This window comes from Lipophrys pholis (assembly GCF_963383615.2).
Source record: "Lipophrys pholis genome assembly, chromosome: 4".
In the NCBI taxonomy this organism is placed as follows: domain Eukaryota; kingdom Metazoa; phylum Chordata; class Actinopteri; order Blenniiformes; family Blenniidae; genus Lipophrys; species Lipophrys pholis.
The window spans coordinates 17,417,635-17,487,284 of record NC_137637.1 but is presented as its reverse complement, the minus strand read 5'-3'; the positions used below and the strand labels follow the sequence as shown (position 1 = coordinate 17,487,284).

Below are 69,650 nucleotides of genomic sequence, written 5' to 3'. Positions count from 1 at the left end.
TTAAATGAATAAATACAATCGACGGCAACATTACAGTTGTGCAAAATCCTCACATCTAAACAACTTGCTATAGGTTGAATATGTTCAATGTTTTCTGATGTGTGGTAGCAGTAAAAAATCAACTTGATGGATCACAATCCTGCCCTGTAGCTCTGATTAGTCTCTACTGGATCCTGGGGGAAATATCTGGCATTTTAGATGCCTGACGTGCCACTGCACTGCCAACCTCTCGCAATCTTTATGTGTAAATTATAGGCCGATATCTGTACATATTTTCTATTCTTTACTATTTTTAATTCAATGGATACATAAACCTAAAGACACACAGATTAGTGGACACAGGACACCAACGGGCAGGCAGCCGCACCCTTATCAGAGGGCCAATGCGAGCACTGCTAGACCAAACCTAATGTACCAGTGTAATTCATCTACACTTTGAGAGCTCTTTTTCCAAACAGGATTTAACATTCAATACAAGTCACCAACACACGAACATGAGTCAAAAATAAGTCAAAAATCTCACCTACAAAAAAAAACCCAATGAAATTTGACTTAAAAACATTTATTTTTTAGCTTTTATTAAATATAGATGTTGTTTTGCTTGTCATACCTTACACCGTGTGAATGAAAATGTCAGTCTTTTTGAGATACAGCTTTATAAAATTAGAATAAAGTTGGATGGTTTTTTTACAAAATTGCTAAGGTTGTATCTGTGCATGAAGCGGTCGCTTGATATTTACCAAATAATTTAAACAATGAATTATAAGTGGGAAAACGTAGGATTGACGTTTTCATGTAACCCCATTTGTTTCTCAATAACCGACAAAGACGAAATGTGAGACATAGCAACGAATGATGTGGTCTAACGGCCCTGGTCACTTCAGCTTCCTCATTTCTAGTTGGTGAAGGCACTTAGTCCACACTGCAACCTGTGGATTGCACCAATAGAGACAAATCTAAAGACAACATTGAAGATTTTGTTTGTGCATCATGATTAATGCCCCATGCCCCCGGGGTTCAACCTCAATATCTCATGCTTGCTCGTTTCTGGACCGTTTTACCAATAAAGTAATTCCCCAGCGGATCCAGACTCATCAAAATTGTTCCCCATGTGCAGGCTGACTTCCTCCCGCAAGAGGTCTCGCTCAGTTTTCAAAACTCGATATTCCCTCAGGAGCTCTTTCAGCAGGCTGTTGCAGCAGGAACATTGCTGGTGTGAATTCTGCTGAGATGGGTCTCCTCCGCACAGATCTGCTACTACAGAGCTGTTAAATGGAAACTGATCCACATCCTCTTTTGACAAAACTGGAAATGAAGCAGAAACAGTGGGGGGATGGGTTGCAAAGGGTTTGCGTGTGAATATAGCGCTGTAGCTTGCATTTCGCATGAAAAAGGATTTCTCAACTTACGGGCAAGTCGCAGGGAGATGTTGAGAGCGGCTTGTAGGATACAAAGCACCCCCAAAGTCACAAAACCCACCCTGAGGAGTCTTCTTTCTGAAAACCACGTTAACGCCTGAAATCAATCCCTCCACGGTTTAGGAAAATGTTACTGCCACAGTTTACTCACATATTTTCATAAAATATTATTGAATGACCTTTCCTATATGTCGACCTGTGCATTAAGCATTGTTAAGGGTTTTCTACCGACAGAGGTAGGACACAATAAGAAAAGCCACAATTCTCCAACAAGATGGCTCATTCAGCTACTTGTGTATTTTCTCTCCGCTTGTTGTTTTCTTACCAGCCTGGTGTCCACTGGTTGTTTCAGTCCTCTTAGGTGTCTGAAGTCCACGTCTTTTGGTGAAACTGGAAAGCTCCGATTCTTGTTCCATGATAACTCACAAGTCACCACAGAAGGTCAGTCTTTAATATGTTTCCTGCCTCTGGATTCTCGTGGTTTTGTTTTGTTTTTGTTTTTTTCATCTCTCACAGGAAGGAAGTTGGTGTTTGGTTTGACTGTGTCAGCCTCCGGAAACTCTAAATGTAGATATTCTATACTCTGAGTTTTTGTGAGTCACAGTTCTGTGTTTAATCATCTCTTCAACACAATTTTTAAAAAGTAATTATTAGACTTTTTTGATTTTCACACTATTCAAAGGAATATCAAACATTTTCATGAACCCACCGTTAAAAGATTATGAATCTGTACCGAGTTTGTGATTCAACTATTTCTGTGAGGTATTGAACCACAGTGGTCTCAGTGTAATAAATTGATCCTAAACACATCAAGGTCTTAATTCAATACTGTGAACTTGTAAGAGGCTGCATACTTTACGATATAAGATTTCCAAAGTTACTTATTGAAAAGGCGAATGTGGGGATATCACTTGAACAGTGTTCACACTAAGACATAATGTTCCATTTGCTGTTTTTCCCTGCATTTAAGGTAGTTTCTCAGTCTGGACATGAAGATTTTGTCAACAGATACAGAGCAGATTATCATGCAAAATCCTCACCATGATTGGAATACTGTATGCTCTTCAATATTCAAGAAAAACGAAGGAAATTGGGCATAATTGCAGTCACTGTTTGGATATGGCCACTGGGCCTCCGCGTTATAGAGACAATGGTCTCTTTGGCCAAGCAGCGGGAAACGTGTTGCCCTGAATCATGGCTGTGGTGTTGATACGCTCCAGCACCTCCATCACCACATGATTCCTCTGCTGCTTGTATAAAAGGCTACAAACAACAGCAACAGACTGAGCTGGCTCTTTCATTCCCGCAGCCTGGATAGCTGATTGAAAAGCAACAGGTGTTTGCCCATGTGACAAATCAATAGTGTAATTGGCAGACTGAATTTAGCGCTTGGAGTGGCAGCGATTTCCATGTCAAACATGTGAAACTGTATCAGTGGAGGCCACGCCAAAACGAAGAGGACAAAGAGGGTTTTGGTCAATTAACGAGGCCGTGTTGCACAACTAATCTGTTTCACAGCCATGTGCTAACTAACATTATACGTATGTAACTATGACAAATCTTGTGTTTGAAATTTCAAAACGCTTTCAGATGAAGTATAAATAATACCTCAGATCATTTCTCCATAAGCATATCTTGTCATAGTCTAGCACCTTGATGTTAAGAGAAAAATCTGTTCTGTATCGATATAATTAGAATAAAAGAACAACTTCGGCTTGATTTCTGCAACGGTCACTTGAAGGCACTCGTCCAAAAAAAAGAAAATATGTGTTTATTTACTACGAGCCAAAACAAAACTAAATTGAAACCATAATTTAGCAATATGTTTTCATTGAATGGGTTGAATGAATTTGTTGGAATGCAGTGCAGCCCCATCACACAATAATTTGTTACTCATTACTTAAACTTAACCCAGAATTCTCATCACAAACAGGATATCGTTTGAAAATCTGAATATTGTTGCAGCTTGCTGCAAAACATGCCGGTTTGTTGCATCGGCTATGATATTGCAAGTATATACAAGCAGTTTTATCTACAGTTTTAATTTCTAAGCTTTTACTGTTACCAATGTGCCCATAAACAGGATATTACAAACTTGTATAGTGTCATGTTTCTACTGGCTGTGTTGTTGTGGTTGGTCATTTAGGTTTCTACGTAGAGTGTTTTGTAAAAGGAATTTGACTTTACTGAAGCAACTTAGAAGAAGGCAGAACATTTCACCACTAACCTGTGAAGCCTCAGTGTAACAGTCAGTTTCAAAAGTTGTGATGAGATTTGTGTTGTGTTTAATAGTAAATAAATGAACACCCACCATCCTTATGGACTAATGTATTTGGACTTTAAAGTCATGAGCAGAACATTAAAATGTAAGACATTTCAGTCAAGGTCTAAAACCTATGTTCTCACCAACATCTAAAAAGTTGTGTAACATTACCAAACTTCAGCAAGTGAGTAATATCCACAGGCGAAGTTGCTGACGGGCTAATAAGCGCTCGGTTTCCTGTCTGTCTCTGGCATGTGAGCGAGCCCTGAAGCTCCCGAGCGCTTTGTTTAGTATTTGTCAGCATTCGGGCTGCAGTTTGGGTCGTGCTAATGTCGGGAGAGGAGCTTGTATCAGCACCGGCGGAGTCGACTTGAGGTTAGAGTTTTGTATGGGTTTGTAGCCGTGAACGGCCTCAGCAGCAAGCAAATACAGTTACAGGAACCCTGAGGGGAAAACACAAAGAACTCAGCCACCACTTGCACTGCTTAAAGCAAGGTAAACACAGCACTCTGAAGAACTTGCACTGCTGTATCAGGCTCATTCACTTTCATTTGAATGGCTAATGCTTACATTAATAACATTTATAAGTTAAGTGCCTGGTAGCTGTAGTTACACCACTACCTCTAATATTATTAAATGATGTGTTTATATGAATATGTATATGAAAGATTCTTTTCACCATCATTTGAAATGATGATTAGCTAATGTGAAATCATTCTAACCAACCATATTATATATTTCATGTGCTTTTGCCACCTGAAGCTGCTGTTCAGCTCCATTTTCTGCAAACATAACTCTTAATTTGTGTTGTGAGCTTTCATTCGCACCAACACAAAATAGCGTGGTCAAGCTTGGAGACTAGATGTTTTGCCTTTCATCTGAAAGGCTTCGTCAGTCATTCCTGTTTCCACTGTATCAATATTAAACTCCCAGACTTGTTCACTGGAGCTGACGAAGCCTTTGGGGTGAGTAGTAATACAAATCTAAACTTCACGCAGGTTGCCTTCAACTTTAACATCAAAATTGGATGTACTGTGCTCTGTTTGACTGAGAATCTCCAAAGATAGAGTGTGATATGAGTCCAAAGAGGTGTTTTGTTTTGGGGTTTTCTTTTAACTGAAAATATGATTTAATGATTGGCTATGCGACAGTCTTGTCAGGATGTTAAGAGACTCACATTGTGTTATCTGGTAGCCCCTCATCCTGTGTATCAATGTTCCTATCAATTGTTGATTAGAAAGTTTTAGCAATTATCAAACGACTTTGCAAGCAAATGCATGAAAACAATTGTTTTATTTTGTGGTTGAACTTGAATTGTGAACATATTTCCTTTATAAACAAGAACAGTGTCGTATGCAGAGTAAACACAAATATATCTGAAGATAAAGCAATATATGAGTACTAACTATTCAGTCATGGAACATTAACTTTCATTGATTTGCTAAAACTATTTGTCTTTGAGAATATGTTCATCATATTGTGGATATGTAACAATTTCTAAATTATGCTTTCAATTTGAAAGTTTTCCTTCTGTCCACAATGTGTTGGATTTAATTGATCATTAACTTTTCTGCACATTGGTGATCAAATGATTTCGAGACGGCCTAAATACGTCGGTGCAGACTTGACTCATATCTAATAGCAAGTTAGTTAAAAACAGTAGACGTCACCTAAGTAGATGAAACTATTTTATTTTGACAACTATTGATGAATCTGTATAAAACCAGGAATCGCTAACCATGGAGATTCACATATACGGTAAGTCTTCAGCATTAAATCTAGAAAAACCTCATGATTGTTCTGTAAGGATCTAACTCTTTATCTGCATACTAGTTTTTGAGGGCTAAATCAATTATTCTAGGTGGCAGTGGCGATGCCGTTTTGTATAACTTCTCACTGATCTCACTTTTGACAGAAGCAGTTATTTTTCTATTCATTGACACCTATCAGGGTTGGGGATTTTTTTTGTGGGTTTTTTTCACTGAAATCCCAGCCAGGTGAACTGGATTCTCAACACCAACATTTTATTCACTTTGATACGAAAATCCTGCATTAATCCTCCTTATATAAAGAAGCCAGTATTCAGTTTTTACTCAAACTGTTGAAAGGTTGTACTAAGAGGTGGTCCCTGCTACAAACGCTGCTTTCAAACCTCCCCTTTGAATGCGATAATGGTCCATTTAACATTTAGTGGTGGGTATCATCCACCACATGCAGGGTGTGTAAATGGCTGTCAAACGTAGGGTTAAGATGAACCCACGAACGTGTGAATTGCACATGTGATATGGCTCCTACATACAGCGGTCGCTGTTCAGCCTACATTTATGTATGAACTCAGATAATCCCAATTTAATTTTTTCCCCAGAGGGGATATCCAGGGAAGCGGGATGCTAATATCGGACACCTGAGCAGACTGTCACAGCTAAAGGAATACTTTATCAGTTCAAATTAGAGCTTCAGCAACACAAACGATACAAATACTGACAATACTCTGCCACTCCCGTATCCTAACAACCACAGGGGAGTCCTACACGATAGAGATGTGGAGATGGGTGAAATTAATGGGTGTGTTTGGCTGGAAAAGCAGGGCTTCATGGCTCAGAGGGGTATTATAGGATGCAACAGTGCATTCCAGTGGACAAAAGAAAAATCACACGGAGACTTGAAAACCCTGCTCTGGATAGCCTCAATTTGAGTGGCGCGAATAGAATAACTTTTAAAAGGGAATGCAACCTCACTGTGAACTCCATAAAGTGTCCCTGGTGGCTGGTGGGACATCATGGGACAAGCTCTGGTTTATGTTATTTAATGATGTGGCCAAGATTCACCTTTTTAGCTTAACTGACAAATCCAATTGGTCATGCAAGTCATGCTATGGCATGCTCCAGCTCATGAAAAGAGACTATCAAAAATCCCAAGATGAGATTTGGGGCGTGTGGTTTTGAAAGATATGAGTATATCTTATACTCTGAGGTATTTATTGCCGCCTTCATCCATGCAGAAAAAACAATCCCAAATTCAGAGGCAGAGGCACACACATACCTTCACGCATGGTCACTGCACACATTCACCAGCAAACACACAGCCATTCATGCACAGAGCTGCTCTCTCACCATTCTATATCATGCACCCGTGCACACACACTCGCATTCAATTACACGAATTCAGACGCACTCATGCAGGGGGGCGCACAGAAACATTCAGCTGCATGCACACAGGTGTGTGTGTGTGCGTGTGCGTGTGCGTGTGCGTGTGCGTGTGTGTGTGTGTGTGTGTGTGTGTGTGTGTGTGTGTGTGTGTGTGTGTGTGTGTGTGTGTGTGTGTGTGTGTGCGTGTATTTGCACAGAAGAGAGCTGCATTTCTAAAAAACAATCCATAAATCATAGGAACAATGGCAGTAGCAGTCATTGGTGGGAATGTACTGTATGTGTGTGGCTGCACCCACTGGTGCCTGCATTCAATGCTGTCAAGCAGGCCATGGTGTCACTCAGCTGGCAGGACAATTATCAAGTAGACTGTCAGACTCGAGTAGGTACAGAGGATGCATGGATGTTTTTGAGCACATGAACTCACAACAACAATTATAAGTGGTTGTTTCTACAAAATTATCTTTGTGGCACCTTACAAAAGGTGGGTACTCCCGGTCCTGCAGGGCCACTTGACCAGCCAGCATGCCTGAATGAAATGCAAAACACTCGAGTTGTGGCTTTCAAACATTTAACCACAGTTTCTTCACTCTGAATAAACTGTTGCAACTGTACTGTATGTTGCTCAATTAGCTGTGAATATCTCACAAAGGAGACTTGTTGACTCCTGATATGAAAATAATGTATTGATCATTTTTGCCAGCCACACGGTACAAAGCAGCAGTATTATGAAAGACATCTAAACCCCTAATAAGATGCAGCAAATGAGAACATAAAGAATAACAGCTGTTTTTCATCAAATAAAGGTGTTTTCATCCTCTATACATTTTTATTTAAAAATGTTGTACTGCTTACGTACTATTAGATGTTTTCAAAAGATATGCCATTAATCCACATACCACTAGAGTCCGCCTATCACAATATGACAATCAATGCTTCTTGTGTCTTTTTCTGCCTTAAACTTTAACAGGATGACCAAAGATCCATCTTTTTGCAATAAAAATAATCTTGGTGTGGCATGTTGTGTGTCCCATTAGTAGCATGCAGCTCCCTTTCCACCCGCCTCCTGAAACAAACTGTTTTCTTTTGGATGTGCGTGTGTGACAGCTGGAGACGAGTGCTCAGTTTTAAGAGGGAGAAAATAAATCAAAGCACCATCTTTCTTGTGATGATTGGTCTAAATTCCTCTCTTGTTTGTCGATGGGCAGACGAAGCAGGAGGATTAGGAGGAGAAGAGATGGAGAGGCAGCGGAGCGATGAGGAGATGTTGTGTTGGTGGGGAGATATACAGTATGTGGGAGAGACTCTGGTGGAGAAGATGGGAACAGAGCAAGTCAGGGGGAGACAGACAGAGAGAAAGTGTGTGTTTGGACCAGCTGCACAGCAAATCTGTTTATTCTGCACAATTTGGCATCAAACACAACAGAGTGCTGAGTGCCTGCTACTGCTTGTGGTGCCCCATTAAAACGGAATTTATTGCTGCCTTAAGAGCAAGCTCGAATTACACATTTTTCCCCCTCAGCTTCGTTCTCGTTTCCATCTCCAACCTCTTGCTCATTTGCACTTTTTCCTTCTCCTGGAGCTGTGGTGATGCTGGTGCTGTATTTCCCCTCTCCCCTGTCTTGTCAATTCCAGCAGCAGCTGTCAGGCAAGTCGTCGTGACGGCTCATTACAGAGCCAAACAGGCAGCTACGGTAGGCAGGCAGGCAATCCTGCCTACGAGTCAGCCATCACTTCTACCTCCACTGTCACCTGACTGAGGAGCGCTCAGACACTGTCCACACAAACGTGGGGGCACCTCATGCAGCTCGAAGTAAACACCACAACTAACATGAAGCGCACTGTTGTGTGTTTTAATGCTTTACACATCTCCCTGCCTCAGTTGGAAGATGTTACCTGAAACATGCAGGGAGAGTCGCCAGCCATGATACGGTGGTCTGTCATGTGACTATACCTCCATCTTCTAAACCGTTTTTATCCAGCGTAGGTTCACACCGCAACAGAGCGGACTTTTTTTTTATGATTCAAGGAGGAAAAACCTGCACAGAAAGGCCAGCACGCCCACCCTGTACTCAAACCACGGGGCCATCGCATTGTGCCGAGAGTGCTAACCACTACGCCACTGTGTGTGTGTGTGACCAAACTAATACATTTCCTCAGCTGAGCGTCACGACACACATCATCAGTCCGACAACCTGTTCGCTGTTCAGTTTACACTTGTAACCAGAACTTGTGCTGTAAGGAGAGCGTGAACTCTGGGCTCACATCTCGCTCTATAAATCTCTTCAGCCAATGATAAATTCATATTTAATGACCATGGCCATCGTCTGGGAAGGAGGAGCATTCTTTCATTATTGCCCCTTTCCCCTGCTGCTTGGTCGAGATAATTGATTTCTCTGTGGTAACAAGGTATCGACCACGCATGGTAGCCAGCTAAGACGGTGGTTTGATTCAAAGGAGGGCTGGAAAGGGAGGAGGGAGAGAGAGGGGGGGAATAAGAGAGAAACGAGGGATGGAGGAGAATGAGAGAGAGCAAGAGCAACCTAACAAGCCACATAATTATTTGCAGTTAGGAAAACTCGCAGACTTTCGAGGGGGGGGGGGCAGATCGGACAGTGACACTTGTCTTGTTTTTCCAGGATTTTCTGCGGAGCGGACTTTGGTATTTCAGTCATTCTCTCATGTTGGTATATTTAATTCACGAAATGGAAAGCATATTGATCACACAATCCGTCACATAATTCACTGAAAACAGTGTCAGAAACAAATCTGGAGGAACGCTTTTCAAGCACCTGCTTGGCCTGCTAAAGAAGACTATTAACAGCCCTGCTTAGAAAGCCGTAGCAATATATATCATCTCTAAATCCCACTCGTAACAAAGTTGCTTAATTGTGTATTTGGATCTGAGAATGTTTTCACGTTGGTTAAAATCGCATAAATGCTGGTGTGGTCGGCTGAATTAATGCAACCATTTGTGAAAAGGCTTTATCCAAACCCTGGTGTTTAGCAGAACAACAGGACATTCTGTGATGGGACTCGGATCTAAAATCAGACCAAACGTGAGTCATGACAGACTTCGGTTCACTGCGCTCTTGTAGCAGGTCGTGCGCGATAGAAGAATTGTTGCTCTTTTGCGCCTTCATACATTTTATTGCCGTTCGTGAGCTCTCATCTGGGAGAAGTCCCACTCCAGAAAAAAACCAACATGCATTGTGTTGTTTTAAGCCCAGCTGTGTTTTTACAGATGGAACCTTGCAGAATTTATGTCCCAGCAGCTGGTTATCAAACACTTGTTTATGTCAGGGGCTGGAAATCTTTTTTAGATGGAGTCCCAGTTTGATATTCCACTTTGAATGAGATTGCCTCAATCATGAGCAGGTAATACAAATTTAAAATACAATATGATTCACAAAAAAAGAATAAAAAATAGGGCCTTGACTTCAATGTATTACAATAAATTGATTATTTACTGGAAAAAGGTTATATTTATTGCTAAAGGACACTTTCTTCAGGGCTCCTGAGGAAGCAAATATAGACATACAAGTAGACAACTTGCACAATTCATACGATCGTATCGCACTGTCGTCACAACACATTCCCACATTGTTTAGTTTGTGACAAATAGCTGGTTGCCAACATCTTGCCTCCATCTACTTGTTGGTTGAAAATGACAGTGTGACGGTAAAGCGATCCAGACAAGAGTGCAAACATTATTTTTCTGATCTTCACTATTAACAAGTGAACAACACAACACCCTATACCAACATTTGTACCAACAGTAAAGAATACATTATCAACATCGTGACGCCATTTTTAACTCAGAAACTACCTCGGTCCAATATCGAAAAGTATGATGAATCCCGAACATCTACCTGATGTATTTTTTATTTCAAAAATACGGAGGAAAAAAAGGTTTTGCAGATTAAATGAATTGAATGCCATATCTATTTCCAAAGGTGAAGATAGTAAGCGCACATAGAGTTAAACAACTGCTATTAATGTTTTTAAATACAGAAAAAAGGACAGACACAAAAACAGCCCCACTTTACCAGACCTCTCGTATGTTTCCTAATTACACAGTCTTTCATATACAATGTAAACTCCAGTGTGGCGAGCCTATTCCTTCCACAGATCTACAGCCTCTTTAGTCTTTAAGCAGTGTTTTAACAACGCCGTCCATCACCTTACATTTGAAGAGTAAAGCCAGGTATCTGCGAATCTGACATATTTCTTTCATTTTGGAGATCCCTGTGCCCCTGTGATGGCATACCACCAAGATCTGCATTAAAAAAAATAAAATGAAATAAGGAAAACACCCTATATTTGGACCTGTACAGTAGGTATTTGTCGCCATGTGACCGGTACCATTCTCTTAATGAATTTGTGACTCTTTATATTGTATCACCCAAATTTCTACATTGTTATTATAAATCAAAGCTCATCAGAAGTTACCATCTGATAAGATTAATGGAATATCTGCATTTAATATAAGTCATAATGCAACACTCAGGCTGTTTATCATTTAAATTGAGCTATAATGATGGTTTGGTCCGATCTAAGAGATAAGTCTGTCTGTTGCCTTCAAGAATCCTTCACACGAGTGAGCGAGCGGCTCATCAACGTAGTATCATAGCGATAGTCTTCCACAAGAGACTGAATATGTGACGAATACACAGCCAAACACAAGCCCACAGGCTTTATGCTATAGCATATTGATTGGACACGATCAGATTGGTGGATTTGACGAGCAAATATTGAGTTGACATCCACATGGTGACGCTGGTATTTATGTTGACGCGAAGCTGGCAGAGCTGCAGACACCTGCTATAGACTGCGTCTTCAATCTGTCAATAACGGCAATATCTAAACGTTGTGAATTGAGTGGCGCATCGATTGCGTTCAGCTTCCGGATTTGGTGGCAGCAACGCTGTTTTCACCGGCCGCACTGACTGCAGTTCACTGTATAAACAGAAGAATTAAACAGGGTTGTTGGTATGTGTTTACCAGCTTAAAATGTAATTTATTTAAGAGCTCCTAATTGGACTAGTTACTCATTTGGCCGCCGTCAAATCCCACAGCAGATCGCAGCACTATCACTACACACTGGGGCACGCTGGAGTACGCAGCTAGAGACGCATTGTACACAGACAGCTGTTTGAAGTCTGCAGCCGCAACGTGCAGCATAAATAAACACACAATCCCCCGACGGGAGGACAGATCGACACACTGGAGACCTGATTTCGGGTTAATGAACTATTAATGTTGATTTGAAATACAAGCACTTTTTGGAGGGTCTTCTCTGCAGTCATTCATAGCTCCGTGTGTGTTTGAGAAAGAAGAACAATCTAATTTGTATGAACCCCCCCACCACCACCACCACCACCACCCCAAAAAGCACAGCTGGGCTCAGATCTCAGAGGGCCTGATGTGTTGCTGAAGACCGTAGTAAATGAGGCCATATAAAATGTATGTCAATGGGTTTAGCCTGGCTTAGCACTCTCCACAGTAGTGTTAATGGAATAACTATAAGATGTATAAATGATCCTGCTTTATTTCATAATAATGTTGGCCTCATCGCCTGCCCATTCAGCCCAATAGATTATGGAAATAGCTGTAATGACTATTGGAACAATGAGCCAAATTGCATTATCATTCAGTGGCACGTCGGCTTTGAAATAACCAGCAACGTCCCTTTTCCCTTTCTCTCTGAAGATCTGAGACAACAATGGCCGGCAGTCATTTTACACCAGGACAAATGAGGAGTGTTGAGCGTGAATGAAGGTTTTCCGTTGTGAAAGGAGATCAATAATAACACAGTCAATTCTAACATTAACACTCATTCACATCCCGGTAAGACTGCCTTTCCCCCAGCTCAACTGAACCCCCCCCCCCACCCCAACCCCCCATACCCTACATGTGTGCCTCATGTCAGCAGGGTTCCTCACCCCACATGTCCATCTCATGCTTGAACACCACCCACCAAGACAAAAGAAGCGGTCTCTCCATGTTTTATTTTTAGCTCAGCTGCGGACTTTTGTGTTTTTCCGCCATTGAGCAGAAACAAAAGGAATGAATGTTAACATTCAGTCCACACGATCTTTGGTGAAAGCAAGACAATCAGACATAATATTTCATGGAAATAAAGGAAGAATATAAAGAGAGTACAAGAATATGGCAGATAAGTAGAAATCATTGCAGTGTTACATCACATCTGGCTGGATTCAGTTTATACTCCCTAGCAGCTAATACATAACTTCGTATCATCGTAATCATTGCATTAGAGTCTTGTTAAAGTGATGATGAGAGCAGCAAAGAGAAGATTTATTTAAATCCCATTAACTTAAAAGGCACAAGGAAGTTTCTGTGATTAGAAATACTTAAGTGACTGAATATTTTCTAAATATTTCTAATTAAATCGTCTCATTTATTCTTCTGAGGCCTCACATCTGTACTGAACTGTCTGATTTAAGCTGACTAACTTTCGTAATAATGTGCATCAGTGTAAGGACTGTCAGGAACTCTGACTGATTATGTGCAGAATATACAGTAGATCCTCTTCATTGGGTAGGGTTTGCATATGAAAAGTGGTGTAAGAGCAGCCTCTGGTGGTGTTTCTTCACCAGGTAGAACAAATACATTTCACTTGGCATTTTCCATAGTGTGCAAAATGCAATGCCTTTCCCAAAATATATCAGTGTTTAAAATTTAAAAAAGAAAAGATGAATATACATTAAAGCACATCGACAAGAATATAAAAACTGTTTGTGAATGATGACAAAGCGACCAAACCCAGAGAGGCACTGGCCAGTGATTTAACCTTCCCCTCTATGTGCACGCTGCTCACTGTGGTCACAACGACAGTTTCACAGACAAACCACATTACCAATTACTTTGTCAATAAAAAAATCTTTTTGCAATTACATACCTCCCTCAATGTGCGAGTAACCACAGTTTTGGGGAGGAATGACTTTTCATTCTTTCAAACAATATTTGGTTAGAAAATTCAGGCATGAAATTTGAATGTTCTCAAACTGCAGTCATTTTCCCACATGATTATTGGACTATAGATAAACGGATTCTGTTAGTGCAGTTAGTAACTTGGTATGAATGATTATAGTTTGTGTCCCCCGCCCCCGCCCCCTCCCTCATTGATGTTACTTCAACTGCGGAGATGCAAAGAAGTTGCCCTGGTGCTTGGAGGCAGAAGTTGCTTTGCTCTTGCTCCCAAATCTGTAAGTGGAGAGAAAAGAAAGGGACGAAGAAATCATCTTAGCTGCCGAGCTTAGCAGAAAATTCAGGATGTCAAAAAATAAATAATGAAAGTATTCTCAATAAAATGGCGATTGATGACATAGTGTTTTTTTTTAAGTTGTCATGTAGTATTTTTTTATATAGTTTTTTTCCCCCCGTGTTAATGGCATCATTAATAGTCACTCAGTCGCTTCAGTAAAGGCGTGGCAAGCATGCAGCCGACGCAGCGGGTCCAATGTGGCCCTCAGGAAGACATTGCATTTTGGGAACATTTTAAAGAAGTCATTAACTGAAATGTTCCCAGTAATTATCCCCCAGGGGTCACTCAGTTTGAGTAAGAGAATCTCAAAACTGAACGTCAGGTTTGTGTGAGGCTGTTGTCGCTACTCATCAAGCATGGTGGTCGCACTACGGGTGGGTTCAGGACAACATCGGTGCTGAAATCCTTCAGAACTGTGTTTAACAGTAATTTAAGAGTACAGGATGGGTGATCTTACATGGTGGTACTGGACAGGGTGTGCATCATGCGTTGAGACAGTGAGCCAGAGGAAGGGGTTTTAGCCATCATCTGATGCTCTGGAGTGGTCAATGGTCCCAACATGCTCACTGTGGAAAAAGAGATCATCAACACAGTTAAATTAGTTCCTGTACCAAACACAGTTGAGGAACGTAATTATTTTCAAATCAGAATAAGAATTTCCGTCTCTAATGTGCTCGACCCGTTGACCAAATCACCAAATCATTTAGGAAGTCAGTGCACCTCACATTGATGTACCTTTATGCTTTGGAGTGTCTATGTTGTGAGTGTTGTCCATGTTTTCAATATCTGGATAAGCAAACTGACTCCAGTATCTTTCTGGAATACTGAGCAAGCGCTGAACAACCTGAACAGAGAGAGAACATGTATACAGTCACAACCACAGGAAAGGACAAGTGCAGATTGAAAAACAGTTATATTTTCAGTTTTCATGATTGTCAATCTTTGGAATCATAGTTCAACATCATAGGGTTATAATTTTGTATTGCATATTGTAATATGCCCAGAGACACCACAATGTCGCCCACTCCGTTCATGGATTATTGTCAGGCCAACTGTTCTTTACCCGGGGTTGCCTGGTGGTGTCATGCAGGATGGTCATAGGCTCGGGCTCGGGAACTGCATGACCCACAAGGGTCGGCCCGAAAACCCTGGCCAGATTGTGTACATCCATCTTTGTAGCCACACTTTGAGACACCCTGAAGAAAGAAGAAAGTTCAATCCGACCCGGACTGCAGAAATGTAGGAGGCTCCAACAAAGTTCCTAAGTTGTTTACCCTCATTCTGTTGTATACAGTAGATTACGCTAATAGAGTAAAGTAAAATGAGATAAATGATGTGAAGCAGCACTGAGATGCGATTAATAAAAATTACTTCTGCAGATGGATCATCAGGCAGGCCAGAGTGTCTCGGTTGGGTGGAGGCAGCTCACTGATGGTCTGATACAACATCGCAAGACTGTTGTCATCGTCCTCAATTTCTACAAAAGAAGAAAGGGGGGGGGGGGGGGGGGGGGGACACTTAGTGGCCATTCAATATAAATCCTCAGTCTGAGCAGTGTGATGTAAACACAGACAGAGAAAAGTGCCAACAGATCTCCATTTTTCTCACCAGCGGCTGTCATGAAGCTCTTGTTGAGGTGGAAGGTGAGCAGTGGCTCCGGGAGATTTCTGAGGAAGTCTTTGAGGACACCTGCAATGACATTGATGTCTTCTACTTTGCTAAGAGGAGGCAGGGTCTTTCCTCTAATGAGCTTCTCCTTCAGTTCCTTCACCGTGCGCTCATTGCCTGAAACTCTGTACAGGCCAACCTGGGGCAAGGAGAGATAAAAGAAAGCAGCTGTCATTGTTCGCCTGCCTCTGATACCCCATTACTACTAAATGAGATAACCAATTAGAGGGAAATTATCCCTTATTGTCTCTCAAGGGAAAGGATTAGAGCTTTAATATGAAGGTGACAAGTAAACAAGGACATTAATAAAGCCTCACTCACCTCATGCAGCCCTCTGTGTTCAATCTCCCTAATGCAGTAAATAACCAGAGTAGGGATCTGTGGGGCAGTGGCTGGAGCAAAATCGGCGAGAGTCACCTAAAGAAAATCAGATGCCGTCACATACAATGACAACATGGGGGAGATGATGAAATATGGAGCGCAGGCAAAGATTATGGCTGTACTTCTGCATTCTTGAGGGGCGTGCAGGCGACTGAGGGATCACAGGGCAGAGGGCAGTGCTCACGACACTCCGGGTGGCTCACAACTCTGCAGTCCTGGCAGCGAAGATACACCTTGCCGAATTTTGTTCTTTTTCCACACGGTGCACAGAACTCAGACCTGATCACCTAAGTGAGCGAGACGTAGCAGTGTTTAGAGCGGAAAAGCATCTCATCAATACATCAGCGCTGAAGGAGCCAAACCTCCACAGAGATCAGGGGATCTATACGCCCTCTGACTGGAAGAGTTTTTGCATCTTCAAATACTCACAAAAAATCTTAATCACAAATATAAAGAATTTTCTATTGACCAGTTTAGCATATTCAGATAGAGCCTATTAAAATGTTCCACACCTGCAACCATTGACAAAATATTAATTAGTTGTTCAGATGAAAGCAATACTGGCCTGACAAAGATCGAAACACTGTGAAATGTTTTGTGGCTTAAATATGAGAACAGGCATATTTCCTTTAGTTTTGAAAGTTGTAATGTTCACAGGCAGTGAGAAGTACGACACAAAGGACTCAGTCGTACTGTTTTTGAGACGAAGTGGTGCTTCTTTCCTCTTCTATCCATTTTGGGTGTTTCTTGTTTGGCTTTAAAGTTTGGGACCAGTGAGCTCGGAGCCTCACTAACGGCCTCAGATTGGTCAGTAGTTGTATCCTGGCACGCTGGAGCAACTGAAAGTGAAACAACAGCATTAAAACCCTCATTTAATTTGAGGTTGTTTTTTTTGTTTGTTTTTTTAAATGACACTGGCATTGCAACGAAAGAGTGACAGATACAGAAAATCCTCACCACTCTTCTTTCTGCTGCGTGTCCAGTGAGGCACCGCTTCAATGGTGGAGACGGCCTCCACAGCTCCTCCGTTCATGGGCACAGTGATTGTTGTTTTGGCCACGATGGACTCATTCATCTGAATGTCAGGGGAGGAGAAACACGATGGGATTTTTCTCAATCAGAAGATAGCATCGGGCAAATAACTGTATTGGCACAAGCAGTTGATAGAAATGTTATAGAGCTGAGTCAGCTGCAGAGGTCAGCGTTACCCTGTCTGATGCCCGGCCTGTGGAGCGAGGTTTCTTCATTGCCTGAGGGGGAACTTCCAGTTTTCTGGAGGAGCGCTGGGAATTGAAATGAATTTTCAGAAAAGGGGTGCAGCAAATATTGGGATTAATTTTAGCTGATGAATTAAACTCCTGCCAAGGATATGTTGAAGGCTGAGAGTCAGGGGTGTCAAACTCAGGATCCAATAGCCAAAACAGACCCGCCAGAGGGTTCCAAGCCGGCCCGCGGGAAAAATTTATAGATAAAATCGTAGAAACACTTACTGGAAATAACTACTGTTTTCGATTCATTTATTGGGGATTGCAGTGTTGACAGACCTCAACACTGCAGCAGTGTAAGATAGCGGTCTTACTGATGAAGCAATATGCATCAAGCCATAAGCTGGATTTGTAAAACTCTGAATGCTGCAAATAAGCATGTTTTTGGGGGCATTTCTCTGTAGTTTGAAACAAGGCCACGTCATTAAAGCAGGCACATCATGCTCAACTTAAGTTTTTGTGAGAAAAAAATAAAGACAAATATATTTCAAAGAAATGTTTTTGTACCATTATTGCAGTCCACCAATGAAAAACATGGCATTTGTTAAAGATATGTATTCAAAGGTTACTGTGCTACTGGCCTGGCCTCACTGGATATCAAGGTGGGCCGTTTGTGGCTCTGGACAAAAATGACCGACACTCGTGATGCAAGTTGAAACACAACTTACTCTTTTCTGGCGTTTGCGAAGTCTGACATTCTTCATCACAGATGAATCCCAATCCTATGGCGAGAGACCGAGTTTAATACACTACAGCTCCTTGAAAGGCATGCCCACACTATTTATCCTGCAAATCTCCCAAAACATGCAGTGAAATGTTTAACAGGAAGAGTACGATTACCAGAGAGTCATCCGTTTGGTCATAGCTGATGTCTGACAGCAAAGAAGTGGATTCATCGATCACAGACAATCTGCAAAATAAATCAAAATTGTGTTTCTAGTATTTACAGGTTAGCTTTCACAAGATAACCCTTAAATCATTTGTCCGATACCAGTATTAAACCTTTTACTTTCAACTCAATGTTTCACAGGAAATAAATGTGCACCCTAGTTTTATTACGTTCACATTCAGAGAGTCTGACCTGTGACTAGTGTTGAGATTAGATTTAGTAGCTTGAGCCGCCTGGGAGTGGGCACTGAGGAAAGCCAGGGCTGAGCGCTGCTCCTCACTGAGATGAACGCTGTTACCATTGTCGGCAATCAGCAAATCCCGGATCAGCTGGAGCTGTCGCTCCTTTTGCAGAGACAGACCGGAAAACATTCATAAGTTTCTGAAGCTCAGTTATTAGTCATGTTCTATAAAGCATGGTGAATGGAGTTATTCAAATATTGCGGCACAGACCAGCTTTTCGTGGACGGCCTCAGCCTTCTGCCGCCGACGGACCTCGACATCCACCTGGTTGCGGGCATGTTTTAATTTAACTTCCAGAGCCCCTCTCTCAGTCTCCACTTTGGTCAGCGTCTCCTTACAGGAAAGCAGCTCCTCGCCCGTCTGCATCCACTTCTTGCGACAGTCCTCGAAGTTTACAGCCATCTGAAGGAACTCTGAATAACAAGACAACCACAAAAGACATTGTGGCTCTTTTCATTAGGGCAGTGTCATTATAATACAAATTACCCAGAGAGAATGATCACAGAAGGACGCACAGAGCTCTTTTGGTAGCTATACCACATGTTATCCGGTGTTGACAGAGAAAGTTTAAACAACTTTGATCATCATGAGTGCCACAGCAACTTCATCCTCACTTAGAAAGCGTCACACTGACAGTACTAATGTAATGAAAAGAACTATGCCTCTTAATTTTATTAATCAAAATACTTGCATTTGATGTTTTTCTTCTGGAAGACAGTGTTATATGGTAATAACAAAAGTATTAAAACTGATCACCTATTCAATTGCAAGTAGTCTCACAAGCCTCAAGTAATATGGACAAGAGGCTGCATGTGTAACATGATCTACCATCAGTTTTTGCATTCTATACAATCTAATTCTCGCTCGAACAGCGTTTCATTTTCTTGGGAGGGAAAAACAACCAGTCCTTTGTGTTTTTGCCTGTATCTTAGTCTGTAGTTTACTGCATTAAATGTGCCACATGTACCCCAAGTGTTGCACAGATGTGGCAAATACCAAAACAAAGCGTGTGGAAACTCACGTGGCTCAATGCTCTCATTCAGACCGTCGGCCTGGGCTCTGAGGCTCTGAAACTGGTTGTACAGGTTCATCACCGATGACTCCATTGTCGCTTCTTGCAGCTGGATTTTCAGAAAACATCCATTCAGATTAATATGGAGAAATGGGTCAGTTGAATTATGAAGTTACTTTTACCCGAGTGTCGTTTTAGTGCCAGTTTGGCCTACAAACCACTCATTTCAGGCATTTTAACCACCAAATGCCTTAAATACCAGAGCAATGACGTAAGACCAGGGCGCGTAAACGAAATCTGCAACTCGTTGGGCAGATTATTTCAAACCACGGCAGAGTAATCAAATCAATGTCTGTCCTGCTGCTCAGGAATAACTTTCACTTACTTACTGGTTGTAACGACAGACACGAAGCGACCAGCTAACAGTGAGCAATGCAAGGAGACATGACTTTACAACCTTTTGCTGTGTGGATGGAACAAAAACAAAGAGTTACCTGTACGACACGGTCCCTGTGTTTATCCGACGAGTATATAATGCTGGAACGGCCAGTGTAAACGGCAGCTTGGAGATGTTTTATCGTCCCGTCGGGAGCAGAAGTTTCCACATTCCTCTCCAAAGTTCAAAATCAGCGCCGCTTTTCTTCTTCCTCCTCAGCAGGGAGCCCGCGGACTGCACGCGATCTGTCGCCCCAGCTGGCCGGAGGTGGAACTGCAGTAAGTTGCGTTAGACCAGAGGCGTCAAACACATTTTAGTTCAGGGACCACATCATCTTGAGAATAAAGCCATAGTAACATTCACATTCAAACATTAAAAGTTTTTCTTTGATGGGGTCCAAGTATACATGATGAAAATGTCAATATTTTTGCTCAACCAAACAAATTACTATCAGAAATGACTCCAATCTCAACATAAAGCTATAATGAAATGTCACCAAAAAAACCTCTCCTATCGCTGTCGTATTATGCAAGTTTTTACGAACTCACCATAATAGTATAGCTTTTAGACTAATGCTAGTTTGCTCACAGCGAGGTAGGTAGCTTCAATGCCATCCTGATAAATCAGCTCAGGTCTGAGTGTCGTGGCTCATACTCATAAGAAATGTGTTAATTTGCTTAGTGGTTTGGTAGGCTGCATCTGAGCCTCTTGTGAACCAGCTTTGGAGCATGGGCCTTATGTTTCACACCCCGCTTCTTCAGCCTAATGCTCACGGAATTGGGAATTCAATCAAAAATACTTTATAACTGCACTGAAATAAAGATTTTATCTGACGCTCATATTTGTGTTTCTGACAATTCTTTAAATGTCACTGCACATATCTAACTTCATTTTGTATTAGAAAGCGATTACCCAGTGTTGAAGAGATTCTGGAGAAGATCTGGGAGGAATTCACTGGACTCGATGATGATACAGAGTTTATTACAGATGAAGTTAATATGTATCTGGGGGATTTCAGAGTGCTGCACAGAGGACTTGCTATTCTAATTCTGAAGAGCCGACCTTCAAAGAACGTATTCATGAAGAGATTCAAAGCATACTAAATAGGCAGAATTTAGATAAGGAAATGTATGGATTGTCAGACTGATTCCTGTCAACGTCCCAAAGGGAAGCAATATGTCTTTCATATGATACATTTGGTAAAAGAGCTGAAAGTGCAGACAATATGTCAGATCAAGTTGAATGGGATCTATATGGAAGTGTGACGGTAATAATTTTTCGTCTTTGAGCAATCAGAAAGTATGCATCATTTCTTGGCAAGACTGATTTCAAGTTATATGAGACAATATTGAGCAGAAGACAAATCTTCTGTGCGAGACAGATATATTCACTGGCATATACTGAATATGGACAATATGAAGGGATTCCGTTATGTAACAAGTATATCCAAACTGCAACTTCCTCTACTTATTATACAACTCTGATTATTTTAAAATATTCAACGATAGGCTTAGATCAAGTCTGACGAACAAACCTGTTATAATAGATGACTTGATTATTTTTGGCTACTCTGTTTCTGTGTGATGAATTGAATGAATGCTGATGTGCCGACTGTGATCTGCTTTACACTGAATTTACATGCATGTGGACGCACACACACACACACACACACACACACACACACACGCACACGCACACGCACGCACAAGCACACTCACACGCACACACACACGCACTTGTACATCCTGTTTCTCTTCAGAGTGTCTCCTCTGTCTAGGTTTTTTTTTAGCTGAAAGTGAGCCAGGTCAAAATGATGATGGAGCAGAATCACAGCACTTGTACATTAAAAGAGAAAGAGCTGTGAAACCCTTGAGGGAAGACCTTTTACTTTCATATTTGGATCACTTATCTCTCTGTTTGGCCTGTGATGGACCTCCCCAGGTTGTACTCTGCCTCTCCCCGTGTGTTGGAATTTTATGTCAAAATCATCATCTTTTTCATAGATTATTTCTCCTTTTGTTTTTGGCACATGAGATGGACACAATCATGCTCATCAATAGTGAATGGCTTATATGAGTGCGCCAGTAAATTTATTGACAATAACTCAAACAAACACGCTGAATCGAATGCAGAGGGTACAATTCAATAACTCATTAGAAACATTTAAACAACTCAGCATCAGTTAAAAGTTTATTTGTCTGTCACTGTATGATTTGTTTTAAATCTATATTGGCTGTCTACTTCAGCTTCACACTTGTCCCCAGTGCCGTATGTGAGTCTTAAGTGCTCTGAGCCCATTACAATTGATTCGAGATAATAGGGTCTGTCAGTCAGTCAGTTTGTGCCCTTTCTCTTTATTAATTATTCATTTTTATATGTACATTTCTTCCAGTCATGGATCATTTAACGGTCTGATTCCTCTTGTTAGACCAATCACTGTCTTCCCTGTCTTTAACTGAGAGGACTCATTCTGCCCTCCGCAAGCACAACCAAACACTTTACCCAGAGAAAAAAGGGAAGTAATTACATTTCTAAAACAGTTCCTTTCAGTAGACATTTTTCCTTTCAGTGTAGTGGAAGGAGTGCATGTTTCTAATGTATTGCATTAGGTCTCCATTCATTATTTAACAAAGCAGACGAAATACTGTAAAAGGCACATATCTGTTTGTCTAGTTTAAACAGGCAACATAAGCCAACATACACCCCTTCAGTATACATATGTATAATATTACCTGGTCCATAACATACCATTTTATTCAATGACAAATATTTAGTTTAAGGCAGAGTGTTTACCTGAGTAATGAGTTGACAGATATTCATTTGTTCAACTTTTCTGATCAAATGATCTTCTCAGGTGTTAAAAAAAAAAAAAAAAGTGTCAGAACTGGCTAATACACCGAAGTTTCAGAGGAAGCACCTGCAGATTGTGCTGACTCCAGGTCAGACCTCTGCAATGGCACCATTGGAAGGGTAATGGATTCACAAACAGGCTCATGGGGAACACTTGGCAGATAAGCAGTGAGTCTACTTAGTAGTGCACACCCTCTGTACATCCTGCACGTATTTGTGTACGCAAAGCAAAGTTTATAAGCTATGATAACACAAACAAGCTTTGTGATACAGTTTTTTTTTTTCTGCTTGTAAGCAGTATTTGTGTGCCCTTTGAGTGCACTCCTTTGAGGGACTAAAGTGCTTTTCTATTGTCTTTTTGGCATTATGCCTTTACTGATAGTGGCAGTATTGACATACACAGACATTTTTGGATCTGAAGGAGTGACCTGCATGAAAAAGGCTTTATGAGCTGAAATTTCAGATGTGTGTGTCACAATTGAAACTTTTGACTCCTGCACATCTACAGGTGCATCTCGCAAGAATTTGAATAAAGAGTAAAAGTAAATGTTTCCTCAAATCCAATTCAAACTGCGAAAACATTTCAGATTTATCACACATAAATCAGAATAGTTCAAGCTGTTCTTTAAAATGACTAACTTATGTCAAGAAATGAAATAATACAGCATCTCAAAATATAAAAATACAGTTTTTTGTGGGATATTTTTCAAAGAGTCATATTTATGACATTCGAAATCTGCATCTGCATTGTTGAAAAAGCAAAGTTCCAAGTAACATGCATGGACTCCTAAAAAAACAGACACAAATGTGAAGTCTATAGTGAATAATTTTAGTTGAGTTTCATTGAATCATTTGGACGTTGTGGTTAATAATGGGATTATATCGTATTTCAATTTGAAAATGTGCCTTAGTGTTTGACCACATTTGATTATTACATTACAGCTTTAGTCAGAGCGCAATGAACTCCATTCTGTCAGTCTCAGCAAAAACTGAAGATGCAAGCTTTTTAATGGCAGTATGCACTGTGTTGAATACCATTATTAACCATTACGCTCTGTGTTAACCTCTATGGATTTTTTTAAAATCTGGCGCCAAACGTTAACAGGATGTTTTTACCAAATGGGAAGTCACAACACTATCAAGTGAAAAGAAAGCCAGATGAAACTGTTGGTGCTAAGTGAGTCGCAGGTATGTGGAAAAGCTCTGACGGAGTGAGCGCTGTGAGAAGATAATGCACATAGGTGCACTCCAAACATCCCATCAATTGAATTACAAGTGGGATCTCCCACTCAGACAGTGCTTCCTGGAAAAGGCTCCCTCCTTTTTTCCATTGTTCCAGAGCCAAAGGTTCATCAACATCAACAACAGCCTTTCATTTCTTGAAACCTGACGCTTGGTAAACACTCTGCCTCACAAGGCAATCACATTCATTCACATTGGATTAAACAGCAGATATATTCCAGATTTTGAGAAAAATGGGTGATAAAGTCTATAAAAATATTTTTTGAAGTAATTTAAGCATTTGTAAGAGGCGTATCTTGTTGATAAAGGTGCATTTAAGCTAAAAGTTATAGATTAAAAAGAATCCTGTCCACATGACCTAAGACTATTGTTGATGTAAAACTCAAATGTACTGATGAAACTTTAATCTTGAACCAAAGTGAAAGAAGCTCTGCATTATTGTGAAGAGGACAGAAAGGCAGGCAATACTCGCAATGCATTTAAACAGTGTTGTTTCACAGAAAAGTGCAGACAAAATAAGAAAGAAATAGGTCCCTTCTGCATTGGCTCAGTATCACTACCTTCAGCATATTCTGTCGGAGTATTTCTGTTTAACTCTTTAAAACTCATTTATTTTCTTCTTTCTTGAAAGGTATTAAATCATTGAATGAAGAAGCATGACATGGAAACATTTTCTATAACTGCATGTGGGAATGACTTGTGTGGAATCAGAGTTCCAGCGAGAAACCTCAGATCTTCCGGAGATAATAAATACCAGTATGGCATGCAGAGGAATGGTACGAGGCACAGACTGTCCAGGTTTGGAGTATTTCCGACTTTCATCTACTAATTTCCTTGACGTGCAAATTCCTGCATGCAGCAGAAAGCCGCTGACAAAATGCAACTACAATAAAAAAAAAAAAATTGCCTATCGGGCGGGCTTTCTGTGAGCCTTCAGACGCTCATGGTGCAGACAGGAATGACGATGATGAGGATGATCACCACTGCGAGGATGATGAGCGCAAGCAGCTTGCAGACCCTGGCCCGGCGGAGGTCAGCCTCCTTGCGTCTCAGCAGAGCGTCGTAGCCCGGAGTGTAGATGTCGTCCATCCAAAACTCCACGTTATTGGGGTTCAGAGACTCCTGACCCTGTTAAACATAATGCTGTTTACTTTGACAGCAAATACACAGGCACATCTGTTGAAAATAACTGAGTCTAACATCATGTGATATTGTTATTTTGATTTACTACAAGCAGAAGCAACAAATTCCAAATGCGGACATTGCTGTAATTTTTTTAGGTATTTCTAATTTTATTAGACATATTGGAGGACAATTAAACTCAATCAAATGTCTGCAACTGAGGGTGCAATAAAACATCCAGGGGTCAAAAAATAGATGATACTTTTACTGAATAACTTTTGAGAAGATTTATTTGTGCTTTTTTAGCACAAATTTTGTTTGCTTAGGATTTTACTGAATTAAAAGTAATGTAACAGTAGTTGTACTTGGCTACAAATTCCCAGCAGGTTTTCCAACTCTGTACTTATTACTTTACTTTTCTTAGAGCTGCATTACGCATCCACAGATAAAGCACATGCGTTTTAACAAATAACAGACAGAAGACTTGATTAAGATATTTATAGACTTAAAACACTGACTCGATATGAAAGATGGTACAGAACAAAGTGAGATGTTTTTAATAAGTCCAGCCCTTTGAGTTCAACAATCGTACCTGTAAATCGAGAGGTGAGATGCGTGCCTCTCTGTCGTCCACGGTCCATATGGGCCTTGCCCTCCCCTCTGTCAGTCGGGGCTCCATGACCTTCCCAGAGGAGAGTCTACCTGTCAGACTGCTGTCTTTGTGACGAAACAAGGACGAGTTAAGCACTTGTTCCACCAGACTGGTGGACTTTTGGGAGAGTAGGTTGGTGGTGCTGCCTGATTGTTCTGCCTACAGGGAAAAAATAACCAAACATTAATATTATATGTATAGGATGTAAAACAAAATTAAAAAAAATACAGGCAGTACCTTTTATTACATAACTCACATCATTACTTAAATCCAATGCATTCATGTACTTAAATTGGAAAGCGATGGCTCTGGTGAGTGATGCAAAGAAACTAAATACACTCTATAGGAAAATTGTATTGACAGCATACTATTGTGCTGCTGCAGTTGCTGCTATGCAGTGAAATGCATACTTAATATGAAGCAATGTTTGTTCATTTTATCACACATTATTCAAAAATACAATATACCAGTACAAAGTAATGCATCTGAATTACCTGTCCATTTTTTCCTTGAGAACCTTTGCCATCTTTAGTTTTTGAAAAAGACACAGTCCAATCTCTTGCAGAATTAGGAACATTCAGCTGTTTGGCGTCAGAGACACTTTTCTCATCAGACAGCGTTTTAGAAACATGACGAGATGAGGCATCCTTCTTGACGTCTTTCACACCCTGAGAATCTGCCTGAGCTTTGTTGCTTTCCGTTTGGTCTCCGGCAGTGTTCCATCGACTCCAGTCTAGACTACTTGTACTGGTCCCTGGAAATAGATGCCCAGACAGAGGCTGGGCGTCCGATGCATCAGAAGGAGACACAGGGTGGCTCATAAAAGAGGAGATGCCACTGAGAGGCTCCAGCCACCTCCCGCCAGTGTCCTGTCCACCACCCCCACTGATAGGCTGCTGGATCTTTTCATCCAGTCGCTGCAAAGCAGAGAGCACCTGAGAAATCTCAGCCTTCACATCATTCAGTGACTCCAGTTGTCTCTCTATCTGGCTCATACGGAGCAGCAACTTACAGACGCTGGTCTTCAGCCCATCGTCACTACTTTCCAAAGAATGGAAAAGCCTTTGGAGTTGACCGAGGCGGCCACGCCTGGCCTCATGGGTGTCCTGGTTAGCGGAGCCCTCGCTGGGGTGCAGGACTCCTGTGGAGCCACACATGCTAATATCATCCAGGAAACGAAATATGACACTGATGTCGTCCTCACAAAACTCCGGGTCATCTAAAGAGGTCATGAAGGAGAGGCGATCAGCGTGAACCAGGCTACGAAGTCGCCGGGCATCGGGTAGGTCTGTTTGTGTTCCCTGAGCTTTGACTCCATCAATATCTCCGAGCTCAACTCCTGCCGACATCCCCAGGATGTTTATAGCTGGGGTTGAGCGTCTTGGAAGTTTACCCGCAAGTAATTCCATCCCCTTTTCAATGGTGCTCAAGCTTATCCGGTCCTCAAGACTCTGGCTTTTATTGCTCCAGAATGGCCGTTTTTTCCTATTCGATTGAATCTGTCGTGGAGATGACTCTGGCACTGATCCGGGTCCAAAATAGGTTGAATCCTGTAGGTCATCGATGCTCTCATGTTTAGCCCGCTCATCTGGTGGCTGGTGAGCTAGGATAGGTGATGGGTAAGGATTTTGGATGAATTCAAAGCTCTGATTGTCGAAGCCTTTCTTCCCTGGATTTGGACTCAGAGATTCGCTGTTGACAGTCACCTGGGGTATTAGAGGCGGTTGGTTGTGGAAGTCCTTTTTAAAGATTTTTCTCTTCTGGTCAACTGATGATCCTTTCTCAGCATCAAACACCTCCATGGGCGCAGACTCTCCACTAGACTCGCTGTCGGTGTCCAGAGGCATGTAGATATTCTTCATAACCTCGTTAGGGACTTGACCGCTGGCATACAAAAGTGTGGTATGAGGCAGATCAAAAGACACAGCTCTTGCCCTGATGGGAGGGGAGGAGGTGAGTGAAGTGGGATCCGGGGGAAGACTTCCTCTCTTGTGGGCGGAGTAATTTGATTTTGGAAAAAGCAAGTGCTGATCAATAGACCTGCCGCCGGAGTCGGAGTGAGCTCGTGCTCTTTCTCGACCAGGAATGTTCAGCTGGTGGATTCCAGGCAGATTGGGGCCTGGGGAGTGGTCTACAGGGAGGACGGTCTGCATTCTCATTGGATGATCATCCAAAACCCCACCCGTCATCTGGATAAGATTGAAGATAGTTACTATATCTGCAGCAACGCCTATGGGTGATAGCCCCTGTCCTCTGGTGGAAACCCGGTCTCTGAACAGAGTGGCTGGGAAACATGGATCAGTGCTGGCAGCAGAAAACAACAAACTCCTGAGCTCAGTGAGGTGCTCGAGATCAAACCGGGTACTGACCATGCGACAGAGGTCCTGGAACGATAACCACTGCCGCATAGTGGCCAGTTCCTCTAGGATGCCCATGAGGACCCCGGGGTATTCCTGCTGCAGGGTAGCCATGGCTGCACACCTGTGTGGGGGAACAGAGCAGTTAATAAAGCAAGGTAATTGAAAATATTCTCACCACCAATCTAATTCTTGAAATATACATGAATTAACACCAACGTTGAAAATAATATACTCATAATCAGGAACAATATTGCAAATTGAGTAGAAGACCCATATTTGATAAGACGTGTTGTTTGCATTTTTATGAAAAACGTTTTGGATAGCACTTCATAAATGTTTAAAGTATTTACAGCATTTAGTACACATATTGAGTTTGTCATATTTGCAATCCTAATATACTTTAAATTATTATTTCATTATTGTGTGAAACAATGCAGATGACATGTCATTTAGTAAATTGATGTTGACTTTCAGTCTATATATATATATATATATATATATATATATATATATATATATATATATATATATATATATATATATATATATATACACACACACACACACACACAGTTTAGTGGCACTCTGTAAAGCGACCTTGTTTTTGGGTCCCAAAATAACTGATCATCTGATCCGGTGACGCTGTCACACTGCGCACATCTTTACCTCACTGGACTTTTTTATTTATTTTTTAAACCCACAGCTCTGGGACACGCTCACCACTTTACACAACACGTATATCAATACACTCGAGTGCATTTTACTTTTTTCCAGCTGTTGCATATGAAGCCGAGTCGTTATAAACAGGACGGGACATCTGCAGAAAATGCGCGGCGCTGGTTTTGCGCTCTGGGTCACCTTCTGGGTTTGTGTGTCAGGGTTTGAACAATAACAATGACACGATACTGCTGCAAGTAAAATTGAGGTTGTAAGCATTGCAATCAATAAATATCTCAGGTTTAGGTCATACTTGGGTTTTCTCCCCCCACTTACCTGAATCTACCGGTAAAGAATCACAGTTGCACTTGCATCCATCAAAAAAAAAATCCAGATTTACGCAAACAGCGAGGCCATCCTCCAAACGGCTCGGCTCAACCTACAACACGGGTTTCACGAGCTTCTGTGTTTGGAGCAGCGAGTATAGCCTACAGCCCAGGCAGCAGAGGAGAAAATTAGAAATCAGGTCATCTTCCCACAAGTCCCTGCAGTCCCCTACGGGACCTGAAAATACATCCAAACGGTTTTCCCCTCGCCACAGATCAGCCCACGACACTTGGAAAGCCAATGCGTCTCTGATTGATACATGGGAGCAGAGGCGTGCTCCTGAGTCCGACGGGTTTGAGGGGGTCCGAATCGAAGGCATATTTTCTCAGGGTGCCATTGCCATAATTGGCTATGTGTGCAAGTTGAGCATGCAAATAAAGGGGGCGATTAAAAATTGATGTCTGCTAATTGACACTCCTAAACGTCCAAACTGACAGTAAACCATAAGGTCCAGGCTAAATTGCCTGCTGCATTGCTGCACACACACACAGAGCTGCCTACCAGACTTCAGCCTTCACAGACTTTTCACCATTACTCTACATTATAATCCATAAAGGCTTGTACTTAAGACCCCATTAGACCAAGAGAGGGGCAAGGCTTTCATTGTTGAGTAGTAGCACTCTGCTGCAATCAGAGTGGACATCTCTAATTCATCTGACAACTCACTGAGGAGGGCATCCATCATCTCCTGTACTCAGGAATCAATGCAGTGAATGAGCCCTAGTTTGAAAAGCAATATGGGTGCAGGTATAGGCAGTGATGCATTACTGTGAGGCCTGTTGCTTGTTTGTTCTTTTTGCTGGATGCAAAATAAAAGTTGACACATTTACAATTTTTTAGGTGGTGCATTGTTTCAGAGTATGATTATAAAAAGATATTATTAAAGATATTTTTAATTGGCATTGCATTAAACTTGAGTCATGCCATAATTGAACAATAGGTGGCGGTGATGAGTCCAAGCCTTTATGTTTTGGTTGGTATTTGGAGTGCTTCACATTGTATGGAACATGAGCCAGCTCTTCATAAAATCTGTGCTTGAACCTTCTTATGCAAACTAATTTATTTGACTTAAGTTTGTAAGCTACTCAATCCTGCTCGCTGCCCTTTTTGTGGTTAAATGGTGATCACCTGTAATTATTAATGAGTACACTACACCACTGTGTAGGAGCAATGCTCTTTAGAATAACGTTTTTATGAATTTTTCTTCCATAGTGCTTTGAGTGACTCCATACACCATCTGGTGGTACAAATGTGTATCGCAACAATAAACGGCATGGAGCCTCACAAAATTGTGTTTTAGAATACATTAAGTTCTAGTTTATCCTTCAAAAGGAATTGGGTCATAGTGCTTTTTACTTTTGAAAAATGATCACGGAATGGATTGCATTGTCAAAACTGAAACGGTCTTATTTGATTTGGGGGTTGGAGGCATTCTTGTGCATGTTTTCTCTGGGTACTCTGATTTCATCCCACAGACCAAAAACATGCATTTTACTCATGGTGGACAGTTTGGTGGGAAAGTGAGAGAGATGAGGTTAAAATTGATTTATTATGTACATATTACAGATAATAGCTACAAAGCGGAAATGATACTGAGGATGGAGCTGCCATGCAGGAGAAGAGGAATGCCAGTGATGAAGGATATGCAGGAGATGGAGCAGATATGATCTACCGTGGCAATCCTTAACAGGGTAAGTAGAAAAGGCTGGAACAATAAGAAGATGTCTTTTAAATTGACTGAGTGTTTCTCTGTTAGCCCTGATATGGATGTTTAGCCTCCTGCAACCCTGACACGGATAAAGCAGTATGGAAGATGAACAGATGGATGATGTCATGGCATCTTTACCAATACTTTATTAAAAATATTGTTGTCACATTATTTTATCAAGACATTAATATAGAAAAGAGAGACAGATTATTTAATACTTTACAAATACATATAACAAAAACGGGCTTGCTGAGGTACAGATTATAGAAATGAAAGTAAACTTTTCACAGGGTAGTTTTGTATGAACACACTGGTAAGTTATCAGCTGAGATGAGAGTCGCGTTCTCTTTTCTTCTTTGGTTTAGTTTTCACCACTGGAGTAACAAAACTTGGAGTCAGTGAAGGATTCAGGGCAGGATCTAAAGCTGGGTTCAAAGCCAGCAGGTCCAAAATCCTGGCGCTCTGATCACCTTTTGAGAAAAACGTCATAAATGTCAGAAAATGGTGGATTGGTACAGACAGTACATTAAAACAGCAGCCATATTGTTAAAGCTAGAAGTAGCTCACCAGTGTTGTCGTCCTCATCACTAGGTTCTGGATGTGGACTGTGGAGAACAGGTATTCGGGCCAGTGCTGCCAGCTCAGTTATAAAGCGTTCTTCTGCCTCCTAATGGACAAAACAAAACAGTGTTCACAAGGAAATAAAGTTTTAAAATGTATTCTGTAATCCAGTTGAGATATAGCGTATACATGCAGCACACTAACCTGGGACTCTTCTTTGATCCTTTCCATGACTTCATCCTGAGCTGCTTTCCTCTGCCTTAGTTTGTCATAAATCATCTCTCGATCCAAATCACACTGATCCAACACCTTCCTCTTGTGCAGTTCAACTCTAATGTATAAAAAAAAACCCGCACAGAAACATCAACTTCAATGAGATCTAAGTGAAAAGTCTATCCAAAAAGAACAGCACTGCCCGTGTTAATTGTACCTCTGCTGGAACTCTGCGGACGCAGGTTTTTTGCCCCAGTTCACCAGCTCCCGCAGTAGCGCTCTGTTCAGCTGGCTGCTGCTGTCCTGCTTCTCACTCACATCTGAAGGAAGAATATGACGGCAGTAAAGTTGAAAGTTAAAAATATTGTTTGAGGGTCAGTCACTAATGAGGTTTGCCAAGATGGGAAAATTAAAAATCGGTAATAAACCGTCCATGTTGGTTTCATGTAATCTCAAATGACCTTGGCACATTTATAAAATGTGACCGCACCTAAAAAATCTCAAATATACCAAACACCACAAATCAGTATGCTTTTAGAAGTCTATATCGACTTGTACATGTACAGTAAAAACATATGCTTTTATAGTGGAGCTCAGGTTCACACTGACGAGAATTTCAGGAAAAAGTTCATTCTCAAATGTTGTACCACACATTGCATGAATCTAAATTCAGTTCATGTAACATAACCTGGTGATTTGAACTAATTTGACAATGACATTTGTAGCTGGTAACATCTCAGTGACTTGTGTAATACTCTTAAGTCTAAGCTTTGCCCTGTAATATATGGTACCAGATTAAAAGGTCACCTTAATCCACAGTGCTATTGCAGGTCTAATTCCAGAATGTTTAAATTACATTAATAACAACATAACTAGGTTATTCGTACAGGTTTAAGGAGTCATAAAGACCTCACACAGAAGTACAATATATATGTCTTGGGGTCTTTGATTGTTGTCTCACCCTGATTCTGTGGGAGTTTCTTTGTGATGTCCGCCAGGTTTGAATAGTAGCTCTGAACCAGGGCAGCGAGAGAGTCTTTGGTCACATAAACACTCTCTGCAGCAGCCTCTATCAGGTGATGCTTGGGTAAAAAAAAACAAAAAAAACACTTTGGTCATAAAAAGCTTTTCAAATGATTGCAGCTCATTGAATTTATTTTTAAATCAAATGGAACTAAAACCACTTCCACTCACCTTTAAGTCGTCGTCCTGTTTAGGGCAGGTCTGCGACCCACTGTACGAGTGACTACTCATCAGTTGGATGGTGTGGCTGAGGGCATTGCCTAGCAGCACCTGTGCGTGGCTCTGAAGGAGTTCTGTTCCCGTCTCCAGCTCGGACAGGAACTCCTGCTGGACGCTGTTCTCCAACAGCTGACTCTCAGGCCCCAGATGCCTCTCTGCCAGGCTGGCATTGCTATTCTGTCAATGTCAGTAAACAGTCACTATCATTCATTAAAATGCTAGGTACTCATACGTTGATTGTTACAGTAATACAGAATAGTTGCACAACAGCTCCTCAGATCCAGATCCCGTAGTCTGTCATACATTATCTCCTACCTTGAGGGATGAGTTCGCACAGGGTTGGCTTTTGCAGGGATCTTCCATCAGCAGAGCTCTGAAATCAGTCTGTGAGAGTGCCTTCAGCTTGGACAGTCTCATCTCCTTCAGCATGTGCAGACTAAAGTGCCTGACCACAAAGTACCTCTGCACCGCCACCAACAGGTGCTCATGTTTCTTCCTGATCAGCAGCCCCATTTGACTAGAAGAAAGATCAAATTCCACGATGTTGTTATTAGGCCCATAAACATTGATCTCAATGCTCCACGTGCGTTTATAGCCAAATCGAAGGTAGCGGTGTTTTGAATCTGCCGTCAGCCTGAAAACGGTTTGATTTACATTATCGACGTGCTTCAAATACTTTGCGACAGGTTTCTGAGATTCACCTGTTGAGTGTGTAGCGCTGTCTGGCTACGATATCCTGGAGGATCTTCATCTGTTCTTCACTCAGATGTCTCAGGCAGGACTGCACCAAAACAATCCCTTCACTCCATACCTACACAAGGAGACGCTAGTTAAGTAAGGAACTGATCAAATGTCTCTGATCTACTGCAGCACGTGTACCTGATCATCTCTATCCAGCTGGGCCTTGATGTTGTCCAGCTGCTGTCTGGTGGTGCCCTCCGCCTGCTGCAGCAGAGCAGCCAGCTCCTGCTCCAGGTCCAACCAAAGTTTGTCACAGTGTTCAGCTGACAGCTTCGTCTGGGCCCGAACCGACGCAAGAAACCGGTCCTTGGCGAGATCCCCGAGCTTCTTGGACCATGAGCCACGAAGTTTCTGAAAGATACACGATTATACCCGACTGATTTGCAACCACAAGCATGCACAGTGATATAAACATGAATATTCACACGTTCACCTTCCACAGGTCACAAAGGGCTTCCGCCACCCTGTTGTCCTGCTGCAGCTCCAAGTCACAGATCTGCTGCCTCTGCTTCATCAGGAGCTCCTGGTACGTCTGAGGTAGATGCCAGCCCAGATTTAGTTCCCAGCAGATATACATTTGGCGTTAAGTCCTTACGTAACATAATTTGTCAAGCTGAGAAGTCACTCCAGAAGCAAAACACAAATATAAACCAGGAAGCGCTCACAGCTACACCATATTTATAAGAAGTACTTTCAGGAAGCTTCTGGCCTATTTATCAGGTCACAGTGATCCCCGGTTCACACTGACATACGGGAGAAAAATGTTGTGACCTTGGAGAGCTCCTGTGGGTCACTGTGCATCTGCCGCTGTTCCAGTGTGCGACTCCTCTCTTTGGACTGGCTTCTCTCAAGCTTTTTCCTCTTGGACTCCTTTTTGCTGCACTTCTCGTTCACAAGATCGGTTATTTTCCTGCCACACTCTGGAACACAAATATTGAACTTTTAGATGAGCAGGATGAATATAATTATAATCATATAACCCTAAATAATCAGTAATTAATCAACCCTTATATTCCCACTCTACCCCCACTGACAGGATTAAACATGTGTGTTTCTTATAACTATAACTCCTAAATTGTAAATGATGTCTAGAAAATTTGAAAAGGAACAAAAGCAATTGCATATTTATTTGATAATTCAATGACCAAAAAACCAATATAGATCCAGGCATCCTAAATATCATTATAATGATATGATACATATACTATATAAGCAATGAACAGTATTTATAGAACAAATCTTGTGACCACAACACACAAACATGAGCACAAAACAAAAGCGGTGTGTATGACATCACTGTGACCAGTTCATGAGCACATGTAAGGACTGCTGTAGAGGTTTTCTTTGGCAGAAAGAGATTGAATAAGAGTGTGAGAGGCAAAAATGTTCAGTACTGTCCTAGAAGAGCCTGGCCTTATTTAAGGAGCTAAAAGGGATACTTAGAAAACGGTCTATTTAATTTAAGTTGAAAGTAGGTTACGTGTCCATTCATTACTATCTGCCACTGGAAATTCTTTGAGTATAGATGGAAAGCACATCTACACACAGCTTGTCAGTCTTTACTGTTATCACAATCATTTTTATTTTTTTTCTTGTCTTTCTTGATTGACAAAATGCTGTTCATAAAATGCTCCACCACCTTCTCTTCTGATGACAGAGTGAGTTTTAAGTCTTATCAGGCGAGGTTAAATCCATTCCCGGTCTCTCCCCCTCACCGTCACTGCACTGCTGAAGACCTTCAGTAAGAGCAGCCTGAATCTCCGAGAGTATCCTCTCCATGTGACTGAATCGCAAGACGTCGTCGCCCGTCAGCTGCTCCAGCGCTGTGGCGATCAAAGCCTGCCTCAGAGACACTTCCCCCCTCAGCAAGGCAGGCTGGGATTGAACCAGCCCTGTGACTTCCTCCCACCACAACAGCTTCTGTTGTATCCTCTGAGAAATTAAAATGTTCAATCAATCAGTCCTCACACAATGAGATAAGGATATGACTCATGGAAACCAGTTAATGCCGCTTTACCTTAAGATCAGCTTCTTGTACCTTCATCAGGTGCGTCTCCACTAACAGAAGTGTCTCAGTGAGAGAGAGAATTACTTCCTGTGCTTCATCTGGGGAGAAAATGCTGGTCTTCTTCAGAAGATGTTGGCACAAATCCTCCACCTGTCTGCTGAAGCTTCTGGACTGTGGAGAGACACGGACATTAATTAGCACAAGTTGAAAACCGCAGATTTTGAAACTATTCATTAGTCTGCTTTCTTTTATTACTGTTTGAATGCCACGTTCCAGGAGATCTTTCTGAGCTCTTTCAATTTCTTCAAGCGTGCAGGAAGCGTCACGACTCTTCTCGTTGACAGCTTGGCCTGTTGGCAACTGTTTTCTCAACTCACTTATTTCCTAAAAGGATAAGTGGTGACATTTCATTGTCCGACTCACGCAGAAAACCGACAAGTGCAGACACAACCCATTGTGCATGCAAGCATGAAAGGAACACAACTCTTCCTCTTACTTTCTCTTGCATCTGCAGGATGTTCTTGGAAAAGTCTGCATCGTTTTTGTCTTTTGGAAACCGACTGCTGAGAGTCAATTTCAGCATTTGCAGAAAAATCTAAAGTAAAAATGAAAGTACAAATTTAAGCATTTCTTAAGAACGGCCAGTGCGTGCAAATATCAAAGCTCACCAGATATTTTTCTTCCTGAAGTTGAGTGCAGTGATGCTGTATATCCTGCAGGGCCAAGCAGTAAAGGCTGATCCTTCCTTCAAAACTGGAGCAATCAGACAAAAGTTACTCACAGAGAAAAAGTTGCGCGTGTATTTTCACGAAGAGGTTCATGTTGTGTGTTTAAGGCTCAGCCTACCCCGTCTGCATCAGCGTGTGCGCATAATGAGAAACCCTGTTGAAACTCTGGTTCTGCAGGCTTTTGGGGACCAGCGATGAGGAGATGAACTGGCTGCTGTCGTCGTTGTCCTGCTCTTGGCTCAGAGACTCGCCGTCCGTGGAGGAGCAGGAGTCCTCGTTAGGCATCGCTGGCAACTTTGAGTGCTCGTGGAGTGACGGGTTCGACGCTCCGTCTGCTAAAGGCTGCCGGGCACAAGAAAAAGTCATCAGTCGCGAGTGGGGCACTGTTGAAGTGATTACATAAGCATGCTCTGCTGATTTCTGTTAATAACCACTAGAAGTTAAATGTTTGCATCGGTTACTGTTTCTCGTTCTAAAATCACATCCACTGACACACACTAACAGAAGAACTTGCTTCTGATCTGTGTCTATATTCAAAATTATACAATTAATACAGTGACATTAATAGATAATATACTCACTAATGAAATTGGGAGTGAAATAACAGCTGGATTACTTATTAATGATATAAATGATCATCTTCCTGTGTTCAGCATCTTTCATCAAATTCTACAAAAAGTCCAAAGCCCAGAAAAGGTCTCTCAGCAAGTGATCCGACACAGAACACCACCCTGATGGCAGTCATGGCTCTTGCTGAGGATATGGCAACAGCAATAGATAATAGAGAATGTACTGTGGGTGTCTTCATTGACTTAAGCAAGGCTTTTGACACGATAGAACAAACACTACTCTTAAGAAATCTTCAGAAGTATGGTGTCAGGGGTACTGCTTACACTTGGCTGGAAAGCTACCTCAGCAAATAGGAACCAGTATGTGCATATACATAATGATGATTCCAATAAAGAGACTATCACACATGGAGTTCCACCAGGCTCTATATTGGGGCCCAACTTTTATATATATGTGTGTGTGTGTGTGTGTGTGTGTGTGTGTGTGTGTGTGTGTGTGTGTGTGTGTGTGTATACTGTATATATATATATAAATGATGCATGTAATATGCTGGAAAAAGTTGATTGTATATCATATGCTAATGATTCTAGTCTATATTGCTCAGGAAAGCACCTGCATATGCTTATAGGCATCGTAGACAAAGAGCTTAGATTAGGAGCAACTGTGTTCCCTTAGAGGACATTTTATGATAAGAATCTCAGGAAAGGCAAAGAAAATGCAAGTTTTGTTTGTTGTTTTTGGTTCTGTTACACCAATTGCAGAAGCTTTTTGTGTATTGTGTACGGGGTGAGGCATAATACGTTGAACTTCAACTTTTCGGTCTACCTCTGCTTGTTTGTTTGCTTTGCTTTGTTTGTTTGTTTGTTTTCTTCATTCTTGCATTTGTTTATTTTTCATTCTTTTTGTATCTGTTTGACTGAATAAACCACTACTTATATAAATAAGCAACACAATTTCTTGCAGCTGTGTCCAATTTAGTTTAGAAGTTAAAAACCAATTTGATTTTAAGTGTAATATTACATTTTTTGCACAATGCTAATGCTACTTCACTAGTAACAAGGAAGGTACTGTGCTGCCACTTTCATACATTGAGCGTAAAACTCATAGATTAGAAGCTAAACAAGCTGATTCAAGTTCCTCCAATCAAGTTCTTCCTTTCTAATGTCAACTCAAGCCAATGTTTAGCAATTTTCTTGACATATCAGTCTTTATGACTCAGTTCAACAGTGAATATTTTGAAATAGGATGTTTTGTTTACTGAAGTTTTCATTATGATGTGGGTTTTTTTTTTTTTTAACTATGCAAGCTGGTCCTGCATACAAAGATCACAAATGAACCCTCTCCCAATTTTGGGCCATATGTTTAACGCCACTGATTCATAGTTATTCGTGGAACAAGATTGATCAGAAAATACAAAGGCAGGACCATCTAATAGCTTTGTAAAATTCAAACAAAAAGTACTTCTGTTCCACTATTTAGACATATGATACCAGTTGTGAACTTACTCTGTACTTTTGGTTGATGGGGTAAACCACCTTTGCTCTTGATGCAAATGCAGCCACATCACTGTTCATGGGTGGCTGCTTCTTCTCCTGGTAAATCAGCAAACAGGGTGAAAAAGTAATGATAATTTCATAAGTGCAGATCAAGTGTCAGCTGCATCACTAGTTGCAAAGCTCCAACAGCAGTCTGTCGGTGTTTTGGTGCAGTGAGGAGTAAATACTTTGTCCTTATTGGTGCCACTTGGAGCCTCCTTCCTGCTGTTGCTCACTAAGTCACTGTGGTTGTCGTACAGATCTCCATCTTCGGGTTCGAGCAGCTTCCTGGCGTTGTGACCCTGAAGGGGAAGCAGAGAGGAACGCGCATGTTGTGAGACCGTGATCGGGGTGAATGGCAAGAGGATCATTGCAGCATTGTGGAGCTCACTTGTCTGGTCAGTAGCAGAGGCTTCAGGCAGAAGACGTATAGAAGCGCAGCCGCGAGAATCCCCGACAATCCTCCACACACCGTGGCTGCTGTCAGCAGGCCGCTGTAGACGTGCAGAGACTCGGCAAAACTGACCAGAACGTCCGTCCCGCAGTCCTCCATCATGTCCAGCTTCTTCAGAGCAGAACGCCTCTAAAAGTTCGCGTCTTGTATATAAAACCCCACATCCACGTACTTTTGCATGTTTTCTCTTCCTCTAAAAATGCCTTAAAAAGCTCACATGTGATGCGTAAAACTTCTCACGAAAAAAAACTAAACTTATTGTACGTCTTCGTCCAGTGGGTGCGTAAGATTTAGGAGACGAGTAAAAACAGTCAAGCTAGCTGACAGGACCCGGAAGTCCGCTGTTTACTTTTCACCGTATTAGCACATTTCCTAGGCAGCGGTTCAGAAAGTTTTTGAAATTGTGATTTATGACTGTATGTAAAACTATTATGCACACTGAATTCCATGAAAATGTGTGCTTTTGTTTTTTTCAAATATTTAAAGATGTAAAACCCCAAAACAAGAACAATAATTGTACGTGCCATCTCTTACATTGAAAGGTAAAAGCGGAAATCATCCTATGTCTTTTGTTTGCCTTGGAATTTTTTCTTTTCTTCCCAAGTTTTTTATTTTTTTATATTTCTTTTTTTTCTTCCTCCATAACTTGTTCTGCTGTGGAGATCATGGCTCATTTGTTGGCCTATAACTCGTCGGGACGGCACGCTCTGTTCCTGTCCAGCGGCTGACAGGACACAGAAGATGCTCTCTTTCAACACTTTCTTCAGCGAGACGGGGGAGAACGTTACACAAGACAATGCGGAGCGATAGCTAGCGGCTCTGCTCGGCGGTCGAATGCTGCGGGTCCACTCCCCGGTGAAGGGCGTCTCCATACGGTCGTTGCTCCTGAACATCCTCGTCTGCCTGCGTCTGTTTCTCTGGGTCTGTTGTCACGACGTGTCGGCTGGACGCCAGCTTCGTCTCTGTAAGAACTGTACCTCCGAGGACGCTTCACGGCGCACCGCAGCGGCCCCTCTCTCACAGAAACATGAGGTGAGGAGCTCCAGAAAGCTGGAGGTTTTTTAGCCTCTGTTCCTCTTAAGATCACGTCTCCGCTGAAGATGGTTCATAAATGTGTTATTACAGCTTCTTATTCTCAGAATTCTAATTCCTGTTCTCACGTGTGTAGATATAATGTGTGCAATAATAACAACATCTCAGGTAGTTTTCCAAACACTAACAACAGTATCATGCAAGAATGTTAAATATTGTCTCAGGTATTATCTTGTTTTTATCTTATTGTTTACTATATATATATATATATAGCCACTCTTTTATTGTTGTCCACTTGCTGCTGTAGCAGTGCAGATTTCCCTCGTTGTGGGAAAAATAAATGGTTATCTTATCTTATAAATACAGATCCAAAGGTTTGGAAAAATAATTATTTCCTTTTTTACGGACAGTCAGTTGTTAATTGTACATGACGTTCATATCTTGTATGCATCATTTATCAGCAGAGTGACATGTGTTCAAGTCAAACTATAGTTATTATAGAAAAAGTTAGTGAAGCTCCCTCTTTGTTAGGGTGGAATTAAAAAAGTTATTTTAACTTTTCACTCCTTTTTTGAGTTAGTATCTATGAGTGTATGTATAAGGCATGCAGATAGGCATAATTATAGCATCACTGTTGTTCATATTATCCTAAAAACCTAAATTTGGGGATATTTGCAGATATGTTCTTTATATATGCAATGTCTGACTTTTTTTTATTTCTCTTTTGTCTACTACATATTTCACAAAAATATTCTTCGCGAATATGATGTAGATCACCTGGTGTAAATTACACTGGAATGTGTAGAAAATGATGTCCTTCAAAAGTACGAATTCCCAGAAATACAAGTTGATAACGGAAATGAGTATTTGTAATCTGGTACTTGTAAGCTCGATGTGAAGCAAAACCGTGTCAGCCATTTAGACACCATTGTTTTGAGAGAGTCTTGCAACATTGCACAAGAAATCACATTAAATGTGTAACAGCAAACATCCTTTTTCTATTTAGCAGAGCCTGTCCACAACACGTGCAGTGCAGCATGACTCGGGAGGGAAACAAGCTCCGAGGATGGATGGTGTGTGTGCTTATCTATGTTTATTCATTGTTTACTGCATAAACGGTGCGTTCCCGAATACGCACTACAATGTACTTTATGGTCCACATAGAGAAATAACGTTTAGGCTGATGCAACTGCAGAAATAATCTACAATTCAGCATTTTACACGGAACAGTAAAATAACTCATTGACACTTCATTCAGAGGAAGACGTGCAAACTTTACGGTACAAAAACAAAGATACAGTATGTGACTGCCGTGCTACATTAGGTTTGTTATATTGGTTCTGATGTGCATACAATACATTTCAGTCTCTTGTGCATGGCTGCATCGGTTGGTAAAAGTGTTGGAACCCTCTGTATTTGCACAATAGGTATAACCGAAGTGACCGGCCCTGGCCCCCTCCCGGCTTCGGCCCCCTCTGGCCCGTGGGGACACTCTTTGCTCAGCTACATGTCAGACATCATGCATATCAGGAGCAGCAGAAGCGCGCTCACCAGATTCAGCCCTGGACTGTCTCTGCCTCAGGTGTGTTACTTCATTTTTAACTACACCGTTGTCTACAGGCGTTTAACGTTACAATGCATGAGGCAATAACATTGTTTTAATTGGCTGTGCAGGTTCAGAGTGTGCCGCCTCCTCCGTCGGCGTTTGGTGTGAAATTTCAAAAGTGTGCTCAGGTAGATCAGCGTTTCTTTCTCCAAGCTTGTATCATCGACCGCGCAGTCCGTGTATGAATGTGCTGTCGACCTTTATATGTCTCCTCCTCAATCATGTGACCTGCCCTCAGGTGAAGCTGGACACTCATCCGCCTCAGCTGACCTTCTTCCTCCTGATCCACAACTTGGGTCCTGTCGGTGGCACCAACCTGTCTCAGGTGGCCGTCCGGGACTCCATTTCAGGGATCGTGCCTGTAAAAACTGAAGGCCGGGTGGTGGAAAAAGGCTACCAGACGTTTACTATCGATTCACTGATCGGTATGTTTGAGAGTCAGAACAACTAGTTAGACAGAGTTTCATTTGAATATAGTACGTCAACAGTTTGATTGTGTTGCTATACTGTCTTTTCAGACGTTGACATTGTGTTTTCATACTTTTCAAGCTGGTTCCCACATTATTGTAAACTACACCGCTCATGTGAGGAGTCACAGGAGTGAAGTCCTCGACCTTCCTGCTTTTCTCACCTTCTCCAATGCCTCGCAGGTACTTATTCATGCGCGTCATATCGCTGAAACATCTATCGGCAAACATTTTTGATAACCTACAACTACTTTTTTTAAAAATTCCACTGTGTCAGTACTTTTGCAGTGTAACATGGTTTTGTTTTCTTCATTCCACAGAATGATGTCAGCATGTTTGGCCCTTTAACAGCTAATATGACTCTGAGGGTGAATTCCACCGACCGGGTACGTTTCAGATGGATCCTCGACTGGAAACACAGCTGCAGCACTCGGCGTCACATGTTTGTGATTTCTATGGTTTAAATAAAACAGTCTTAACGGAAAATCTGACGTAACTGCCCACCTCTTTTAGATTTTTCCGAACCACGGAGTCCATTTTGCTGGGTTTGTTGCGGGCTTCTTTGTCATGTTACTGCTGCTATCGTTGGGGTTTCTGGTCACGAACCTGATCGGTCCCAGAGCCAGACTGAGCCTTCTTCAACAACGGGTATCACAAACTTTAAAACACCAAGCATTTTTTTTCAGTCAATAGCAACAACAAACTGTTATCATAAGTAAAATTCACATTTCTACGTCTGCTATTATAGTGTTGTTAGACTATCAACAGTAAAGTACAGTTTAATTAACCATTTTTTTTCTATAAATATACTTAACTTTTTCTTAATCTTTAGTCATGTTTACTGTCTTATTGATTACATCAGTTATTTTTCATTTTTTCAGAGAAACAGAGGCGATTCCGACCCCGAATATGCAGACTGCGACCTGAGTGAGACGGTTAAGGACGAGGCAGCGTTTGAAGATAAGATGGTGGACATTATGGTACTAGAGGATCCCCAGAACATGCACCAAGCTCTGGAAAAGTGAGTCAACACTAAAAGGACTATCGGTGTGTCCATCAGCTGGGAACTTGGAAAGTTTTGAGGTCATTCCCACTTTCCAGATTGAAATTTTCATATGACATCAAGATACGTGTGAGTTCCACAAGACGAGCTTTGTTTCTCTCATATAATCTACCGCATGGCTTAACTGATGCTCGTAAAGTCAATATTTTTGAGAAGTCACCTCTGCACATATGAAAATACCACTGTTTTGGTAGATTGACGGCTACGCAGGCTAAGCTAATGTAGGTTATGCTGGTGAAGGCTTCTTGCGATGAGGTGGGTTTATTACACAGTTCATCATTGAGAAATGCAGTTTCTCATGTCGATTTACAATCCCACTTGCTTCTGGGATTTTCCGAATAATCTATTACTTCCATTCCCATGCTTTTCTTCATTCATCTTTTGTAAATAATGAAATAGGCGAGATGTATACAGCAGGTCACCGGTCCATAATAGGTGATAATCCAGAAAAAAACACACAACCAAGAGTCACCAATAAAACTTAACGATAAGAGAAAGCTGTGGAACCCAAAGAACGCTGTGACATTTATTTTATTACTTATTGAACCTGTATTTACCGTGAAGATAATCTGTCTCTGTATATCTGAACTAAAACCACTTCAATCCCTCCAAGCCTTGAAATGTCAACACTGCTGCACGCCACCAATAACCTGGAAGCCACGCGGATTCAGATTTACAAGGATGTGATGTCCTCCCTGCTCGGTGGGCTGCGAGCACGGGGCCAGGCGAGCACCAGGGCCCAGCAGAGGCTGCTCAGCGTGCTCCACGGCCAGCTGCTGGGGATGGAGGGGCGCCTGAAGGAGGAGAGAGGGGCCCGCATGGCTGCCCTGGCTGGTCAGTGTAACCTGGAAACTCGGGAAGAAATGGAGGCGGAGCATCGCAGGGAGGCTGCGGAGAAGGCTCAAGCTGAGCTGCTGTGTCAGCATGCAGACCAGCAGGTAAATCTATATATGGGTTTTTGTTTTATTTGTGTAATTGGTTTTTCTAAATAATAATGTCTACTGACCCCGCGACCCTGTACAGGATAAGTGGTATAAAAATTGAATGGATGGATGGAATTTCTACTGACTAACAAGAGAAATATCTACTACGCAGTATTGTTGCTTTTATGAAATATCGTCACAATACTGTAAAGTTCCTTCATGTATGTCACCAGGAGCTCCTGCAGTGCAGTGTCCTTCTGGAGAAACTCCACAAACTGAGCCAGAGTCGCCTGCAGCGCAGCTTGTTGGTCCGACATGAAGAAGCATCGGCAAAGGTCCAGAGGCAGATCATTGAATGGCGACGGGTAGAGCTGCACAAGATCTTCTCTGAGGAGCTGGAGGAGGCCACCAGGATGGGAGAGTTGGAGAAGTGCACAGCTAAGAGTCTTCAGCATGATTACTTCACTTGCCAGGTGGAGTGGCATTGTTTGGAGTTAGACATTAAGAGATAAAACAGTCAATAGTCATCAATTGATATTCAACATGTGAACATAGAAAAGGGAATTATAACCTGATGAATAGTATCATTGTTTGATGCGTGCTGTCCAGGATCAGCTCGAGGAGGTGCTAGATGTCATCCTTGCCAATCAGCGCTATGTGCTGGCTGAACGCAGCGCACAGAGGAAGTTCTTAGTGCACAGCCTCCACAGCCTCAACAGCCTGATCTCTGACACCTTCACCAGCACCTCCAGCAACTTGGACAGCTGGTTCACTCACATCAGGAGGTAGGAGCGTTTTGTGTATACTGCAGAGGTGGTCAACTGATCCTCTCATGCTGAGAGACATATATATTTGTACCATACCAAATAAATAAAGATAATAATTCCAGTTGTTCTGTCTGATCTCTGATGTTCTTATATCTCCATTTTGTATTTAAAAACGAATTCAAAATGATCAGTTTTATACTTTGTTTTTTTTTTTATTCTGTTTATAACTTAAAATAACACGTATATGAAATGCAGATGAACAAAATATTTTTAAAATGTGTTTTTCACCTAAAAGTAAGCAAACATGCATAATTCAACATATACTCTGCATTGCATCATAATAATGTTGATTCTTCCCCGTTTTGGTCATCTGTGGTTTTATTCGTCTTTATGTTGTTTTGTCCACCAGAGGGAGCTGTGGGCCTGCAGAGCAGCTCGACCAGCTGCAGGAGAACGCTCAGAAAGAGCTGTTGATGGTCAGGCAGAGGCTTGATGAGGCACTGAACCAAGAGAGAAGAGCCATGCGCTGTGGGCTGATTAAGAAGAGGAGGGAGCTTATCTCCGAGATGGTGAGGTCATCACAAGTATATCTGCTGTGGACTGACAACCACAGATCACATCGTGGTGGCTATTTCTCCTGCTCTCTGCTCTGTCCAGGTGAGGGTCCACAAACAGAGACAGAAGGACTTGTCAGTTCTGTCTAAAGGTCTCGAGGAGAAGGTGGAAGTAGCACAACACCTGAACTGCTGGCAGAATCTACTGACCGCTCACAGCTTGGAGCTGGCAGAGCTGATTAACAACCTGGATGAAGAGGCAGCAGCAGACATTCGCAAGGTTCCACCCTAAAACTACACATCAGTCAGTTATATCACCCAATCACCGGAAAGACCCAGTCGGACCCAGCTTGACTATCTGTGGTTTAACCCTTGTCTGCTCTTTAGATGACCATGCACGTGAGCCAGACTGCCATAGCAGATGCCAAGGCCATCCAGCCTTCTGCAACCCAGGCTGTGCTGACGCTCCTCCCTCCGGGGGCGCAGCGCTCCCTGCTGCCGGTGGAACCTGACGCAGCGCAGGCACAGGCCTCAGGACAAGGAGCCAGTACTCTCCTGCAGGGCCAGGAAAGACTGCACCAGGAAGGCAAGGCTGCTTTACGCACTCTGAGCTGCACCAGGGAAGCTCTGCAGGAGAGCATGAAGGCAGAGCTGCAGGAACAGAAAGAGCTCAGGGCGAGCTGCAGAGATTTTTTCAGGTCAGTGAGATAATGACACAAGCCACGTCATATTAGTGAGCTATTGTTCACAAAAGCTGTGTTTGTTGCACCCATAATCAGATATTTCAGAAGGAGAAATAAAGAAATGGAAAAACACATTTAGGAAAGTTTTACAAAAAGAAAGAGTTTTAGAAAGTTGGAAATATGTTGTTGGTTCCAATGTTCAGGTTAATAATAGATGGAATTATAACTGTCTACTGTATGTAGTAATTACATTGTCATGTGTTCATGTGACACAGTATTGTCATACCTCCACCCTGGAAACACATGTAGGCTGAAGGCTATGTTTTACATTGACATGTATTATTATTATTATTATCTTTAACAACTATTGTATCAGTGGAATGCTTTGACTTTGGCTCAGATTTCTACTACCAGTCACTGAGGCACAAGATCAATATCACCATTCAGCCTTTATTATAGTCATATATAATGTATTATATTGTGTGGGATGACAAGTATTGGGTGATGGAGCACTAAAACCATAATGTTTAGATAGATAATAAAACTCATGGTAAGTGGAATCAATGTGCATTTCTCTGTGATGACGTCTTCTCTCCGTCTCAGGTGTTTGACTTTGTCCCAGCTCGCTCTGTCTGAAGATGACAGGCTGAGGATGAAACTGGAGTTTCAGAAGTGTCTGTCTGTCATAGACCGCTGCCTGGTGCTGCCCCATGCCATCTCCAGAAGTAAACTCCACGCAGCCCTGACGGTGTGGAGGAAAGAAGGCGAGAAACAGATGGTGAATAAATGACACACATACAGCAGAATTCACTTTATTAGCTCTTTTGATGCTGGTGTGTTGAACTATTACTATCAAAAGATTGTTTGTCACCGTTGGCATTTATTTGTCTTTTTCAATTTAATTCACATGGGCTTAGGGTTCAATATAGAAGGCAGAGAAGCTCTGATATCCCTGTCCCCAAAACAAACTAATGCTCATTAGGAGGGATCCTGAGCCATTTCCCGGCCAACTGAGAACTGAGTGATATTATTGCATCCGTGACTCCTGGACCAGCCTCTCAGGCCTGTTCCTACTTTGCGGTCCCTGAAACACCACCAGCAGGAGGTAACCAGGAGGCATCTACACCAGATACCAAAAAACAACTCTACAGACTAATGTGGAGGAATCCTGAGAATCCACAGACCTCGGCCTCCTCCTGTATCCCTGAACTCCTCACCGTTCAGACCGCCACCCTGTGGAGAAAACCTTTTTCCCTGAGATCTCGTTCTATAAGAAATGTCAGGGTGGGAATGCAGACAGAGCTTTGAATGGAGATCTTTGTTTTACGGCCCAGTTTCCTCTCTCCATCACACATGAATACAATCCTGTGATAATTAAACTCCTCCTCCTCCGCCTGAAGACCATATGTCATTTGTTTGTATGACAGAATGTGAATTCACCTTCGAGGTGTTCAAAAATGTTTTTCAAACTCATCTGGACTGGATTATCAAACATCCTGTCTTTCTGGATGATCTGTGAGAGGAAAGTTGATACGTTGTTCCACAGCCAAGACTGTAGCCTGCATTGTTCCCCGACTGTCAGTCCAAGTCTTAGTATGAATACCATACTCAAGAACTGAGGATTCATGTTGGAGTTGTTGACTTGTATGAAATGCCCCCCTACGTAGTGGAGGGCATTTGTACAGTGACAAAGAGCAGAGATACCATACCCCAGCCCCACACACGACGCCTACCGGACATACTATCCATGAAAGTCATGAACAGGAGCCAATGTACAACAATCAGAGTCCAACACTCGACTTGAAGGATCAAATTTAATGATGGCTTTTTAAAATCACTCCTGGACTTCATTGGCGACAGTATGAGAGACATTTAAAAAAAATGTTTTATTCAACCTGAGAATCAATTATGGATTGAAATCTTAGTATCTCATCTTAGATTTTAACAAGGGTTAAAATCCCCCCCCCCCCCACAACAACACCACCACCACCAGGTAGTTAAAGAGCTTTTGAACTACCTGGTGCTTCCAGTTCATTGAGAGAAGCTTTATTCTTCCCCACTTTTTGTCAATGCCTGCAGCTATAAATACTTTTTGTATTCAAAGGAAGAAACCTCTCTGTTTTGAAGTAAAATATAATTGTGCTGTTTTGAAACAGAAAAGAAAAAGGGGACGATGACCGCCAGTGGAAACCACACTGCTATCTGCCTCAATTGTGTGGCTGCTGCTTGAGTGCACATTGTTATGCAGAAATAATACAGGGCTCCGCAGAGTGGTTTCATTTCTAATCACATCATAACAGTGAGCTCGGAGGCCTTTTCCCAACCGCCTTGTGGGTCTTGTGGTTTCTTGCAGACGAATGCGCCGTCCAAGGGGAAACCCAGTGAGGCCAGACAAAAAGCAGACACGTCTGACCTACTGCGATTCCAGAAAAGGCTGGAGGAGAGGATCCAGCTGTTTGAGAAGGAGAAAGAGATGGAGAGTGGAGTGATGAACAAGGCAAGGCTTTTTCTTATTGATCACTTTCCATTGGCCTTCAGCTTAAGTCTCTTTTAAGAGCCTCCACGTCCTTCCGTGTGTTTTATAATGTATCAAAAGCATCTATTAATCATGAAGATACAAACCGCAATCCTCAAACTCCACGATGGTTTTTGCTCAGTTTGGCCGTCAGGATTATGAAAGAGGTGGTTTTTGTGGCTTGAAGCAAATCTTCTCACGTGCTGGCAGGTGTTGGAGGACATGCAGAGGGAGAGAGAGGACGCTCTGCACTCTCAGGCAGGTGGCCTGGCCACGCAGATGGCTGCCATCCACTACCAGAAAGCCGAGAGGAGGACCAAGGTTTTGGAGACCACCAGAGCGATGCTCACCCTGCACAGTATGCTCATCCAGCTGCTCAGAGAGAGAAAAAACCAAGAGACGCAAGACATGGCTCAGAGTATCCAGAGCCACTGCTTGGTAGGCAGTTCTTCACTCGTGGGCAACCTGTGTTCAAACTGTGGATGACTGCTGATGTCTATGAAGCACGTGACGACATTGAAACCCTGCGGTCTTGCAGGGGAAGCTTTAATTTGACGTCTTACTCCTGTGAACTTGGTAAGAGAGTTGATTCAACTTTAATTAAAAGAGTTAATTCGCCGCAGGGCTTGGAGGAAGCAGAGCAGCAGCTTCAGAAGGAGAGGTCGGAGTTAGACGGCTCGTCCAAAACAGAGGCCTCTGATAAAGATCAGCACAAGGAGGAGGAGGAGGAGGAGGAGGAGGAAAACATGTTTCAGCTTCAGCTGGATTCTCGGATGACATCCATCCTTCAGGGGTCGTTTTACAAACGTGAACAGGTCCTCGCTCTAATTGCTGAGAGGTGAGCGGTCAAAGGGACTACTGCATTCAATGGGAGTAGACGCCAACCGTAAAATATTTTACACTGAAGAAATTGCGTTGTGTTTTCAGGTTTCAAGTACTGACCGCCAACAGTCAGGCCATGGAAGATCTGAAAGAACAAGTGGAGCTCAAGAAACTGTATGCAAACTGTGACCAGGTTCGACTTCATTCAGAAAGGAGCAACAGAAAATGTCTGGAAACAGCAGAAAGCTGTCCTCCAGGTGTAACGTTTTCCTTTTCCGTTCAGGATTTGGAGTTTGCGTCTCGGCTGGTGAAGCAGAGTCAGGTCTCTGCAGAGGTTCTCCTGGAGGCTCTGCGGTTTCTCCTCCCAACGCTGCCGGAGAGCGAGCTCCTCTCCATCACTGACGTTCTCTGCCCGAAACAGCACCCTATTTCCGCGGAGCAGGAGCATTCTGGGTAAGAAGCACGCTCAGGGTTTTATTTCCTGGAAAATATAGTTTGCGTTGTCGAGAGTAGTTGTTCCCACTCTTTTTTCCATTGCACCCCCCCCCCCCTTTTATTGGCTTTGAGAAAAGAAGTGAAACATTGGCAGGGACAGCGTCACACCAGCATACAGAAGCTTCTGAAATAAATAAAAGAAAGTTGCAATTGCTGAGGTACTCTGTCGAGTCTTATTCTGGTTTTCTCGGGGTTCTGAAAATCTTGTTTTGACGCCCTGGCAGTGGTTAAAATCCCAGTGACTTTTCTCTCTGGTGCAATAACACTAAAGATAGTATTTTTGCCTTGCGTGTTGCATTCCAAGCGTTGATTTTCCTCTTTTCCTGGAAAAGGAGTTTCTGCTCAGAAAGAACCTCTCCTGGGACAATTGAACAGTTTTGAAAAGCCTTCGATTTGGCCAATGATTCTTGGACTCTCTCTGATCTGCATGCCAAGTCACAGTCCCGTAGTGCAGCAGTCCATTACCTCTGGTAATGCTGGAAGGAATTTGTTTGTCCTGGAAAAGTTGTGAACTTAGTTTTGCTGTTACTGTGTGTGAGGAAACTCTTTGGGACTGTCTCACGGCGTGACCTGGCTTCTTCAGTGGTTCACATTACATGTTTACCGAGGAAGATATCCAACCAAAATGGCTTATTGACTAACAAAATCGGATTTGGTCGTCAACTAGTGTGTCTCAGTTTGTGTTATCTTCATGTCTTCAATGAGTACAGCAGCTCTGACGCAGTCAAAGTGGTTTTGCCTGAAGTCCACGGCCGGGGTCTCAGCATTTTGAGTTTTAACAGCAGAGTTTTCTAAACAAAGTGATTAAATGAAATCATTGATTCGAGAGCAGCTGGTTGAAGGTCGGCCACGTCCTGGTACTGTCATGAATCGAAGGAACAAATGCTGCTTTGAGTATATCTTCTTCACTAGGGTCTTTTTCCCCAAACCAAGATGGAGAGATAAATTATTGTACTCATCATTTCATTTCCTTCTCTTCCTGATAGCCTGGGACAGTCATGTCTGGCCCCTGCTGAGTTTGGATTACTGTGCCGATGAATAAATGTCTCATGCATGAGGTTGCTTTGGATCCAGGCTGCCTGGCCTAAAGACAAGGGAGTGAAAATGTTCGGAACAACATGCACGACATGTGGTTTCGTTCTCTACTTCAACTGCCTTTTTCCTGCTTTTTGGAATCGAGTCCATTCGTTTCTAACAGCGGCTTTAAATCTAAATCAAGAGATTTCATGTGAGTTGTTTATCATTCAAGCAGGGAAATGACATTGTCCGTTTAAGTCGTCCATCTAGATCAGCCGAGCTGCTGTCATTTTGAGATGTCGATCATGAACAGTTTAAGTCCGTAAAGCGTCACAAATCCATGTCCTCAGTCCGTTGCAACTAAGATAACTGTGTTTTTAACCGCCCAAAAGCTAAAAGAAATGGTTACATAGATACATTTGAGCATGATAAAGAATGTGTTCATGCTCTAAAGAAAAACCGCAAGTTCAAAATCATTTTCCCAAATGCTCACTTCTGGCTGGAAGTGGATTTAACAGCTAATTAAAAATGTATGGTAACATTCTCAAACCGTGCTTTAGTCAAACCAATCCTGATACTGTCTTAAACGCTATTATGAGATGTAGCTGTTGTTGTTTTTTTGTAAACAAGCGTCATATTGATTGCTAATGACGTCTACCTCAGTCTGACCCAGTCTGATAGTTTATCCATTAATATCTGGGGAGAGTTGTCTCATCTGAATATTAAACATTGACTGGTAGGATTTAAAGTCAAACACCTTCACCTAGATTTCCAAGCTGTTAATATTAAGTAATTACAGAGTAATAACAAAGATATCCCATTAAAAATGTGGTTACAATCGCGTCTTTCGTGTCATCCGTGAAACCAGTAATTAAGATACTTTTGGGACACAAAGGACAAGAGCACAATGTTGTCTGTCTGCTTGTCGCGTCTAACCTGTAATACTTCAATGAAAAGATTACGTGACACTCATTTGTAACTTATCATTATTGCTGAGTCAGTTACTCGGCCTGCGTGAACATTATTTGCAGAGGTTGTGTCGCTTCACACGATGTCGATGCCCCTTTGACCAGGTCTGGCGGGGAGTTTAGCAGAAGTCTTCCTGTCAAACTGAGAGACGATATCCTGCAGAAAAGCATCCCAGACGTGACGTGCTGCGCCGCAGAAAAAGAGAGGTGAGTTTGATAAAGTTCTCTTTTTTCCATCGGCCATGTTAGGAACATGATGCTGGAGTAATTTTGTAGTTCCGCGGTCACCAGCATTGATGACAAACCTCTAATTCAAGTGAAATATGCCTTTCATCAGAGGAGGGTCGTGGCTTGGCTGAGAGACACACACGCACACACACACACACACACACACACACACACACACACACACACACACACACACACACACACGCACACACACTAAAATACTCCAGCACTAACAAAAGCTCCTTTGTCCTCAGACTCCGGGAAAACATGCAAGGTCTGATGGAAAAACTGCTCCCCGGATCCCGTCTCCCGCGTCCAAGAGATGCTAAACCTCTGCTGCTTCAGGAGAAAGAAAAGGACAACAGTTTGACAAAAACACAGGAGTTTATTTATGAATCGGCCTTGCCTGGTGAGCGGCAGCACGGTGACGACGCACAACAAAAACCCAGTGGCACGGTGAAAGAAGCATTACACAGCGCAGCAGAGGGACACGCGGCCGCAGCCTCCGCCTGCAGTTTTGCTTCTGGAGAACGGCTGTTTGTGTTTCGAGACCCACCTGAATCATGTGACTCTGCAGATGTTCCCAAAAGGAAGAAGAAGAGGAATTTCCTCAATCTGAAGAAAAGCTCAGTGGCTCCAGCAAACCTGCCTTGAGACTTTTAAAAAATATTGTGCTGTCTGTTTTATGATGTAGTCCACTAACATCCAAAACAAATTGGTAGTTTTGTAGCACATTTTTCTGTACTCCTCCAAGTGTTTGTAGCATCTGGCTTTGTTTTTTAAGTAAAGGCAGCTCACTTACCCTGTTAGCAGTTGTTTCTCATGTGTTCTCGGACGTGGAGGTCAGAAATAGGTTAAAATGCTGGTTATCATTCAACTCAGATCCTCTCAAACACTTGATCACTATTCCAGAGACAGAAAACACATGAAGGCAAATGAAGAGTCTGGATGTCTTGAACATCCTTTAAAACTTGAATTCATGAATACAGATTTTAGTCCAGTGGTTCCATTTAAGGTTTGTGTCCCTTCTTCTGTTTAAAAGACGCGTGGTAATGAAATGCAGTGCTTTTGCTGTTGTCTATACTGTATGTTAACAACAGTAGGGTTTAAAAAGTGTGAGGCTGATCTCCCCCAGCCCCTCGACTCTGAGGCAGCTCAGGCTTCGGTTCACATCAAGCAGGATTTCTTTAGTTCAATGCCAAACGTCTAATGTTGGTCAAATTGGAAGGTTGTGAATAGGTAGTGAGATTCATGGTCATAAAGTCACATGCTTGTAATGTTTGAAATATTTAGTGACCTTTGTATGTCGTCTGCAACTGTCACAACTGTTAACGTTGGTTGGGTTTTACTACATTTAAATATAGATAGATAGATAGATAGATAGATAGATAGATCGATAGATAGATAGATAGATAGATAGATAGATAGATAGATAGATAGATAGATTGTTTTTAATCATGATTTCCTCTCAAATGATCCAATCATGGTAGAAAATCCTTCTCCCTGATTTCCCCTGAAGACTCGCAGCTTGCGTTTTATTTGAAGTAACAACACATCCAGCGACCTGACTCTCCTCACATACTTCAACATGTACAGCCGGTTTTTATTTGTTTTAGAAAATGAGCTCCAAAACGTTTCATCAGATGGCCCACCGCCTGTATTTTGGCCCATATTTCGTGCGCGCAGCCCTGATTTGCTCTCCTCAACCACCGTGGACCCCACATGTTTTCCCCCGCGCGCGCCTCCACGTCATCCTCAGACCTTTTTTTTTTCTTTTTTCTTTTTTCCATCTTTAAATGTGCTGCCGGTCCTCCTCTGGTCCTACTTGGACGACTGTAGGAGCAGCTGAGAGGAGGACTGTGTGGGACCACCGTGATGATGATGAGGCTCGGGCTCGCCGCGCTGCTGTGCGTCTTCAGCCTCGCGCGTCTGTCGGAGTGCGCGCCTCCGACCTGCTACTCCAGGTCGCTCGGCCTGAGCAAGGAGATCATGACGCTGCTGGATAAAATACACAACTATCACCGCACGGTATGCAAACGCCACTTCCCATGCGCTGACTTGCACTGAGACTCCAGCGGGTCTGATTTAACGATGACGTTTGTTGGGTTGCAGAAAGCCTGCGCTCTGGTTCTTCCTACGATCTTCCTCGACGTGCACGTAAGTAGAAACGACACTTTTGGAAGGCGTGTACAATGTTAGTTCAAGTTCATCTGCGAATCTTTACGTCATGCTTCAATATGTAATACAATTTCACAACTTTTAGATGTATTTCTGTGTCAATATTGGAATAAAATGGAGCAGAAAAGTTAGTTTAAAGTGTACCATTCACTTTTACTTAATGTTTCATAATATCAACAACATATAGAGCCGCAAGTACTTAGATCAATCATTTTCTTTCCAATTTCAAAACTGCCACCATTGTTTGAATAGGTGTTGATGTTCTGATTTATTACATGGTATATACTATTCCTATTCTACCAACACCAAGGGCATGGATGTGTGTGTCCAGACCCCCACTGCTCTCCCTCCACCAACATGCAGTAAAAGTAATGTCAGTGTTAATTAGTTAATTAGTTAATAAGACAATTTGTTTGAAAAAAGTGCTGTTTTTTTTAGTTGTCCTTCACAATTTGTAAAATGACATCAAGCAGGTCAGAAACAAGTTCAACCTAAAGATATCTGCTTCCAGCTCACCTACAGGTCATTGCTGTTGATGTGTCATACGTGAATTTCACAATAAAAATAAGTACATCACAAAGATTAGGTTCCGTTTTAAAGATTTTTTTATAAAGATTGGTTCCTCTCTCTGTAGAACGCATGCGTCACCACCAAATTGCGGGACTTTCTCTACGTGGTGTTGAACCATCCGGACCAGTACTGCCGAGAACGTCCCAGGATGGTGCTGCTGAAGCGCAAAGTCCAGAATCTGCACACCATCATCACCAGAATCTGTTATCGGGTGAGAGCCTCCGCAGAGTGTGTTTGGTCTCATCACACTCTTTCCCATGCCATCAGCAGCTTGACAGCAGCTTGACCTTGTGTGTTTTGTTCTGGTGGCAGGATTTGGTCTTCTTCACTGATGACTGCGAGGCCATTGACACCGGGCACAGCCGGCCTTACTATGCAGAGGACCGGCTTCAGCTACTGCAGGAGGACGAGAGATGAGAGATCAAGACCCTCACAGATATACACTGGGCTGAACACTCCAGTGTGCAGACTGGTAGAGCATGTACAGTATGCACATCGCCCTGCTATTGTATCAGATGCAGCATGGACACAGGACCGCTTCATGTCGTACCTACGTCGGCTGCAGAACCTGTTAGTGTACATGTGTGGTTTACATTCCAGCAAAGAGAGCAGAACTTTCCACAGGAAATTTGCTGAATGCCAACCATGCCGATGAAAAACCTTGAAATAATAAACCAATAAGAGATGCTTGTGAGTCATGCCTAACCACAGCTTACTTACCAGACCTGATCAAAAGTCCACGTGCCATTAGGAGAAATATGTTTTGTTGTCTTAACCTGTAGTCAGACCAGCGCAACTAAAAGAAGCACTGTGCAGCGTTTTGTAAACATCTGAGGAGGTGAACATGGTGGTTATGAATGTTGTGTAAGAAATTAATGTCCGATGTACTGCCTTCTCACACTGAGATATACAGTGTTTCTCTTCCTGGGGTTTCTTAAGTACACAACGTTTTATAGCAAAGGAGTTCTAACTGCTGCCTGCCTGAAGAAAATGTTTTCAGGACCTTACGCAAACTGAATGTGATATTATGAAACCACCGCTGGAATAGGAGTGTTATGTCTATGTATCTTTACAATAATTATTCAGTATGTCCGACATGTAATAAAAACCTGTAATCGTGTTTCACATTTTATGTTTTCTTCTTTCAAAGATGTGTCCTGGCCACTTTTGGTTAACAAATTCAAAAGAAAGAAAGAAAGAAAGAAAGAAAGAAAGAAAGAAAGAAAGAAAGAAAGAAAGAAAAGGTTCTGGCTCATGTCCGATGGGGGGATAAGTAGACTCCCCCTTTTATGAAATTCATATTTCAACACAAGCAACTTTCCACTTTAACATTCAATTAATTACTTTCTTCTATCACATGGACTCATCCGAGGGGGAGGACCACTATTTATTATTGCTGTTTACATAAAAGCTATAGTAAAAACCCTCCACCAACCACAATGAACATGTTTGTATGTTGACATGTTCAGTCTCAAATGAAGAAATGTGTCTTTTACACAAAGCACCTCTGACTCTACATACAGAGAAGTCAAAGAGTTTATTATCAATACGCACAGCAAGGAAAGAAGTTTTTCTTACTGTAAATCTTTCTTGGCTGGGCAAAGTGAATGACACACAATAAAGGTCAGGAATATAAAACAGATACAATATTGATGCAAAGGGAAGTTAGTGAGAAACATTCAATATAAACAACAATTACTCACTGGTCTGAATACTGTAGCCTCTATAAAGATACAAATACTTTCTTTTTCATTGTATTTATTTCGCGCCATTACGCGTTACTTTTGAAACTTAGAAAAACAAAGGGAGCCAGTGACGCAAGTCTGATCAAACTGCTGCCTGCGTCGTGGTCTTTGCTGCCCCCTGGTGTCCAAATTGCGCTCACTGCATGAAGAAGGCTTTCTTTTGAATTAAAGGTTTATTGTATTTTTTGGAATCAAGAAACTATTTAGACAAGAGGCATCAAACTTATTCTACTTTAGGGTGTCCTGACAACCCGGTCTAATCACAAGAAGGCCAAACTCAGAAAATGAAGGCTTAAACTGTAAATCCAAGTTTTTCTTTTAGTGTCAAGAACAACATGTAGATGACAGAAAAGGATTTTCTTTTACAATTATGTATCATACCACAAAATCTGAACAAGTTTACATTTGTGAAGAAAATTCCCGCTTTAAATCATTTTAATTATGCTTGTGGTTAATGCTGATCTACTTTGAGTGCTGTGTCACAAGCTTCGGTGTTGTATTATGTCCACTGTACCCAAACATTACGATCTCATCTGAATCAAGCAGAAATTGCTATTATTTTCAAAGAAAGATGTGGGTGTCTTCAGATATACAGGTTTTTTGTTTTTGTCTTTTGATGATGAAGTCACATCTGCAAATTCACCCATAACCTTTTTTAAAAAAAAAAACATGTTAAACTCTGGCTGTTCAGGACGATTGAATCATTTTTTATTACCAAGACATCAAGACAAAAGTGGTGTAAACCACATTGGTGCTATATTTGCCTGTGTTGATGTGCTAAATAAAGTCTGCTACATTAAAAAAAAAAAAAAAAACAGCCCTGTTATAGTTCTATCTCCAATTTATTCACTCTATCGGCCACAAGCTGCACTCTTTCAAGTGGTTGCACTCTGATGTACCAAAGGCTTGGAAGGATTAGAGAACAAACTGATTCCTTCTACAATCTATTCTCACACTGTCATTGAAGAGGCTTTACGTCAAAGGCCAGATACACCCATATTCATAAATACATTCAAAGCTATCATTATGAATATATCAGGTATATTTTATGTATCTTAATATCTCTTATTGTGTTTAATGTGATGAACGTACCTTTCGTCATGTCAGGTGATTGTGCAGTGGCTTCTTCGTGGTCTGTCATCCTTTGTAAACAAAAATTTGATCACAGTGAACTTCAAGGTGGAGTAAAGGTGGAATCAAGTTCATTTGGCTTGAAATCAATATGGTTTCAGTCCAGTTTTGGAAGGGAGGCCAGCCATCAAAGTGCTTTATAAAACCTTTTGTCACGCCTCGTTTCAGATATAAACAGTGACAACGATCCTTCATTTTTATACTCTGACAAATAAGCTCTGATTGACAGATGTGATAAAGCTTCAGAGTGTACACGGCGACAGCATATTAAACATCTCTGCTTGTTGATTCATAACGAAGGCGATTCAACAATGAGAGGCTTAATGAGAGAAACCATAAAACTGTCACGGTTCTCTTGTCTGCATGATTAATCGGTTGCTTTGAAAACTTTTGGTAGAGTAAGATTATCTTTGCAAACAATCGCTCCCTCCCATGTACCACACCTTGTGGGCTAAAATTTTATATCTATTAAAGGCGAATAACTGCCTGGTGTGGCAGTCTTCTAGAACATACTGTTCAGCAAAGGCTCCATTGTTTGTGTTTCGTATTGAATTTGCATATGTGGATCCCTGTCTTACCTGTTTAGTACATCAGGCCCACAGGCTTCTTCACAAGAATGTCCGTTTGGAATAATCAAATATTTTTATTCCAATCTAATGATGTCATGGCATACGTTATGTCCACCCATCATGAAGATTGTCTACCAGGATCACAGGAACTGTGCAGCTAAGAAGCAACCACTTGGGATTCAGGCTTTGGACAAAACTACAAGTGGGGGAAACAATTTTGAGATTATTGACATTTTACAACTGTATGATTGACAGGAGGCAACTTAAAAGAGTGTCTGTCACATATTTTGCTTGTACTGTATTTACTCTATCTCTTAGCAACCATTGTACTCTGAGTTTTTTATTTGCATATTAATGTGAGACATCCCTGGGAAGATTCGCCCGCTGCCAAACTCTGCACCTCGTAACGACCACAGACAGTTTCAAAGAGTCAAACATCTGCTCAGTTACAATTCTGTGAGATGAAGAGCAGCATTTGAATGCAGGAAAGGTTTTAAACTTGTGGAAAAGTGGAAGGTTTGTGCTCTGCCATTCAAGATTTTGATAGGACACATTGTAATACTTTAAATATACAAAAAATAATACAAAAAATACAAAAATACAAAGTTTAACCTTCCAGCCCAGCATTGTTGAAGGGTATTTCAATTAATTTTCCATTTAGTATATTGTTGAATTAACATGTTAAAGTTAATCAAATTACAGGTGCATCTGAATTGTAACGCAGCAAACAAAAGTCTTGAATTTATTCGGCGTAAACTAAACAATATCAAGCTTTTGTTACTTTGTAGTCTTCATAATTCGAGCATTTAAATCATTAAAATGAATAATACAGTGAGTTACAATATTTGAATATTTCATAGAGTCAAAGTTTGTTTCCTTTTTATTCATTTTTAAAATCACATTTAAAATCTGAGAAATAGCTGAAACCACATGTACAAAGAAAAGTTCATAGAAGCAATTATTAGTCCACTAATAGAAATCTGTGAAGTTGAAGACTTTTGTTTAAGTTTCAGCAGGAGAATACTTCCAGTTTCATTGATGGGCGGTATAATTTCAAATTGTTTCTTTAAATTCCCCTGAATCTGGCCTATGACCAACAATTCATTCGTTTTCATAAAATCTAGGTTTACAAATATATTCACTTTCCCGGTAAAAGAAAGAATTCAAAAATACTATTACCACTAATAATATTGACAATAACAATATTAACAGGAGGGGGGGGGGGGGGGGGGGGGGGGAACCATACCACTAATGGTTTTCTAATCATTTGAATGATTAATGTTGACTGAATTCATGTCGCAATGATCCCTGTTTCTTTCAAACCAGCAGTCTCGGTGGTTCAGTTGCGCTCCATCAGCTCGGAAGGCCTCCCAGCGTATTAACTCAGCTTGCGCAGACATCAGCGTTAGTCAGCAGCATGTGGCTTGTTAAGAAACCGGCGCACAGTGCGCTTATAAAGCCTAATTGCTGTGCTTATTAATCATCATTACAGGGTCGCAGAATCCACTCTCTTTTAAGGCCAAAAGTGAGCGCAGGGCACTTAAACGGCAGGCGGCCAGGTGATTGAACTAATTTATGTTCTGTGACACAACACCAAAATGCTCAATGCCACGCATTAAAACGCGCAACTTTGCCTAAGGGTGACAGGAACAGTTCTCTGCTTTGTTGAAATGAAATCCCTTGTAAAGGACACATCACAAACCCCTGCACATTAAAGTCCCGGCGATGCATTTTGTGATGCCGTCATGTTTATGAGCCTTTAAGGCAATTTTCCATCACATTTAGCGGTTTTATTGCATCTTAAAAGAAATGTTGCCTCATTAGTGCGCATAAGAAAATGCTCCCTCCTCCCCCGAATTCCATGGGATGACTGGCCCACTGCGCACTAGTTGCACCGATTACGCGTCTCAGTAGATCTGGACGCAGACTTGCGTTTTAAAGTTCAACATGTACAGATATATGTCTCCTGAAAGTTCTCATCTGTGTTATTCCCTGAAAGGATTGTCATACCCAAGAGGGTCACGCGGGGACTCCTCAGAAAGAGAAACAAATACATCTATTAATACGTCTGTGTGTAACAGCGATCCCAAAGTCGGATTTTTACTGCCCATCCTTTACGCACGCAGACACTGCTGCCCCCTAGGGGAATTCTTCAGAACAGTGTAAACATCACCTGAACATGTGTAACCTAATTTCATAACTTAATAATAAAGCTTGCAGTTTGCTTCTAGCCAAGCTATATAGCTCAGCTTTAATTGATTTGATCTTACTGTAAACCCCGTGTGCCTTCACGGACATATTTATCACTGATTTTATATTTTATTATCGCTTCATTGCATCAGAAAGAGGAAATAAAACGTCTGAATTAATGTCTGAATAGGAAATATAGTAGCTTTCATTTAGAAGCTATTAAAGGGTTTTTGATGAATTAATGTTGCACTGGGATGCTGCAGGTTTTCAGTTGAATAGATCGAAGAACCTGTACTGTACTGGGATCAGTATAACCAAGAGGACATTTCCGACCTAATCATTAAATTATGACTGTGAAAACTGAACAAATAATAAAGACATGCATTCAAATGTTTGTATATTATAGAGGGACATCATAGCCTTCATTTTCATCACTTTCTGGTGATCTCACAGTTTTAACTCTTGGTGGGTACCCGTGCTCCATGACACATGAAATATGCTTCTGATAAACAGAATAATGAGTGATCCACTGTTCTCTGCACTGTTTTATCTTTTTTTTTTTGTTGTTTTTAATGAAATACAGCCGCTTCACTTTATGCCAGCCTCTTCCTCACTATTCCCGATTAAATCATGCATTCACATCTCCACGTTTCTCTCTGGACTCTGGCTGTGTGAGTCTCCCTGAACAGCCTGTGATGTTCCTGTGAAGTCCAGATGAGCACATCTGGCAGCGCGCAGCTCTTTATTGCTTTATTCGGTATCGACAGCCGCAAGAAATTGGTGATGATGTCTATCTTCTGAAGCCTGATTTATAACATGCATGCTGCATTATTAATGCTGAATCTGGCTTTAGGATACTTTGCACAGGCCTGCAGCTTCAGGGGGGTAAAAAGAGCGGTGCGTAATGCCTGTAGGTACATTTGTATGTTAGTTACATTTTCAATTTAAGGTTTTTATTACGTTTGGATGCCTTCAAGTGATTCCGGGTTGTGGTGTAGTTTTAATAATATTTTAAAATTTTAATCATTTCCACTCGTTGATGAAGTCATGTAACATTTCGATTGATTAAAAAAAGATTAATCACAGATGGTGTCTTAATTGCTTGTATCGCAATCATGAATGTAGCCTATTTATTCAACCCGAACCAGACGGATTTGACCAGTAAGACCAGAATCAACAATTAGAAAGAAATTAATTTGTTGGATTGTTTTTGCGAGGTCAAACGGAACAAGTCTGTATTCTGCCACTCCGACTGTGAACAGAAGGTGGTGGTGTGGTATCTAAAAAAAGTTTTATGGTCTTTAAAACGTAAGAGGAACGTTTATCCATAACAGGGCAACGTTTAGGGAAACGCTTGTTTTGTATTCAAGTTAGAAAAAGTGATATCACCCTGGCTGCACTTTTTTAAAGCGGTTCAGATTTGCAAAATATTTATATTTTTTCTATCAGATCAACTTCGTGCTTTCTGGCCAAATAATTGAGTTATAATAATAATAATTGAGAATATGTAAAGAACTGTTAACTAACTGAAAAGAGGTAAAAAAAAATGTAAATAATAAAAAAGAAAGAAACAAAAGAAGCTTAATTGGAGCTCATGTGCAGTGAAACAATGGAGATGTTTTTATATCTAACCTTAAAACACGTCATGTCTGTCCCAAAGTGTGGAGAGTTTACGTTAGTTCTTTCAGACGTACCTGGGAAGTCTAAAGGTTTAAGTCCTTTTCTTTAACCATCACATATACGAGGCGGCTCCTAATAACCCTTTTTCTTTTCTTGGGGATCAAGGGGTTTTACTGCAGAGTCAAACTGCCTCCTGTGATCTTTTGGATGATATAAACAAGTGACTTTTGTTTTCTGTTTGGCTCTTGGCAAGTCTGAGAGCTGGGGGACAAAAGAGTGAAAGAGTTTAAAAGAGTGGACTGATCCCCTTTGGCTCCTTTGTGTCAAGTTTCTCCTCTTTCAGATAGACCAATCATCCGTGTGATTTAAACTCATTGTCAGGGATTATGTATTAATTCGTGCCTCATGGATAAATCTGAGAAGGGATTATCCGAGGAAAGGACATCAAATAGCCTAAACAAAACATTATGAACTCAAGTGAAGTTCTCAGGAAATATAACCCGAAGATGTAATATTAATAAAAAATTTGAAAGGTGATTTTCAGTTTTTATCAAACGCGCGCATTTCCGAGAGTACCCGAACAAATCAAAGTGTGTGTTGGAGGACAGCGGCTTTTTGAGAGCTGAGGAGGAAATGTGTGCAGAGAAGTGTTGCCCGTCCCAGTCCCCCGTTGACATTTTAGGAATGATAAAAGTTCCGCCTTGCCTGGAGCTACAGCCTCGCTGGAGCCGGCCTCTGTCTGCGGCAGATTGCCTTTGCTCATTACAGCAATTATTTTACTCGCGTTTAACCCCTGCCTGAATGGCAGGGAAGTCAGGAGAAAGCCTTTAAAACGGCTGTGGAGTGGCCTGTAATTTCCCCCCTATCTGATCCCTGTTTTGTCATTTAAGTCTTCCTGATGGCACCAAACGACTCTCCGCTCCAACAATGCAACATGTTTATATGTGGATCGGCACATGGGCCCCTAACACCCTGTATTCTCCATAATGTGGTGTCACCTGGCTCATTTTACACCCTAAACACACATAATGACACCCTGGTGGATTGTTTACGAGCAATTTAGCCCAGAGTGGCAATCTCCAAAATTTATCGGTGAGTTTTTGAAGTCAGCGCAACTGGTTGTCCCCCACCTCCCACCCCACCCTCCCCTATCTCCACCCCTAAACTCTCCTGGCGCCAACAAAGTCTAGGTTAGTTGTTCCGGAGCAATAAGCGACAGCTGTAGGAATCCCACTAAATAACATGTGACAAGTTAAAATTCAAGGCTGTCCAGAAATGTGACAGCTTCAATTAAAAAAAAAATTTTCATGCCAAATGAAGGAACTGGGATCTTTTATACAAACTGGTATGGTCTTTAGTCTTCTCAGTGACTTTAAAAACGTTCATATTTAATTCATGCTGTCATTATTGTTTAAAATTATATTGTTTCAAAGTCAATACAGGATTACTTCCTCTCTCATTTCACAAAATCTATTCGTAAAGCCCGATTATTCTAAAGCATCTTCAAATGTTGAACTCTGGCGCAAGAGTCAGTCAAAACGAACAAATCTTTTCATGAAAAAGAATAAACAATTTATTGTTAAGTTATGTCACAAATATATTCATAATATAAATGAGGATATTCTTCAAATATACATTATTTTACAGTACACACATCCCTTCCGAAGGGAATCAATCCGACAACAGACAGTGCTGTTATTTAAAAGAAGGAAGAAGGAAACAAAACAAAAGTTTGCGGTTCGCCAAACTCACAAAGAGCACTCGTTGACACTGGATTCACAAACCCATTAGTTACGCATTGATATGAATGCAAAGAATGATATGGGTTTCTTTCTTTTTTTTGGGGGGGGGGGGGGGGGGGGGGTAATGCTGATAGGCCAAAGTTGACCCTTTTAACTGGCTGTGGGGAAAAAGTAGGATGTCTTGGACACTCTGGGGCGCTCAGCTTTACTGTCCATGTACTTTAAAGTCCATTCATAAGGCTACTGGCACTAAGTCTTTCTTCCAAGTCTGCACCGCAAAAATTTCCACCTTAAAGCCATTTAGTGTCACATTTACTTTTTTTCTCAAATGTTGAAATTTCGAGTTCTTTTCTATGTAAAAAAACCCAAAAAGATTTAAGACTCAGATGACGTGACTCTGAGCTGGATTGTTTTTGCGGTGCTGTGAACTTACTGGAGAGGTCAAGAGAAGTGGATTAACTTCAAAGGTCCTCTGAAGCGGGCCTGCTTGGACCCCTGACAAGCTATGACACTGACCTCACCACCAGGATGATACTTTACTTGTACAGTGTCACCTCTTTCTTTCTTTCTCTCTCTCCATTTCTCTCGGGGCCCCTCACAAAGTAGTCTTACCCCCTTGTTTCCCACTGCGCGATGCCCCTCGTCCTCCGTCCCTGCATCAAGCAAGGTGGTACATACTGTATCCGACATGAGCGGCGTACAGTCCGACGGGAGAAACCGGCAGCGAGTGCCTCTGGAACGGATGCGAGCCGGCGTAGGACGCGGGGACGTGAGCACCGAGAGGAAAGGAAATCCCGAAAGCTGGAGGCAGCATGGGCTTAGCTGCCATTTTCAGTTTTTCAAGTTCTGCTTCTTGCAGGCGCTTGGCTTTGGCTCTCCTGTTCTGAAACCAGATTTTAACTTGGGTTTCCGTCAAGTTGAGGGAACTGGAGAACTCTGCGCGCTCGGCGATGGAAAGGTACTGCTTCTGGCGGAACTTTCTCTCCAGGGCCAGCAGCTGGGACGTGGTGAAGGGGGTCCGGGGTTTTCTGTTCGTCTTGTGTTTGCGCAGTGGGCATGCAGGGGGACTCAGTCTTCCTGTGAGGAGGCAAAACGCTTTATTTTAAAAACCCGGATTGTAAATGCGCCGTGCCAAAAAGCGCACAGAACGGAAGTTCGGATCGGATGCGTAAAACACACCGACACTGGAAGAAAGTCTTTATCACTGTTGTAGTATAAATTAAGCCGAGCAAAACAACCTAGAAACATTTTATAATTGTCGGATTAAATGTTTACGTGATCTATGACTGCGTACCAAAAGCTGAACTTACTTGGAGGCGTGGGGGAAAAGCGGGGACTTTGTATCCACGAAGACCTGTCTTTACAGTCCGGGCTCTCGGGTTTAATCAGCACGTCGTCCGGCATGTTCATGATGTCTCCCACCGAAAAGGAAGAACTCATCGGTAACCCGGGAACTGAAGTATCCAGACTACCAAAGGAGCCCACCCGAGCCCCTTTTCCCACTACTTGTGACGTCCCGGCCACGGACAGCGCGTCCGGGGACGGCACCTCTCTGCTGGGCTTCCTGTCAGCCATCAGTGCCTCCACGCTGAACGGCAGGATAGCCACTTTCGGCTTCCCGGTGTCCTCTCCGGTGCTCAGGCTGGTCTGCATGTCGCTTCTGTTGACGAGAACCGAGCGTGGAGAGAGAGCTTCAGTTTTCAAAGCAGCGGGCACAGCTGACATGGTGGTCGATGGGGCCATACAGGTTCGGCTGGCACTGCTGGAAGGACCGGGTAACTCTCCTGGGATATCGTGGGAATGGCTGATTTTGCTGGCTTGCTACGATGCGCCTTAAGGTGACGGTATCCTCATGTTTATGTGGCCACATTGGGGGCGCAGGGCTGTGATAAGGCGGACGCGGAGAGAGAAGCGGCCAATCAGCGTGGAGATGGGCTGGGCTCTGTGCGAGGAAAGGGGTGCGGTGGCGGGGGGGGGGGGGGGGGGGGGGGGGGGGGGGGGGGGGGGGTGTAACAATAATGACATTTTATAACAACCAACTTTAGATAAACATCAACACACAACGCTTTAATGGATCGCAGTTTCATCAAGAAAAACTCCTCCAAATATTATCTCAACGTGTGATAAAGTTGTTTTCCAGTATGGAGCGCAGTATGGAGTCAGATGTGCGTCTCCACTGTTATTAATTTTTCTTTGTTTGTTAAAAAAATGTCTCTCACGTTTTCCCAGTTTTAAACATTTTGACAAGATCCACATCCACTTCTGACTTTTGTCCACCGGCTCATGCGGTGAGAGTGAGTTTGTGGAGCCGCACAACACTTCGTACGACGCGTTCCTCGCTGCGCAGCGCTGCGTAGCGCAGCGCGCGCTGTTTATTGATGGCCGCGGGACTCTAATCAGATTGAAACACTCAGACCCTCGCAGTCATTTGGGGGTAATTATGGGGCTTGGGGGAGGGATCAGTTGGATTTTTTTTATCCCCCCCCCCCCCCCCCCTTGACTACAACCATTAAAGTCGAAAATGATGTGCGAGGGGAGGCAGCGGCGTGGAGCCAATGGAGAGGTTCAACCCAGAAGTGTCTTGGTGATTTACCTGTCCATCGATGGTACCCTCTCATCATCTGCACTGCGCGTAAAGTGGATTGTTTTATTGTTATCGCCTGTAGGAAATATGTCGATTCTGTACGTTTGAAGTGTGGGGGGGAAAAAAGTGCATATCCTTCACTGAATTCACGCATGCTTTACATTTTTTTTGGTTAGCGTTCAAAAAAAAAAAAAAAAAGAGCTTTAAATTGGTTTCACAAATCTCGGAGTGAAAATCGATCAGGTCCACCTTTTCCTGCGCTGTAGTCCGTTCTCAGGATACAGTCTGCGTCGCTAATTGCCAGGCATAAACAATCTGTCACGATTTGTCAGTCTCTCTAATGGGCAGACAAGTTATGTTGTTTTTAGGCGCCAGCAGCGGCCCGATCAAAGCGCTGCACTTTAGGGAGACTATTGAAAAAGTTGAACCCGCACCGAGAGAGCAGCACCGCCTCCTCCTCTATCCGCCCTGGCCCAGGGACACTGAGCCATTCAGCCTGAAAAATTAGCTTTTTCTCAGCCGATCGCACGCTATTTCCATCTATTCAAATGAGCGCCGCGGTCGTGTAATAGTAGGCTCCTCAGAAGGAAAAGGTCAGCGCCCACCGGTTCCTCCGAGCTGAAAAGGATTCCTCTGTGCAAGTGTTTCCCAAGATACACAGATCTGTTTGAGATGCGCTGATGTTCAGGAGAATGCGGATCATAAGTGGAAATCAGGAGAGGACAAGGGGTGTTGGATCCCAGTTAAAAACCAATAAAGGATATCATGTCTGGCTCCTCAAAAAACCGCTTGTTGATTTTTTTTTCCTTGTACAGAGTAAAGTCGTTTAAGTTTTTTGGTCTGCATATATATTCACTAACAACCTATTTTACGTATTACTAATTTAAAATTCAAAGAAGACGCAGGCCAAAATCACAAGGTATGTTTGGGGGTAAAAGACCACTTAATCATCTCCCCCAATATTTAATTTATGGATAACTGCAAATTTCTAATGACTATTTGGACTTATGAAATTTATAATATTTGTAATTTTGTTTATTACAATCATTTATACATAAAAATGTATAAATAAAGACATATCTATCTATCTATCTATCTATCTATCTATCTATCTATCTATCTATCTATCTATCTATCTATCTATCTATCTATCTATCTATCTATCATACTAAAAAGTTTCATATGTGTGTTACCATTCATTTATAAGTTGGTAGCTGCTGTTAAACATTAAGAAGATAGAGGTGACAAGGTTTTAATAGTTTTGCCTCATATAGTCAAAAAAACAACAACAAAAAATAGTAAGCCTGGATTATGTTGAATGCAATTGCCTAATTGACATTTGAATATTTGGGATGATGTGTCCACTATAGTTTCTCCGACACAACAGGCAGGTCCGGTGGCATTTCCTTCGCACACTTTATTCATATTCTAATGGGAGCCACAGATCTCCTTCACCGCTTTTTAAGATCAGATAAGCGGCTCATGAAAAACCCAACACACAGATATTCATTTATCATTTCCTCAACGCCACGTCGCTACCCGCCCATGCGTGCGCGCGTGCGAGCCAGCGCGCTTTGAAGTACTCCACCGGAATCTGGTGGCTCGCAGGTCTTGTCTGAAGGCTCCTCCGCTTCAGCTTCAGCCGTCCTGCGACGTCCGCTCGTTAAGCGGCTCCGCGTAAACACAAACAGACACACATGAGACGCATTACCGTGCTCCTATTTTTCCACAGACTCTTTTTTTTCTCCCAGAAATCAATCCTCCAAATGAAACAATCTAAAGATTGAGGTTATTAATCATCCTGAATATTGGACATTTAAATCACTTTATCTACCCCCCCCCCAAAAAAAAAACCTGCATAATCTATATTTTCTCCATAAAGAAAATGCTTTATATAATGTGCAAGCCACTCATCTTTTCCACACAACCCTATTTTTTATCCCTTAAAACTGAACCCGACTGTTCGGATGTGATCTCAACCAGAAACCGATTTTAATGAACCTACATTTAACCTGATTGTCGTCTCCGGTTGTTGCTGTGTCATTGTTTCCAGTTTATTTGCCTTGTGAACAGAAGGGGCAGCGGTGCTGGAAAACAATGTTGCTGCTGGCAATTAGCATCCCAAACACAGGCCCCTTTTAAGAAGACTGATATGCCATGGAGAAGACGATTACCATACCGTTTTATTTAAATCCCAAGGCAACAAATGAGGGCCGAGTCGAGATACAAAACAACTGTAAGACTCTGCGGGCCTTTATTTAACTTTATAAACTACCTTTGATTCCCGGTCAGGAGGCAGGGAAAAGCAGACAAAGGCCCATTGTTGCCTCCTCTCAAAGTTGTCTTAACCCTTTTCATGCGAGCTCTGTCAATTTAAGACTGTAAAGACATAAAAGGCAGAGTGGATGTCAAAAGGCATTTTCCAGGCAAAATATTTGTACTTGGTGCCACTAAATGACTTTCGTCTGGGGGCAATGGCATCGCACGTGTGAGTATTGCTCCTAAATCTCACTCTTTTTTTGTATTATTATTATTATTTTTTTTAAATTTATGGGTAATTTGTGCCTATGTGGGGCATTAAAAGAACTCCGGCATTGTCAGTAACGATGAAGTCGGAGAAGCCGTTTTCCAAATTTATGACCGCTGAGGAGAGATCTGCAGAAATACAGATCATCTTTAGAGGGGTTTTAATTCATTTGATAGCGACTTATCGATGCACCCTAAAAAAAAAAATATATATATATATGAAAGGATCAGTCGGCTGTCGGGTCCAAGGTCTGCGTCATTATACATAATGTATCCTATTTCAAAGAAATTAGCGCAATCGGGCGGATCGGGCCACTTTTGCTGCCTCTAGTAACAATGGCTCACGGTCATTTAAGCTTCAGGGCGCCATTCACACTGCGCACAGAGGTGGCAGGTGGATGTGTCCAAAATCCACAAGTCATGTTGTGTAGGTCTCCGCCATCACCAACCAAAAACAAAGCAAGAGATTTGATTTCATATAAATCTTGAAAATAGTTTAGGCAAGATTTTTTTTTTTATTATAAACAAATGGGCAGAAGTGTCCGGTTAAAAGACGGTGGAGTGGAGGATTAATATTTGTTTTTAGAATAGGATTTTTCAAACATCTACCATTT

General features: G+C 42.0%; 6 protein-coding genes and 1 long non-coding RNA gene across 11 annotated transcripts; 2 read left to right on the top strand and 5 right to left on the bottom strand.

Annotated features, from left to right (window-relative positions):
- Positions 1-265: 265 nt before the first annotated feature.
- On the bottom strand, positions 266-1,934 carry LOC308108830. The gene is made up of 3 exons (XR_013935302.1): positions 1,744-1,934; positions 1,410-1,496; positions 266-1,305 (listed from the first exon to the last, which is right to left on the bottom strand). It is a non-coding gene; the product is annotated as an uncharacterized lncRNA (long non-coding RNA).
- A 10,885-nt stretch (positions 1,935-12,819) lies between these two features.
- On the bottom strand, positions 12,820-20,206 carry LOC308108390 (rac GTPase-activating protein 1-like). Its single transcript, XM_080461259.1, has 17 exons — positions 20,070-20,206; positions 19,585-19,684; positions 18,774-18,976; positions 18,514-18,665; positions 18,273-18,342; positions 18,101-18,154; positions 17,376-17,450; positions 17,125-17,242; positions 16,861-17,006; positions 16,290-16,454; positions 16,108-16,203; positions 15,727-15,925; positions 15,490-15,595; positions 15,182-15,314; positions 14,854-14,962; positions 14,576-14,684; positions 12,820-14,057 (listed from the first exon to the last, which is right to left on the bottom strand). Exons 2-17 carry the CDS (start codon positions 19,667-19,669, stop codon positions 13,982-13,984), a joined length of 1,896 nt encoding a protein of 631 aa, XP_080317385.1. The 5' UTR covers positions 19,670-19,684; positions 20,070-20,206; the 3' UTR covers positions 12,820-13,981.
- Positions 20,207-25,036: 4,830 nt separating this feature from the next.
- On the bottom strand, positions 25,037-28,348 carry LOC308108282 (major intrinsically disordered Notch2-binding receptor 1-like; the record flags this gene model as incomplete). Its single annotated transcript, XM_080461111.1, has 3 exons — positions 25,037-25,231; positions 25,818-26,036; positions 26,372-28,348. 3 exons carry the CDS (start codon positions 28,346-28,348, stop codon positions 25,037-25,039), a joined length of 2,391 nt encoding a protein of 796 aa, XP_080317237.1.
- A 2,463-nt stretch (positions 28,349-30,811) lies between these two features.
- evc (EvC ciliary complex subunit 1) lies at positions 30,812-39,381 on the bottom strand. 2 transcript variants are annotated; one of them, XM_080462319.1, is made up of 20 exons: positions 38,979-39,381; positions 38,776-38,889; positions 38,558-38,644; positions 36,601-36,824; positions 36,423-36,507; positions 36,251-36,349; positions 36,010-36,138; positions 35,764-35,925; positions 35,462-35,678; positions 34,518-34,666; positions 34,180-34,278; positions 33,885-34,097; positions 33,707-33,816; positions 33,321-33,522; positions 32,958-33,182; positions 32,725-32,845; positions 31,981-32,083; positions 31,755-31,881; positions 31,557-31,656; positions 30,812-31,459 (listed from the first exon to the last, which is right to left on the bottom strand). In XM_080462319.1, the coding sequence occupies exons 1-20, from the start codon at positions 39,141-39,143 to the stop codon at positions 31,311-31,313; spliced, it is 2,880 nt and encodes a 959-aa protein (XP_080318445.1). In that variant the 5' UTR covers positions 39,144-39,381; the 3' UTR covers positions 30,812-31,310. The 2 variants fall into 2 exon arrangements, with proteins under 2 accessions (XP_080318445.1, XP_080318446.1); XM_080462320.1 differs by having other exon boundaries at positions 31,237-31,451; positions 38,979-39,359.
- Positions 39,382-39,675: 294 nt separating this feature from the next.
- Positions 39,676-52,989, top strand: LOC308109200 (limbin-like). Of its 3 annotated transcripts, none has more exons than XM_080462632.1 (23): positions 39,676-40,073; positions 41,083-41,146; positions 41,501-41,655; positions 41,748-41,807; positions 41,918-42,104; positions 42,229-42,329; positions 42,467-42,532; positions 42,660-42,794; positions 43,028-43,167; positions 43,823-44,147; positions 44,366-44,605; positions 44,742-44,917; positions 45,309-45,468; positions 45,557-45,733; positions 45,841-46,151; positions 46,740-46,914; positions 48,490-48,633; positions 48,862-49,089; positions 49,275-49,489; positions 49,579-49,666; positions 49,757-49,926; positions 52,059-52,160; positions 52,436-52,989. In XM_080462632.1, the coding sequence occupies exons 1-23, from the start codon at positions 39,876-39,878 to the stop codon at positions 52,833-52,835; spliced, it is 4,017 nt and encodes a 1,338-aa protein (XP_080318758.1). In that variant the 5' UTR covers positions 39,676-39,875; the 3' UTR covers positions 52,836-52,989. The 3 variants fall into 3 exon arrangements, with proteins under 3 accessions (XP_080318758.1, XP_080318756.1, XP_080318757.1); XM_080462630.1 differs by having other exon boundaries at positions 39,691-40,073; positions 41,080-41,146; XM_080462631.1 differs by having other exon boundaries at positions 39,758-40,073; positions 41,080-41,146; positions 45,309-45,473; positions 45,562-45,733.
- Positions 52,623-56,049, top strand: cytl1 (cytokine like 1). Its single transcript, XM_080462634.1, has 4 exons — positions 52,623-54,209; positions 54,294-54,338; positions 54,994-55,140; positions 55,242-56,049. The coding sequence occupies exons 1-4, from the start codon at positions 54,057-54,059 to the stop codon at positions 55,344-55,346; spliced, it is 450 nt and encodes a 149-aa protein (XP_080318760.1). The 5' UTR covers positions 52,623-54,056; the 3' UTR covers positions 55,347-56,049.
- Positions 56,050-57,766: 1,717 nt separating this feature from the next.
- msx1a (muscle segment homeobox 1a) lies at positions 57,767-65,789 on the bottom strand. 2 transcript variants are annotated; one of them, XM_080462629.1, is made up of 3 exons: positions 65,237-65,788; positions 64,539-65,003; positions 57,767-57,816 (listed from the first exon to the last, which is right to left on the bottom strand). In XM_080462629.1, exons 1-2 carry the CDS (start codon positions 65,667-65,669, stop codon positions 64,585-64,587), a joined length of 852 nt encoding a protein of 283 aa, XP_080318755.1. In that variant the 5' UTR covers positions 65,670-65,788; the 3' UTR covers positions 57,767-57,816; positions 64,539-64,584. The 2 variants fall into 2 exon arrangements, with proteins under 2 accessions (XP_080318755.1, XP_080318754.1); XM_080462628.1 differs by lacking the exon at positions 57,767-57,816 and having other exon boundaries at positions 63,738-65,003; positions 65,237-65,789.
- Positions 65,790-69,650: the final 3,861 nt, after the last annotated feature.

Coding starts and splice junctions, on each gene's coding strand:
- msx1a (XM_080462628.1), bottom strand. CDS start 65,669: ATGGCCCCATCGACCACCATGTCAGCTGTGCCCGCTGCTTTGAAAACT. Junction 65,004..65,236: donor CTTTTCCCCCACGCCTCCAA/GTAAGTTCAGCT, acceptor GCCTCCTCACAG/GAAGACTGAGTCCCCCTGCA.
- evc (XM_080462319.1), bottom strand. CDS start 39,143: ATGATGGAGGACTGCGGGACGGACGTTCTGGTCAGTTTTGCCGAGTCT. Junction 36,350..36,422: donor TTCAGGAAGAAAAATATCTG/GTGAGCTTTGAT, acceptor TTTTTACTTTAG/ATTTTTCTGCAAATGCTGAA. Junction 34,279..34,517: donor ACCCACAGGAGCTCTCCAAG/GTCACAACATTT, acceptor CATCTACCTCAG/ACGTACCAGGAGCTCCTGAT.
- cytl1 (XM_080462634.1), top strand. CDS start 54,057: ATGATGATGAGGCTCGGGCTCGCCGCGCTGCTGTGCGTCTTCAGCCTC. Junction 54,210..54,293: donor TACACAACTATCACCGCACG/GTATGCAAACGC, acceptor GTTGGGTTGCAG/AAAGCCTGCGCTCTGGTTCT. Junction 55,141..55,241: donor TCACCAGAATCTGTTATCGG/GTGAGAGCCTCC, acceptor TTCTGGTGGCAG/GATTTGGTCTTCTTCACTGA.
- LOC308108390 (XM_080461259.1), bottom strand. CDS start 19,669: ATGGAGTCATCGGTGATGAACCTGTACAACCAGTTTCAGAGCCTCAGA. Junction 17,007..17,124: donor ACGCAGCAGAAAGAAGAGTG/GTGAGGATTTTC, acceptor TTTCACTTTCAG/TTGCTCCAGCGTGCCAGGAT. Junction 14,685..14,853: donor AGACACTCCAAAGCATAAAG/GTACATCAATGT, acceptor CTTTTTCCACAG/TGAGCATGTTGGGACCATTG.
- LOC308109200 (XM_080462630.1), top strand. CDS start 39,876: ATGCTGCGGGTCCACTCCCCGGTGAAGGGCGTCTCCATACGGTCGTTG. Junction 44,148..44,365: donor GTCAGCATGCAGACCAGCAG/GTAAATCTATAT, acceptor GTATGTCACCAG/GAGCTCCTGCAGTGCAGTGT. Junction 52,161..52,435: donor TGCGCCGCAGAAAAAGAGAG/GTGAGTTTGATA, acceptor CTTTGTCCTCAG/ACTCCGGGAAAACATGCAAG.